Here is a 60,948-nt window from a genome sequence, read left to right on the forward strand (position 1 = left end):
TACAGTGTTTATATCGGTGGAAGAGGTGCCTAGAGACCTTTGAGCGCCGTTCCGATGACAACCGCCCGTTCAGTAAATAAACAAGTAAATATCCCGTGCATACCAGAGATAATCGAAGTTTGCGTTGTCAAAATTTCAGAAGTAAACGTTTATGAAATTTCATACATAGATGTCGTTTTGGGCCTAACGACAATTTTAATCACAATTCACAGGATCGAAGCGACATAAGAAAAATACAAGAAAAGAGTGCCGCCATATTCTATGTGGTCACCAAGGTTGATCGCGATCAAGATGACACACGGGATGATCAAATAGTAGTTGCAGAAAAGAAGACCCGCGCATACGATAGTCTGGTCAGGGAGGGGTTTCTACCGTCTGGCGTTCCCATGGAGCAATGCGTTCGATTCCATGGCATCTCAAACTGGAAAGTCAAAGAATATCGTCGTCGAAAGCTCTCTGGCCATAATTCTTTCTTGCGGGACTTTCAGAGATTTCAACAATGTCTTTGTGACTTTGTCAGCCTGTCTCTGAACGCCATCATTCTGACCTCAAGTCGTATCCTAATCGCCTCACATAGTAGTTGTATGAATTTCTTCATCGAGGCAGCAACCAAGGCGAGGTTGAGGGAAGAACTCGTTCTAAAAGGGGAGGATATCCTTATTCAGTGCAACAAAATTCAACAGACGGTATTTTCCAAAGCGATGGCAAGACTGGACAATGGGAAAGAGGAAATAATACGGGAGATTACTGCGAACATCAGGAAGGAAAAAGATAGCATAATTGCAAAAGCTAAGCAGTATAAATTGAAAGACATACCATTCGATCAGAAAGTGAAGAAAGGCGAAGTACTTGAACAGTGTACCAAGCAAATTGTCGCCGTTGTCGTTGACAACTTAGCGACCAACATGGGCGCAACTATCCGAGCTCAGTTTAAACGACAAGATGAGCAGTTAAAAGAACTGACAAAGCAGATAGCAGAACTTGGGCGGGCGAGTGGCGACCCTAACGTTTCAGCAATATTGAAGAACTGCAACATGGGATCCTACCGGGCATACAGTGCGAGTTTTTTGAACGAACTGCGGATTTCGTGGCTAGGAAAGCTGAAGGACTTCCTCAAAACGTTGTTCACGTGTCCGAGAAAGCTTTTTACGTCTACCGTGACTGTTGATGAAAAATGGAAACAGGATGTCGCTCGAGAAACAATTGAAAAAGTTGGTGCTGCACAAATTGCGGACCTTGTGATAAAACAAGCCAAGGACCATCTGAAGAAATGTAACGAAAAATTCGTCGAAGTGATAAGTAAAATCCATGGCTTTCAAAAGGCCGCCGTAGAGTGTACAGAGGTCGACGCAGAAAAATTACGAGCATGGGCTCCCGTTATTGCGGAACTTGAACTCTCTGCATATACCATTACAGATAGACGTGAATTTGGAATCCCTAAAAAGGGAAAGAAGATCGGCGAAGGTTCCCAGGCCAGCGTATATGAATGTGGTAAAATGGGCAAAGATAAAATAAACTGTGTCGTGAAGTTAGTCAGTATGCAGCCTGGCGTACATATCAATACAGAGATCGCCATGGAAGTACACTATGCTAGGTGAGTGGACCGCTAGCTGACGTTTTAAGTGTATTGTGATACACATTTCTCCTGAATACATTTTCCCCTTATCTGACTTGTCTTAATGGTCGAATTTTCAGATCCATCGAACACAAGAGAATATTGCCCCTGATTGCAAGCATCAAACATGGCGATCATGTGTATCTTGTTAGTCCCCGGATGAAATGGGATCTCAAGGAAGCACTGCCTAACATAAAGCCGTTGAAGAATCGTCTTATCATCGCTCTAGAAATTGCTGAAGGAATTTCATATTTACACAGTCGGGGAATCGTACATCGAGATATCAAAGCACCGAACATCTTGGTAAGTGTCAACTACAATCATTTAATGATACAGCGGTCATGTTCCTTCTCTGTACGACTTATGACCTTGAAGTAGTTGTTGAACCATAGACAGTTGGGGGTGGAAGACTTCCCCTTCTACTGTCTATGGTTGTATGCAAGAGAAAAGCAATGTCTTAATAATAAATATGCACGCCACATTTTCTTTAGAAATATTTATTGTACTGATGATCAAATTTAGGAATGAGGGCATTCATAAATTAATCTTTCTGAATTTATAACGATAATTAACCATGTAGAGTTTGATTGCGAAGGGTTGACAAAAATGTTTGCTGAATTTATTAATCTTTTACACTCCCAGCTCGACGAGGGAAACCACGTGAGGATAGCAGATCTTGGTCTGTGCAAAGCTGAGGCCATGATCAATGCAACACGTGTCGGGACTCCACTTCACATGTCACCCGAGGTTTACCTTGGAATGCGTTACGACAAGACAGTCGATGTGTACGCCTTCGGAATTTTGCTGTGGTTTATACACGATGGCACCGAGAGACTACCCGAGAAATTTGTAGCTCACCTTCTGTTGTGCCCACCATTAATGCTTGCCATGGGTGCTCGCCCGGAAAAATTGCCTCATTTCAATGACGAAATATGGAGGCTGATGGAAAAATGCTGGCAATCTGACAGCGCCGAGAGACCGTCTTTTGAAACCATAACAAACGACTTGAGATCGATTATCAGATCATTGCCATAATACGAAAACAAGTTCATGGATATCTCCATAAAGACAACATCAGAATGCATGCATTACCCGGAATATTATTGCCAGCATGTCCCTTTTCGGTTCGCAACCAAAAAGCACTGTTTTTTGTTAGTTAGAAGAGGTTTGTATTTACTGTTTGTATGAAAAATTTGCCCGTTCACAACACTAAGTTTGAACAGGGAAAACAAATGAGAAATTAAGGGAAATAGTTGAACATTACATCAGAGAAACACCGAACGGGACGCTTAAACATTATTGACAGCATTATCAAACTGAAAAATCTGTTCTATTGGATTCCAACTATTGAAAGTGCTGGCGAATTAATGGGGTATTCAAATAATTAACGTGGATAATACAAATAATTTACTGAAACCTATCTGTATTGCTATCAGGAGCTCTTTCCACGTGTAAGTCGAAATTATAAATCCGGACATTTAGTCCCCAGTGACTGCTCACTTCCTGTACTCAGACACCGAATTTATTGTCTTTGATTGAAAGGTCAGACAACATATGTTGCAGCTACTGTACAATGTTGCAAATTCGTATAATGTACAGTGATTTAGAATTCCCTTATGAACATCTAAATGAGATGATATTGCAATATTTTCAAAAATGAAGGAATTTGCCATCTTGAAGGGGAAATTCACCAAGGCCAATTTTTACATATGTGTTAGCTTTGGGGTCGCTTATTCTACATCTACAAGTAAGTCTTAGATGATATGTTAGTAATGTGAGCACACTTGTCTGTTGTAAGTCTGTTTACAGCCAAAGCAGGGCTGAGAAATTAATACTATGTCAACGAATTACTTATTATCACAGACATGCATAGACTGTACAGTCAGTAAGAAGATCATTGTAAGAAAAATTCACGGTGCAGTGGTTTTTGGAACAGTGGTTCACTTTCCAAAGACTTCTTTACAGAGAATGGTCCTTAATTTTATTAGTGTTTATTTGCATGTAAATCTCACTGTCAGCTGGCATTTTTACAATACATACATACTATGTATGTATTTAACACAAAAAGCGAATACGTATAAAAAATTTCCGTAACTTTCACTTTCAGTTTAGAGTAAGCCAACCCTTTACTGATATCGTGGTGAGTTTACGGTTTAAGTGACTAAACTTTACTTGAAATCGTGGCAAGTCCATGTACGTGATTTGTGAATGCATATTCATTCTTTGAAACACTCTATGAAATTATCGGCAATGAGTCATGTGTAAGCAAGCTTTACGGTTACTTTGGACAAGACTGTGACACGGGTAAACGTGTGCAGGGATAAAGGTTACAGATTATGCTATGTACGTGGACATTTTATAGGATATTTCAACATATCAAATCTATTGTTCCTCGTCGACCATGACTTACTTCAATTGGTTTCCAGTTTCAACCCAGTTTATACCAATCTGGAATTCAATTTCAATGTAATCTGGTATTTGATAATAAATATGGTGTAAATTCAGGGGCAATGAAAGGATATTTTACACTACCTGTACGAAATATGTCTCTCTTCATGTTTTTTGTAAATTCAAAGTTTTCAAATATATGTTCTGGTAACATACATATGGAAAATATCGGTTCTATGTTAAACTGGACATGTCAATTATTTTGCCCCTTCCAACTGCCCTATTCTCAACTTCACTCGTAAAACGCCAATTGAAGAAAATTTCGGATTTGTGTCATTTTGACATTTCAAGTGTACATAATGCGTGTGCACAGAACTGTTGCCAGTCATTTGAAACACCTGATGTACATATAAGCATATGATTACACAATCCTTGTACACAGTTCTTTACGTACAGCAGTCTCTTTTCACAGTCTATACACTTTTACAGTTCTGTAAACGGACACATATCGAAGTCGTGTTACAGCTATGCGCCGTTTCTGGTGAAAAAGTAAGACAGACGGGGGGGGTCATATCTCTGTCTATCTGTCTGTCTGTCTGTCTGTCTGTCTGTCTCTCTCTCTCTCTCTCTGTCTCTCTCTCTCTCTCTCTCTCTCTCTCTCTCTCTCTCTCTCTCTCTCTCTCTCTCTCTCTCTCTCTCTCTCTCTGTGCACCATATGGCAACGTACATAATTCAATAAAATTTTAAAAGAGAAGGGATAGAACACTGTTGTTTGGTAATCACCGGTTAAAATTTGTCAATAGTAATTACATTTTGACATCAACCTTGTTACTCAAGTCACTTATGATTTCATTCGAACACCTTTTCAGAATTGTTGACAGTCTGCATAACACTTAATGAAAACGTAGCGATGTTCACAACAATTACAGACGTCCAACAAACAGTAAACACATGTTTGAAATACGCATGCATGTCACGTTGTACTGATATTCAGCAAAGTGGTTACAGCTTGCAATACGAGGTCACCCAAGACCAGAAAGCAAACAAGGGGTGCAAAGGTGAATAAAGGACAATTCTCTTTTAGCACAGCGAATGTTCGAAAGCTCCTGACTGCTCAGTAAATGAAAGACAGACACAGACGACGACAGTTACTGCTTCATTCCATTACTTCAGAATTTCTATGATTTATTGATGCAAGCACGCAGTACTCTTCATCTGTGTGTATCGATGATGAGAAAGTTCGGTTTTCTTTTCTAGGCAAGAGCACAGTCATATATATATATATATATATATATATATATATATATATATATATATATATATATATATATATATATATATATATATATATTTAACAGGTAGGTTTGTCTGAGGAATGTGCAGATAAAGTAATGGTGATCTTGGTTCATTCGCATTTCCCAGTTTATGCCCCATGTATGTTTCACAAAGTCATCGGTTGGTAATAAAGATAATGGCAGTAAATGAAAGTTTACTGAATCAAAATTAAACAGAGTCAGCAACTTCTAATTGCGGACTCTGTAACTGTTACATTGAAACACGACTTGAGAGAGGAATGCAGAGTACATCATATTTGGTGTGATGGCTGTGCAATACTGATATACAAATCAATAATGCTAGTTAGTTATTTATGTCGGAAAACGCACGTCATGACATTTGACATTATGTATTATATGAACTGCTTTATTGTTGTTCAAAATAAGGTCAACGGATGATAAAATAGTCATTTGTTATATGCATGCTGAACATACAATAATGAAAACCAACATTAAAATATAGTTGTCGTCAAAAGTTGCTGTAAGTACCGTAATGTATCCCGTATCCCATGAAGAGATATTTGCTTGTGATCAGCAGTACATCGTTTGATCAGAGACCAGACACCCACGCTGATGCCACTTGGACGATTCATTCCAAGTAATGACACCGACCGACACACAGTTGTCTGGGGTCGATGTATTCACATTAGCAGTACCTATACAAAATTATATGATTCTTGTGTGTCTCCTATACTTGATTATTGTTCTTGGGTATGGGGATATGGTAAACATGACAAATGTGATATGATACAAAATAGGGCACTTCGCTTTTTCCTTGGTGTTCACCGATTTACGCCAATTCACGCAATTACAGGGGATACTGGCTGGGATTCTTGCAGGGTTCGTAGACATGTATCTATGATCAGATATTTGAACCATCTTATTCAATTAGATGAAAGTCGATTAACAAAGAAAATATTTCAATGGGATTTTGCACTTATTTATAGTAACTGGTCGTCAGAGATTTGTAAAATAATTGACGATGTTAATCTTGACACATATTTTGATTTTTTTTGCCTATAAACCTCTCTATATTAAAGTAGCGTCTGCGTTTCCAACAGGAATTAATTTGGGCTCAAACTGCTAGAGATAAAACAAAATTACGTACATACATTCTTTTCAAAAATGTTTACCGAACCGAATTGTACGTTTCCATGAATCTTTCTCGAAGCCAGCGGTCCTTTTTAGCGCAGTTTCGATCGGGTGTATTACCTCTACGTATAGAAACAGGCCGATATAGAGGCGAAGCAACGAATGATAGACTTTGTATATTTTGTGACCAAGGGGCTGTAGAAAAGAAACCCATTTCCTTCTGTATTGTAATCTTTATGATGATATAAGGAATATGCTCATTAATTTTGATAATGTCGAATTCAACAACCTGTCGTCAAACCAGAAATTGGTATATTTATTGACAAACCCAGTAAATATTCGAAATACGGCAAAATACATAGAAAAGGCTTTTCTGAAAAGAAAAGATGTCTTATATAGAAACAGCTAAATATTATCATTTTGTTCACAGAAAACAATGTATTTGTTATTGTACACCCTCTTTCTTTGTACTGTATATTTATTTTGATTCTAGGTGACATATAAGCCCATTGGGCTGGGAGGGATAAATCCTCATGTCACTATAATAAACAAAACTACTACTACTACTACTACTACTACTACTACTACTACTACTATATACTACTACTACTACTACTACTACTACTACCAGTTTCCTAAACCGTTGCTGTTGATTGTTGGATGATAGCTAAAATATTTTCAAATTGGTGCTTCTACTTCGCTATGGTGTCTGCACTTGGAATGCATACATTCATATAATATATACGTTTCAGGCGAAATGCTTTACTTATTATGCAAGTATTAAGACGGGGAAATCAATGAAACAGGTAATGTCAGTGTTTTCGGAAACATATCGGTACTTGGAGACCTGAGAGATGAACTATGACCCTTGTCAGGTGACTTGCATAATTAATTTCCTCGAACACCGTGCGCAAGTACTAGTGGTTTATATGGTATGACGTTCGCTGTAGCTTGAACTTGAAGTGTGAAATACCCAGCGTTTTTCTCCTATCTTTCATGACAAGTTAATGAAGCAACACAAATATAGAAGTTACAGTGTGTTACTTGAATGACAGAGGAGTCTCCGTACGTTTGGAATATGGCTGCCGCAACAACACCCAGTTCCATCGGAAGGTCACAAAAGGGCGACCCATCGACTTCTTTGGTACACAATCCTCAAGTGAAACTAATCTCACTGAAAGATGAATTTGAAGCATACTCTCGCGACACCAAAGAAATTTTACAGCTCGAAGATAAAACCATTTCGGAATACAAAGCAATGACGGAGTCGCTTTCCGTATTACTGGAAAAAACACTAAATGTCTATGACGTCAATCTGCTTACCAAGGAAGACCAATGCAAGATACACGGGGTAAGGCAGAAGCCAAATCTCATTGTCATAGGACAAACAAACTCGGGAAAAAGTTCCCTCATTAATGAGCTTCTACGGGGTAGTGTACTTGCTATGAGGCAAATACCGTGTACTGCTCGATTAGTCAAAGTTAAATATGGTAAGCCACAGCGTGTAATGGTGAAGACACCAGATGGGCGGAATTTAGAAGTAAAGGAACTGAAGAAGAAGACAATACCAAGAGAACTGGTTGAACTCACTGATGAACAGCGAAGAAATCCGAAAATGATAGGAAGTTATGTGGTCGCAGAATTAGACAACGAATTCCTCGCCAGTGGGATAGAAATAGTAGATTCACCAGGGCTACAGGAAAATGAAAAACTTGATGAGCTTGTTCAGAACGAATTAACGAACAGCATACCATTCGTCGTGTACGTCCTTGACGGAAAAAACCAATTCACCGAACAGGTATGTATCAATTGCAGCGATATAACGAACTTTTCTGGTCAAAGACCATTGATATTGAACTTTGCACAAACAAGATTATAATCTTATAATTTATCACTGCGACCCCCTTATCGAACCTGCATAGCTGCATTGAGCTAGAAGGATACTATGACAGCTCTTCTGAAATGGCTGTTTCAAACCTTCTGTGGATAGCTGAAAGTGAGCTGATTTAGTGCTAAGACTGCTCGTTTAGGTCCTCCACCATCGGTTCGAGGCAGATTACATGCAGTCGATATGGTAACACTGGGTAGATACCTTTCATAATATGACAGCTCAAAGTAAATTTTCCCTGTAAAACCCTGTAAGGGCTTGTGGAAAATGACTCGCAGACATGCGGTTTCTCAAAGTACATGGGTTATTTAGGCAGCTCTGTTGGCTGAAACTGCAGATCAAGCAGATATTGAGCAGTATTGATAGAGTACAGATGGTTATCGGGCTGTAGAAGTGTTCAGATTACAAAGGTCCTTTCAAGTAGAAATGATGTCATAGACAGTGAAATATTTGAATCACGAACACCTTTCTGTCATCTGTCAAGGCAATTTTTTCAAGGCCAATCGCTTTCGGAAAGGTTGGCATTCTTACTTCCTGCAGACACGATCACAGTTACTTTATGATAGTTGATATGGGATTACTTTGCCCGCTGTAATACACGAGTAATTATATTATGCCATTCCTCGTAGATCTCACCTACAGGTTGTAAAAAACGTCAACATCTTAAAATTTAGCTTAAAACAGTGGCATCTGGTATGTCACAGTACTAACATAACCTACACAATGTAAAATTACCTACTAAAGTTTTGTACACGCATGTGTACACCTCTTTGAGCACTGTAGCGGATTAGCCTTAACTTGAGCTGCTGTTCATTTGAACATAATCCGTTATAGCTCTGAAGCCAAACTCTGACAATTCAATGGAGATCTTAGGTTTATCGAAGATTGTTTTAATGAAGTAAATGTTAATAACTTTTCTCCGATGCAATGATTTAATAACAGTTTTAATCACTTATCACAGGATCGAAGTGACATACGAAAAGTACAAATGAAGACTGATGCCATATTCTTCGTGGTTACCAAAGTTGATCGTGATCAAGATGATATGCGTGACGAGGAAACAGTAGTCGCTGAAAAGAAGACCCGCGCATACGATAGTCTGGTCAGGGAGGGGTTTCTACCGTTTGGCGTTCCCATGGAGCAATGCGATCGATTCCATGGCATCTCAAACTGGAAAGTCAAAGAATATCGTCGACGAAAGCTCTCTGGCCCAGATCCTTTCTTGCAGGACTTTCAGAGATTTCAACAATGTCTTTGCGACTTTGTTAGCCTGTCTTTGAACGCCGCCATTCTGACCTCAAGTCGTATCTTAATCGCCTCACACAGAGGGTGTTTGCATTTCTTCATTGAGGCAGCAACAGTGGCGAGATTACAGCAAGAGGCTGTTCTAAAAGGGGAGAAAATCCTAAGTCAGTGCGGTGAAATTCAACAGAAGGTGTTTTCTGATGCGATGAAAAAACTGAGCGATCAGAAACAGGAAACGCAACAGGCGATTGCCTCGGACATAAAGAAGAAAAAGAAAAGTTTAATTGCAAAAGTAAAACATCATAAACTTAAAGATATACCGGCCGATCAGCAAGCAAAGAAAGGCGATGTACTTCAAAATTGTACTCAACAAATTGTCGACCTTGTAGTTGACAATCTAGCAGTCAACACGAGTGCAACCATTCGATCTCTTTTCCAGCAATTGGATAAGCAGTTGAAGAAAATTGCGAAGGAACTGGAAGAACTTGGAGAGGAAAGTGGTGAGCCCAACGTTTCAGCAATATTGAAGAACTGCTACATGGGATCCTATGAAGCAGAAAGTAAGAATTTCTTGCAAGATAAACAAATTTCGTGGCTTGGAAAATTCAAAAAACTCCTCAAAACTTTGCTAAAATCTCCAAGACGTCTCTTCAGTTCTACAGTGAAAGTTGATGAAAACTGGAAAGAGGACATCGCTACCGAAACATTTGACAGAGTTGACGCCGCAGAAATTGCAGATCATGTGATTAGGCAAGCCAAGGAACATCTCGAAAAATGCAACACAGCTTTCGGTAAAGCTAGAGGTAACATTGACCGACTACAGAAAGTTGCAGTACAGTGTACAGAAGATGACGCTATAATCTTGCGGAAATGGGCTCCAAAAATAGCGGAGCTTGAACTCTCGGCATATACAATCACAGATCGGCGTGAATTTGGAATCCCTGAACCCAGAACAAAGATTGGAGAAGGTGGCCAGGGAAATGTATATGAATGTGGTAAATTTGGCAAGGAGAAAGCAGAATATGTCGTTAAATCAATCAGTGTGCAAAATGCTGAATACATCAAGACAAACATCGCCATGGAGGTACACTATGCAAGGTGGGTAAACCCATGACATTTAGTGTGAAACAATTTTTTCTTGATAACAAGAAATTTTGCTGACTCTGACAACTATGTTTCCATATTTTTAGATCCATTGAACACAAGAGGATACTGCCCCTGATTGCAAGCATCAAAACTGATGATCATGTATATCTTATTAGTCCACGGATGAAATGGGACTTAAAGACGGCGCTGCCGAGAATTGAACCACTGAGGGATCGCCTTATCATCGCTCGAGAAATTTCCGAAGGAATTGAATATTTACACAGTCGGGGAATCGTACATCGAGATATCAAAGCGTCAAACATCCTTGTAAGTGTCAAGTTTCAACTGTATAACAATGTAATGATGGCTTTTGGCTTTTCCTCTATATCTGGGTCATAGTCTTGAAGTGAATGCAAAATAAGACTTGTATTGTCATAGACAGAAATTCACGTATAGACTGCTCCGCGTAAATAAACTTCAGCAGACAGTCCGCCAAGTGGTAGGCTGTTGCGTAGATCGTGGGATAAACATCTTGGCTTGGCCAGCCAGTAACTGCAGCCAAGAAAAGCCAAGCAACGGGTGACCAGTCTTGGTAATCGAAATTACATGAAAAGATATTTATAAAGTAAAATCAATGGGTTTGTCATTGGTAACAATACAGAAGTATGAAAACTTTGCTGATTTCATGTAAATATCTATTTTTTGTCCATCAGCTAGATGATAGTAACCATGTAAAGATAGCAGATCTTGGTCTATGCAAAACTGGCTCTGTGACCGATAAATTGATGGTTGAAACCCCCTTACACATGTCACCGGAGATATTCCTTGAAATGCCGTATGACAAACATGTCGATGTGTACGCCTTCGGAGTATTACTGTGGTCTATCCATGATGGTACTGGAAAACTACCCGAAAACATATCTCGTCTTCTAATATGCCCACCATTGCTGCTGTTACATGGTATTCGCCCGGAAAAAATGTCCTATTTTGACGAGCGGCTTTGGAGACTAATGGAGAACTGCTGGCGATCCGATACCTCTGAGGGACTATCATTCGAAAACATAACCAAGAAACTGCAATCAATTATAGGTTCATAAGGATAATGACGAAGCTGGCAATGGCCAATATGATAATCACTTACAGCACGCTATCTGATCATTTGTAATAATATCAAACGTCCATTTATCAAAATTGATCTCATTACACAGTGAAATATACGGATGTTATCATTATATATACCGCGTTATGCAAATCAGTGAACATCAGAAGCTTCTTTCTTATTACATTCGTCGCTGAATAGAGTTGTCTTCAATTTTCTGCACATTTAAATTTGTTTCACAAATATGAAATATTTTTGTTTTTGTGTCTTGTCAGACACTAATATGTATTTGATGCTGGACAGGAAAGCAAGACACGGAAGATTTCTTTTAAAACAATTTCGCAAAATTGTAGAGCTACAGGTTTTGCGATTGCATCAGCGAACAATTGTGTGGTGCAATCTCGAAAACTGTAGCTGCTACAATGCTATAACACACCAGTCACGCCACGAACCACTTGATGTGCACATACGTCGTACGATTTTAATATATCACACCATTGTGACAGTTCAATAGTTCATTTTATGAAAAGAATGTGCCGACAAAGAACGCGTTATCTCAAAATGCGAGGTTTATTTTGTCATTGTGAATAGTACAATGTCCATTCTTATTAATAACAGGAATAGCTAAAATACGTCACGCTCTACATACTGCTAGTCTTGACATCAGCCGCCAACAAAGTGAAAGTAAATGCGATCATCTTATAATAGGAGTTCGGTCTTATGAATGTGAGGAATATTCTTACAACGAACTTACGATCAGTACGGTACGTTCCAAATACAGTCAGTCAAAACGGCTCGTGAAAGGCAAAAAAAAGGTCTTTGTCTGTAACGGATAACATTCATTAACTTCTCTGACTTCTGGTAATAATGTAAAGTATTGTTGCACCTTGTTTTATCATTTATGTAATTTCTTGAGAACTGGGGTTGTTTTCAATGAAGTGTCCAATGCTTCGGTTGAGCAGTAAACTGTCTGTGGCAAACAAAAGACATCAGTCACGTCACGCCGAGTATTGTTTGCACCTTGTTTTATCACCTATGCAATTTCTTGAGACCTGGGGTTATTTTCAACGAAGGGTCCAATGCTTAGTTTGAGCAGCAAACTACCTGTGGCAATCAAAAGAACAATTACGCCACGAACCACGTGATGTGCATGCACCTCGTTCGATTTTAATTTATCATGCTATTGTGACAGCTTAAAGGTTCGTTTAATGATAGGAATGTGCCGACAAAGCAAGCGTTATCTCAAATACTAGTAACAAGATTAATGACAATACTTCATGCTCTACATACTGCTAGTCTTGACACCATCCGCCGACAAAGTGAAACTAAATGCGATCATCTTATAAGAGGTATTCGGTCTTATGAACGAGAGGTATATTCTTGCAACAAAAATACTAAGACGTTTTAGAAATGAATTTGGTATAACAAAGATTATAGAGAAGTAAATTTTACCTGTGTTATTTTATTTGATCAGCTGTTGACTTTGTAACCAACTTGACGTCGTTCGTTTCTCCCACCTGACAGTATAAATTTAACCAAATGGCGGCAAATTGATCAAATCTACTTTAACAGGACGTCTACCTTGTTTGATAGAATACAAAGTATTCAGTGTAGTGCACTAATGAATTGTGCAAGTGTTAAATATAGACCTACATGACGTGTGCCCTCATGACAAATGTGGTAAAAATAGTCGGGACATGTGTAATATAATAAAATAACAAAAACATTTTTAAATCGACTATCCTCGCCAGTCTATCCATGAAACGGGGTCTGATCAGGGAAGATTACAAAACACCAACGCCGTTTGCAGCTCCATTTGACCCTTCACCGAGTACCCTTTGTTAGGTGACCTAAGTAAAGCATGCAGTATAGTGAGATTAAATAGTCCAAAGGTTACTCATTTTCGTTTTGGTGTTTCTTATGAAAAATGTTTGCCAACCTGACACTTCGGGGATCGAAACACTGTCTTCAAATTATTACAACTACCAGTTCAATGTTCTCTATCATTAGATTATGGTGACGTTTAAGATTTTGCTTAATCACAGTACTCGCAAGTTTAATAACTGTTATGCATGCTCTGAACGTGCCATGACGAATTCCCAGGCATCCTATTCCAGGGTATTTGTACAATACAATAAGCTGGTTGTCTACATTAGTGGGTGTCCATCACGGCGTTTTGTGTCAAAAATTAACAAATGGTCAGTCACCAGTCAAAATGAAATTAAGAAATTAAGAAGGTGCTGCTACTATGTGAAGTTTGAATCGATTGATGCGAACATCTCATTTACGTACTGTATGTTTGATCTTTTAAACCTTGAATCGAGACAAACTAATTCCCTTTTGTCAATGGTGAATTATTTCTTTTGTAGGTGTCCGCGCCAACATTATATATAAGCTTATATATATATATATATATATATATATATAATATATATATATATATATATATATATATATATATATAATTATATATATATAAGCATTGTATACATTTTGTATATATATATATATATATATATATATATATATATATATATATATATATATCCATGCTAAGAGATGTTGCTGACATAGATTTTTATTGTGTTCAATGTACGACATGCGATTAAGCCAATTTTCTGCCTGTAGCGACACAAATCAAAATGGTTGTATGCCCTGACCTCCTGACCTTGCTCTAATACAAACATTGTACCGTCTTTGGTTGTGTAGCGGAGAGAAGGACGAGCAGACAACTGCATCGCAACTCTGATTGTAAGGAAAGGGTAGGGACAAATTGACCAAGTAAATAATAGTGTAGTCTAGTTCAAGCGATGGTGAAATAATCATTTACCATACTACATTTGCTGATTCAGAATAAGCTTTCATTATGAAGTAAGTTGGGATATAGTTTTAAACATATGATTCATGTCATATTTTCTTACGGTCAAACCGAATGAAATAGTCAATAACTCGGGTGAATTGGATTCTGACAAATATTTGTTATTTAGTTGTCAGGCTTGCGCCGAGTAAAAATCGCTTAAAAATGTACACGCGAGTGTTATAAGACTGTTTCATTTTCCCTCTTGAGATTTTATCATATTCAAAATGTCTTTGATGTTTACGCCAGTTTCTAAACATGCCCGGATGACTCTTCACAGTCCCTCGCTACAGCTCATTGCTTTGGTGGCAGGAATAGAATGAGTTGAGTCACTTTCATCATCTACATCTGTGAATAACTTTTGAATATGTGTGTATTCCAGGCTTGAAACGAAAAAATAAAGTAATATTCCATTACTTTTACTTTCAGTTGCAGTATTGTAAACACGCCCTTGACGTGAAATTGCAGCTTGTGCACATACACTATCAATGCATAATACATGCTTTTGGACACTCCTTTGAAATCACAGGCTCATATCCATGGACGGATTCGGTCGTGTAAACAAGATTAACAGACAAGCAGTAACACATGTAAATTTGGAAGGAATGTAGCACAATGCCAATGCTGTGTAAGTTGACAGGAGATTGAAATATGCATGTTGAGGAAAGTGACCTAGCCCAGTTTGAACTTACTTTGTTCCCTAGTTTGTGTTCAGAATTGCAGATACATATAGACCAACCCGTTACATTAAAAAGTGGAGCGTCGATATCTTGCAAACAACAGACTTTTTATTGTAAGTAAAGAAGTGTGGCTGGGGTTTTATCACAACTTCTTGTCAATTTGGAATTCAATTTGTCACAGTCGAATATTGAATCTATTTAAATTACATGAATGTTAATGAAACGAATTATAATGAGAAGATTTTCAAGGTAATTGCAATAAAGTTTCGCGGTGTCTGCAACATGATTGAGTAATGCTTAGGTTGAGTATTAAACTATCTGTGGCAAACAAAGGACACACCACGAACCACGTGATGTGCAGACACATAGTACATAGTACACTATTGTATCAGCTTAATAGTTCATTTAATGACAAGAATGTGCGCGTTATTTCGAAACGCCAGTATTGTCATTGTGGTAAGTCTAGACACATTCGCCGACAAAGTGAAAGTAAATGCGATCAAACAGTCAGTCATCCGTCATCAAAATGAAATAAAGAATTTAATAAGGTGCCGCTAGTAGATAAACATTCACTCTGCTGGGCACCCACAATCATAACCTTGCAGTACGTTCAACTGAAGAGAGGTGATACTGTTAATGACAAGGGCACAACACCGTGTAGCTTTTCATGCTACTGGATGTTGTTGACATCGATTAAGTATACGGGTGCGGTTAAACAAATTTGCCCGCTACTTCTCAATTCAAAATGTCTGTATGTCCTGACGTCCTGACCTAGCTTCAATACAATCATTGTCTCGTCTTTGGTTGTGTAGCGGAGAGAAGTACGAGCAGACTACTGCGAAATGTAAAGATGGCGTTTTCGTTACTCTGCATCGCAACTCTGATTGTAAGGAAAAGGCAGCAAAAGTGTATTATGTTGATAATAGAATAGTCAATTTCAAGCGTTGGTGAAATACAAGTTTACCATACTGCAACATTTGCTGATTCAACATATGCTCTCATAAGGAAGTAAGTTGGAATACAGTTTGAAACACATGATTCCACAATGTCAATATTCTCTCCTACGATCAAACTAAATAAAGAGCACACTGTGTATGTAAAATTGCTAAATAGTCATCAAATCACATGAGTTACATGGCTAAATTGTGATAACAAGTTGCTAAGTTTGCGCGGTATAAATATCGCTTTAAAATGTGCACGCGAGTATGAGAAGAATGCTTCATTTTTCCTGTTGAGGTTGTATCATATTCAAAATGTCTTTGATTGTTGCGCCAGTTTCTAAACATGCCTGGATGACCTTCCACAGTTCCTCGCTACAGCTGATCGGTTTGGTCGCAGGAACAGGCGGCTGAGCTGTGTCACCTTCATCGTCTGCATCTCTTAATAGCCACAGTAGGAGATGTCCCAGAGCCTGGATATCAACCATTTCATTTTCAGCACGAAGTGGTTCATAGTCTCCTTCACAAATGTCAAGTGCCGCTCGCTGGTCGGGCATCATCTATTAAAATAGCACGACAACAATAAACAACCAAAAATTTGAATGTTGCGATATTTAAATGCGTTTAAAACATGGCCGAGTATGAAAATGATCCTGGTTTATTGTAAGCCGTGCAAAACTAAGGCATCATTGATAGGTATCTCCACATCGACTGAAAGGACAGAAACATTGCCGTTCTTGGAGTGTGGCACTGGTCGAGGTTAATTGGTCAACAGAAAGACTACATATACCTTTCTAAGACTTTCTATATACGTACCATGATGCTTTGTGGCTCAATATTGTTGAAGATGAGTCCAGAAGAGTGCACAGTCTGTATTCCTTGTGCTACGTCAAGGGCAATTTGCATGTGTTGACCACTTCTAATGCTGGCTTCATCCAATCTGAACTGTCCCATCTGTTGCACGATGTAAAGGGTCTCTGTACGTGGAAGCCACCAACCCCCAATCTTCAGTAAGTGCTTGTTTGATTTTAAGAAACTAAAAATATCAAAAAAACAATATTTGCTCAATTCTCTCATGATGTATAGGCACCAAAGTCCAGTGGCTTTGCATTAGCCTTCTCAAATATTCCCAAATATCACCTTCTATTAGTCATCAAGTATATTACGTCGATCCAAGTAATTGTTACACCCTCGATCATTTAAGATGAAAAATAACAATTCATATATAAAGATTTTGTAAGTATATTGTTTACTTACATGGTATAGTACAAGCGAGAGATTGTCTGCTTCCATGAGGTAGTCACTTCCCGAACGATATATTCATTACCATCATTCGGATACCATTCAGTAGGACACGGGAATATTGACCCATGGCGTTCCATGATTTTGATGGGTTCACCTAGTAGCATCGGCCCGTTTTCAGCTTCATACTCGATGCTTCTGTTTTCAACCTCCACTTCGGCAAGGTTTGGAAGCATCAGGGACATTATAGTGGCAAGCTTTTTTGACTTAGATACCAATTCCTGTCTTAGTGATAACACCAGTCGCAAAGCTTTTTGGAGCCCCTCTGTGCAATAGGTTTCAATTGACTGAGTTACTTTACTGATTATCATATTAGTTAAGGTTTCAGCATCGAATTTACTCATCAACAAATCTAGCATCTTCTCAGCGTCCTCTCGAGCAGGTTGTCTGTCTGCATGTTTCTCAAAAAAAGGGACACTCGTGTCAATCATGTATTGGGTGTTGAATACTTCCAACAATTCATTGAGTATAGCCTTCTTGAGGGAAGGTAGGATCTTAGTAGACAGGATTTCTAACATTGAAATCACCTCTAGATCTTTCGTGTCTAAAACAGGATCCCTTAAGGTTGCGATTACTTTGTTTAGTTTTTTACGAATATTTGAAACTGCCTTCGTCGTCAGCTTTTCCAGCTTATCGCTCTGGCGGATGATACTGTTAATTATGCGATTCCGTACTTCAGAACCGAGGGATAAATATTCAAGATATCTTTGGAAGTGGGCTGGGATTTCATGGAGCTTATGCTTAACGTATTTCTCGATGTCTTCAACGAGTATCTTCAAATGAATAGATGCAGCACAAGCAGGAACGGCTTGGAGTATATTATCTATGCCAGATATTAAGCGCTCCTTGGTTTCAGCTATCATATCAGAGATGACAGACTGCACTTCCTGTCTTTCACCTTGTAACATTGTTTTCATAGACTCTAGGATATCTGAGTCCGCACTCTTGACTTCCTCTATATCTAGTGCAAGCGTCTTCTGAGCTTTGTCAACCTTTTCTGCAGAAAGATTCAAATACAAGGATGCTAGTTGATGACAGACTAGTTCTGATTTCAGTCCTATTAAGACTTCTTTTACAGATGTCCTGCTGTGTTTGTCTATACAGTCCACCAGAGTGCTCTTAAAGATCTCAAAGTTTGACAAGAATCTTTCTTCAGTGTCTGTCGCATTTTCCATACGAGCTTGCTTTACATGGTGCATTGACATTCCATGGAAACAACCTGATGAAGCTTCATTAACAGGAATCTCGTTACTTCTCAACCCGTCCAAAACCGACTTAAACTTTTGATCTGACAAGTCAAAGCCTATAGTCAACTGGTCCAAATCTATGGTTTCAGAGTCAGAATCTGAACTTGACCCAGAAGGTTCGTCCATGCCAGCTGCTGCTTTGTCGACCTCCATCTTGTTACCAGCATACATCAACTGTACGTCAGGGTAGTTCTCACGAAAAAATTGAATGGTGTGAAGATCCTTGATAGGGAGGGAGAAGAGTTTTAGTATAGCTCATTGAAGAAAGCTCTCTTACAAGCAAAAAGCAGCCACTCAAGTATTTTTAGTATTCATCACATGTTCACTTTGTTTTGTTGTTTGCTTGTTTATCAGATCCTGGTTGAGATGTGACAGTAATTGTCCAGTCTACAGATTACTGGAATTACGTTGTTTGCTTAATTAGTTACTAATTGATTACTTATACCAGCAAAGGAACTTTAATGGCAATTAAGAAATTTAAAATTATATTATGCTATTTTATGGCTTAAATCGAATTTCATTGTGCATTTCACCTATTAGCTTCACTTGTAGATGTTGACATACAAAGTCTTCCTTACCTCAGACCGGAGAGACATATTGCCATCGATCAGATATACAAGGATAGGCATACATCTGTTCGGATAGACTATCGTCATCAGATCCTTTGTGGTTTGAATATCCTCTACAGCAGGTAGATCTAAAAACTCTAAGCCCAATTTCAACATCGGATGATTTAGCCCGATTTCAGTGGTTTTGTCAAGCATGCACTCACTGCTGTCTCTAATAATATACGTACGCAATAAATCTTGGGTTTCTGGTGACTGTGTCAGCTCTTTTTTCGAACCTTCAACTTCATCCCCGTCCTTGTGCAGTAATCTGATATACGGCAGGTCACTGTACAGAATGGAAACCACTCGAGATGGTGTAGCCGTATCTGACACTGGAAGAATATCCTGGTGAAGTAGTTCGTTTATCAAGGAACTTTTTCCACAGTTTGGTCGACCAAGGACACCTAACGATATGTTTTGGGACAGATCCTGTCCAAGTTTTAACTGTGTAGGCTTTTTGTCGAGCAGATGTCGAATATCGCTTTCTATCTTCTCGGTTTTCGTCCTGAGGTTTTGAAGATTTGTGAGTCTCCGTTGATGCGCTTCTAGTACAGCTTCCATCTTGCTAGTCTAGGTTTGATAGTCTAGGTTTGTTGTTTTGTTATTGTTTCCTCCTCTGGAATTCTTTTGAACATTCGCGACAGAGATTAAAATTTCACCTCTGACCTTTATTCAATTATTCAAATTGTCACAGGCATTTCAATAAAAAAACACTGTAAAATATTTCATACCAGTAGAGAATCATGTCATCAAATTGCACTTCTCTGTTTTGAAATGATCACTCACAGAAAAATTGTTTCATTTAATTTATGAGACTTTCCAAAATATCCTCTCAATTGGCGCTAAAAGAACTTTTGATCGTGATGTGCCTGTTATGCGTCTTCATGACCTAGAAACATTTCTAATCAGGTAAATAACCTTTTCAGTCACAAACAGAATGTAGCAGGGTTAGAGGTCGCATATTTTATGTTAACAAGGTTCTGTTAATATGTGAGGGACCACTTGTACATCGTAAGAATAGCTCTAAAGTACAACAAACAGTGTAACAAAATGGCGACAGTAGATCAGTCAAGGAGTGAAGTCATGGACATCATGGCGTTCAAAGAAGTGCTTGATATGTACAAATCTGAAAGTGGCCAGTTACTAAAGCTGTATAACGATGTAATGGCATGTGAAGAAGACACGAATGGCAAACTGTCGTCACCTTTGCTGAAAAACGCCTTAAAAAGAGGTAACACGTTACTCACACGCGGGCTTCCACACGAGATGGGCAGATTAAAACTAAAGCCGACACTGGTCGTGACCGGCCCGCCAAATGCGGGGAAAAGTTCTCTCATAAATGAGCTTCTTGGCGGTACTGTTCTAACAGCCAGTCAGATCCGCTGTGATACTCGACTTGTGAGGCTAGTCTATGGAGAGAAGAACCGTGTGATTCTAACATCGTACACTGGAGAAGTTCTCCGTGAAGAGCAGATAACTAAAAGGGCCATTCCTCGTGACTTCCTAGAGATTGGTGGGGATGACGAAACCGACTTACATAACAGAAGCCATGTAGTCACAGTAGAATTACAAAATGAACTTCTTTCTACTGGAATAGGAATAGTAGATTTTCCTTCACTGATCGCCCACAGGGAACCTCTAGATGAAATTCTAGCCAGGAGACTTCAAGATGTTGAACCAATAATTTTGTATGTCATTGACGGAAACGACCATCTTAACCATCAGGTAGGGTTCATAATCCTATAATATGTGTCTTGCAAATAAATGTGCTATTGAAATCTTTTCCATGTGTTCAACGAAAGACATATTTTGTGCACATATGAACCATTTCTTTATTGAATGACTAAAATGCACATCTTTGTTGGGCTACGCCATAAAGACTTGTATAAAGGCGAAAAATGCACCAGCAGAGAACAGTTTACTTACTAAAATTTACCAACATTGTTCATTTTGTATAAGTAAAGCTATGATGACCTCTATATAAATACCTTTTGCCAACTAAAAGTTGGTAATAAAATTACCACAGTAAGTATTTGAAAGGGTATGGAAACTTCGTGAACTCATAAACGGCTTCGTGATATATTCTGTGGGGCAATGCTTCCAATTTTAAATATATCCGTCATTATTTTTTGTACAAGGTGCGTGACGACATTACACAACTCCGCCGGAAGCAGTGGGAAATAATATTCGTGGTGACCAAGATGGAAAGCAAAGACGATGCTGCCGATGAAATATCTGCTCTCCAGAACAAAAAAGAAAGCGCTTATGGCAGTCTAATTCAAAACGGTTTCCTGCCTCCAGATGTTAAAATGAATGAGTGTAGTCACTTTCATGGAATCTCAAACTGGAAAGTGAAGGAATTCAGAAGACAGAAACTCACAGGCGATAACCCTTTCATCAACGATTTTGTTAACTTCCAGCGAGCCATTTACCAAATCACTGCTTCATTGACGCGATCTATTTTCTTCCGTGCCGGACAAGCACTTAAGCTGGCCTTATCTAACGACACTGAATTTGTCAAAAATCAAGTAAGTGATAGTAGTGACGTACAACTGCGTTTGAAGAGCGCTTTCGGTGAAAGTACGAGGCTGGAAAATCAGGTTTTCCAGAGTGCGATGACAAGAGTGAAAGAGAACAAAGTTAAGGTCAGGGCCAATGTCGAAAAGATAGTGCGTGATCTCTCAGATAACATAGAACATGTTTATGGAGAGGAAGTACGAGTCGGACTTCTCTCAGCCAGAAACAGTAGTGTTGAAAATGGCAGGCAAGAACAGAATATTGAGGATCACGTAAAGGCGACAGTAAATGACAAAATTGACAATGAACTTTCTCAGTTGATTGCCGCTTTGATGAAAAACGAAGATGACATTCTGTGTAAGTTTGCTGAGTCCATGACTAAATTACAAATGGATTGTTCGTGGCAAAGTGTTGAAAGACTCAACTACTTCATCATCCGCAATTACAAACCACCGATGGTCAGATTTAAGCCCCTATCATGGATAGCGAACTTTCAATCCTGGATGCACGAATGGTGCATGTGGCTTTTCAGTTTCGTGAATAATGATGCCGGGGAAAGGCGCAGGTACAACGCGAAAGCAAAGCAATTATTGGCCAGCATTGATACTGACAGCCTTTCAGAAGACACTTACACCGGAATACTGTCTCACATACGACAGTGTAAAGAGCAATACAAAGCTTGGCAAAGTCGACTTGAAAGTTCCATTGATTCGGGGCAAGTGGCAATTTCAATGGATGTCAAAGTCCTCGGAGAATGGGAAACCGAAATGGCTAATCTAATGACACAAGTAGAGTCTGTTATTCAAAAAGAGAAGTGAACGGAAACACTCAAAATTGACAGGGAAACATTGTACAATATTACTTTGTCTCTGACTTTGTTCCAGTAATAAAACGGATATGAAAAGAGCTACTGCGTCGTGGCTATAATGACGTCACATAAGAAATATGTAAATTTGAAACTTGTCGTTTGTGAACAAAACAGCGCTCTGCTGAGTATAACGTAGCAACCAGCGATGTAACATAGTACAAAGTACATGATTAAATCAATCAAGTGAACATACGAGAACGCCACAGCGGCAAGATATCCATGATTTTGAGCAAGCCGGATATGCAATCAATTGTCATAACGAACTTCATCAATGTAAAACAATAGATATTGACCAGATGGGTCAGCTGCGGTAAGAGTGCTGAAGAGTGCCGAATGACTTAATTAACTGCAAAAGGTCAAAAAGAAATTTCCAATGATATTGCCACCGTCGAAATACGTAGTCTAACCGCAAAACTATGTTAAAGACCAAGGAGATAAGCGTATACAGATTCCTTGCCGAAAGCCCATACTTGGTGTCAGATATTTCAAAACCAATTATTGCTGAAGACAGGCGTTCATGTTACAGGAACACACTGCATGAAGTTCATATATACTTGTAAATAAATTTTGAAACGCAGTTAAACTCCTTCAAATGAGAATCACAATTCCAACCTTCGACTCGTTTTATTACAGTCCATTATAATTTGTGTTAGTGAAAGCTCTTCTAGTCTGCACATTTAAAGAACTTATTTTTGTTTCTAAAATAGCAAGTAAAACCAACTTTTTTAGACTGTGATTTTGCAGAAAATGTAGCGCATATTAGCGGATATATCCAGTGAAAGAAACTCTGAAAGACGATTATGCCGAACGATCATTAATCATTTCGTTTATTACACTGATCGAAGCTTGTAAACAGATGGTAAGTTTTAGACAGAATGCACTTTGATATGAATTTTTCCTAACCTTCTTAGTCCTTCAAGGTTTGGGCCACTGCCCTATGTCTGAATTTATTATGTAAAGTTTAAAAATAATGACCTTGTGGATTTTGAATTTATACCACAGATAGATTGCATTTTGTCAAATAGATATATAATCGAGGCAATTTTTTCTCCAATCAAAACATTTGAATAATTATCCTTTGTTTTTATTCCAAGTTATTAAAGGGATAGGTTAAAGTCTCTGTGATTTTAATGTATACGCAGAAGTTATAAGGACATTTAGTTGACAGTGTATCTTAGTTCTTTTCGACAAAATATTGTTGTCAGCGTTTTTCTGTTGCAGCAAGGGGTATTCTTCATGTCAAAGGTTACGATGACAAATAAAGAGAATGTCGATATAATAAACCACAGTCCTTTGTCGACTTAAGATACAAAGTTCTGCTAGAATTTTCATTCTGAGAGGAATTCACTTTTAATCATGCCAAACTAGCTCCACATTGTCTTGACCAACCCTGCAAATACGCTCTCGATGCCATGTAAAATACGGGCGGTTATAATCCGAGCTGAGACAGAGGTCATTATGTCAACAGGTCAGACCTACACTAGTTTGACTTTAGTGGTAAAGTTTTCATCTTTAAAACTAGCACAGGTGGAGTACACCGGACTATATCTTCCTTATGGAAGAATAAAAGCTTCCCTAGGGGTGCCTCTAATGGAGGATAAATGCAAACCCCACCATAGGACAATGATGAATTGTAACACATCATAACATGGGTCCAGTATTCTGCAGTCTCGCTCTTAGAATGATTTATATATATCTAAAATACATGCAGAAGCTTACCTTATAAGAGGAGTTCTGTACAAAAACGGGCAAACGACTTTAGTTGAAATTGAAGTGTAGTCACAGATTATTATAGAATATGTTTTACGTATTTTTCTCCTCTAGATACTAAGTACACAATTTTGTAGCTAATCACCAGTACTCACCAATCAACCAGTCTTATCAAACTAAATCACCAAATGAGTTTGCCTACAATAACATGTGATTGGTTTTTATAGTGTCATTGAAAAAGGGATTTAAGAGATACACCAATGCAGTCTATCATTACGTTAGTTGTTATATTTTCTTTGTCAAATTGAATAATCAATCTTAACTGTGATGTCAAAAATCCCACTCTTTTATCATAACCTAAAACACCTAAAACATGTAAGGGACAAGATGAAAATTAAAGAACGACACTAAACGCGGAAGATCGCACCCAATAAAAACTTATCATTTTTGAGGCGAACTTTACTTTTGCAATTTCTTAGAGCCCATTTGTAGTAAAAACCTAAAAGTGAAAGTGAAAATACGTACATTGAGAAAGTTACTATTATTATTATTCTATGAAACATAGGGTTCCCAGTGAGTGTAATTGACGGAAAAGTGGGAAAGTCATTGACAGTAAGTGAAAAGAATTACCGTTTTTGAAATCTGGCCCAAAATAACAGCTCTGCTTATCAACGCATGAAATGTTTTGAAAGGTTAGGCTTGGTAAATCGAAAAGCGCGTCTCAGACTCAATTGCAATGCAACCAGCTCACGTGATCACATTGACATCATTATCATCACAGTCCCTCAACAAACTGTTTTGTACACATTACCATCACGTTTAAATGTAGTCTCTGTGGTGTCATAGATTTGCCCTTTAGCATTAAAAGAACACTGACATGCATATTTTATTATCTTACATAGGAATCTCTTGTTTTACCTCGAGTGAAGTTTTCGAGCACAATACATAGAGGGAAACTCGGTGTAAAAAAGTGTTCCACCAATGCTCCTATGTATGAGACTTGCTAAACATTGTTTGCTCTGGTCTAACTCAGGCTTCAGACTTCTATCTGTTGTCCTTAATCTGAAGGTCAACAAGGTTACAAAGCATGAACCGATACATTAGCACCCGGGGGTGAGGTACACAAGGCTATGAATTATTTGGCTTGACAGTTTTACAAAGTAAGTACAAATACTGAAGCACTGACTGTTCAAAGGTTATGCATTTCTTCACGGCTACTTGGATTCAAACAGCAGAGAAACAGTGGTTATTTAATGGTTTCGCATGGACTAAGTTCTGTGTACAATGCTCAGAACACAAAGGCAAGCGGAGAAATGATAGTGAACTAGTCTCAGAAAAACATGCCAATCAGAATGACTTTCACTCTGTCAAAACTATAAAGTTAAAAATAAAGCTAGATAATAATTATGACTACTCGTTTATAAACAGATTAACAAGGTTTCCATCGAAAGGCAAGATGATTAAACAAATGTTACTGTTTACCATAGGTATTTTATTTCGTGTATATTTCATACTGAAACATCCGTGTAAGATCATTGTAATGTTTACATAAGTAGATGAATAAGCTGTAATCAATATGATTTCCCAAAGAAGATAAGAATGAAATTATCTGATTATATCCGCTATTCAATAGATAACAGAGCATCGATCGAAGTTACGGGTGAGGTGTTGTGCATTCCCAATCTCTGCACAGAGATTGCAGTGCGGCGTGGACAATTGTAACCTAGCTAGGGAGTCTGACAAATCGCCACACTTGTCTCTGCTCCATGCGACATTTTACACCCACATTTTGGGTGTCGCGAGGTTTCCATAATATGAATTTTCTGTCTTTTTACATTTAAAACTTCGAACCAAAACAAAATAGGTCAATAAACCAGTTTAAATATCGATTCTCGAATAAATGAACACTTACAAAACATAGACTGCACAGACCTTGCTCTAGGTTACATAAATATGAATCGCTGATTCAAGATGGCTGCCCCTACGGCTGTCAGCTTTGCAGACGCAATAATCAAAGTCATGGCAGATTATGAATTTTTTTTACTGGTGTTTGAAAAGTGCTATCTCTAGCTCGATAGCTCCTCTTAAAATCTGAGATGTCTGCCACGGTTATTGAGCCAACTGGGCACGCGCAGGACTGAAAGAAGACCCAGTCCGCAATATTTAAATTTGCCTGTAGCAGAGATTGGTGGAGGTGGGCGGTCAACGACTCGGACACTCTCTAGCTAGCTAAGGTTAGAATTATCAATACCGCGCTGTTACCGCTGCGATATTATTTCTGTGGGGAGTTTGATGGATTCAAGGCAACATAACTTGGAAAATGCATCAGTGCACGGCATTTGAAATTACATATGTCGGAAAACTCATTCGTCTTATTTTTAACGATAATAATAATAATCTAAACAAAAATAAATGACAGAAGCAAAGGAAAAATCCTGAATAATGGCATTGCAAGAGATCTACAGACCAAATGTGAAAGTTGCCAGGCAAGAAATTAAGAGCTAAAGCTGCTTCAATGCAAAGCGGTAAACTCAATTGGCGCCAAATTCAAAATACGAAATTAAATCATACATGACATCATACATTACATCATTGCAGGACAAGGATAACTTATGGAACCTAAAGTCAATTGAAAAATCATCAAACAAATAAATCGTTTCAGAGGTTTTGACCAATAGTAAGAAACTGGGCCCCAAAATGTCAAATACCCTCGGTTTGACATGACTTTAATACAACTGAATCTACAAACCTAATGTGGGAGCTATAAGAAGAGTAGAAAAATCGCAATGATACCAATCCATAATCCGATAACACTAGGTCAAAATTCGTAATAGCCTTTATCATTCATAAATGCATTATTATTATGGCTGAAAACCTAACAAATAAGAAATCCCTGATATGCCACTTGACGAATTGAAAGCTATCCGACATCTTTCCAGTGATCTTTGACTTCGAAATAAAAACAATAATTTATAAATTAATAACGTATGCTAGTTTCATCAATTTGAACAAAGCTAAATGAGGTCATATAAAGACAGTTGCAAACTTCATTTGAAAGCAATTGACAAATGTTTCCGATAAGATCTTTTGGCCATGAATTGGGAAAAAGTACCTCAAAGTATAAGTGTACAAATTACATTATATAGGAATAAATATGCATCAGTTCCTCCCTGAAGACCCTTAAGTATATTTGAACACCATCTGAGTATCAGAAAAGCGATTTGTGATTCAAATGGTGAAAAATGTAGGTTGCTTATTTATTCAAAACAGAGCAATTTTGCAAACAGACAACTGTACAAAGTATCATAAGAATTACTCTACTCTCATAGGAGACTTTGACATAGTAGAACACACATAATAATGTATTTTTTCCAATCATGCAAGCCATGGCCCCTATTTCTATGTAACCATCAAATTATTCCCTATACCTACACTTATCACATTTGGTTCAGCGATTTTTGAGGATAGACACACAGGCAAACACACAATCAGTCAGACTGACTGTCTGACACACACAAATATTGATATGGTTATGATCTGTTTTCGCCCCACTTCTTGTGTATTTTGGGCTCAATGGACTCAATCGTGGGTAAGAACGATTCAAAAGCTTCCTAACAGCCTGTTTAGTTCCTCAATTATGTCATTGACTGTAATTAGCTTATGTTTAGCTGTGCATCGTTCGATCAGTGACCAGATGTTCTCGTCAATGTCATGTGGTCGACTTGCGTCCATTAATGATTTCAGCTCACTGTCCGTCAGTTCAGGGCGATACAACGATAGCAACAATTCGCCAACTTGCTGGATGTCTAAATTTGCCGCTTGTCCGTGGAGAACTTCGTAGTCGCCTTTACAAGTGTTAATCTTTGCTCTTTTATTGGAAGTCACCTGATAGAGAAAGATAAACTTTAACGCACGCATTTCCATGTAAGGGTTTAATTTACCAATGTAAACCTCATACATTCTTCTTTTCTATTATTGAATATACTGATAAAAGGTAAAGAAGTTCACTGTGAAAAATGTATGATGTCGTTGTTCCCGGTTCACTGATAGCATTTTGAATGTACATGCAACCACTGATGCAAATTTTCCACAGAGAGACGTAAACATTTACGATACAACACCAAACAAGCACTGCCAGAGCGTCAATAATGATGTGTACCAAAATGTTGCGGTGTTTTTCAGTTTTACCGTCGCAAAACGTGGTCGTACTGTAGCTGTAATGATAAAGGAGCCTTTCCCAAGAAGTTGTATGAGATGATGACCAACAACATTTGCATTAAACTCTAAGCAAATTCATGTGCCACAGTGATAGTTACGTGTCCTCATTTGAATGCATTCTATTTGGACATGGTATTCTAAACAGGGGCAAAATAAATACCTACCAGAACATTTTTTGCTTTGAGATTATGATAAATATATCCACTTGAGTGGATAACCTCGATTCCACGGACCACGTCAAGCATAATAGATAGTCGCTGCCTTGGAGACAGTTCTAGCTTATCCAGACTGCCCTCTGCTTTCTCCATAGCAATGTGAACTTCGTCCGGCGAAGGGAATGTCCAGCCATATAATTTAATGAGATGGTCACTACTCACACAGTTACTATAGAAAAAGAACGGAGATAGTACAATTGTTATGTAGAAATGTTGATATGAAAGTGGATGATTGAAACTCGTCCATGAATACGATCTATTTGTTTTTTCCAATGGGCATAAAATTAACTAGTTCTAATTTCACTTGCCATTTTTTGTCTTATCATCTGATTGTAATCTATATTTTCTTGAAATACTAATCAAAAAGTGTAGATGAGGACAGAGCCTACGAATGATTCAAAAAAACTATAAAGATCTTGAGCATTTTGGTTTTTTTATTAAAAACGCATGCGTACCTATATCCTTCTGGTTTCTACATTCAAGATGGCTATTCTATGTAAAACCAGTCACTTATTCAATATGCAGATAGCATACAAACACACTTACCGTGCATAATACAAGGAGCACAAGTTTTGTTTCCATCCACAGCTTTCATTGTTGATGACACGAACAACGTGTTCTGTCGGTAACTTCCAACCCGGTCCACCGATACGAATGCGACTGTTTTGACCGCGGTTCAGCTCTTCACCTGTTGTCAGTTTACCTCTGGTGAGTTCGTATTTAAGGCCAAGGTTTCGAACTTCCACTTGACCTAACTTTGAAGTTATTAGGGAGACAGTGATGGCATGGTGCTCATCTTTTTGGACCGTAACTCCGTCTTTACAAGTGTCCATTTCTTCGATCATGCCTAAATATTTCTCGTGCTTGTCGCGTATGTAGTCTCTTAAAATTTGTATAATGCGATCTGTCACGTTGTTGGCGTTCAATAAAGACGCTAGTGTTTTGGCAATCACATGGGCAGTGTCACCAACTGTATGTCTGAGCGATGGCCGGAAGAAAGTGATGGCGGTTTCTACCATGAGTGCTGAGGAATAAGTCTCGTGTAATTCGACAATCGTTGTAATCTTGACAAGCTCAAGCAAAGAGTACAGAAGTTCGGACATTGCAGAAGTAGCACTCTGACTGAAACTTGAATCTTCTCCAGCCATTTGATAGATGTTCTCCAGATTCCGTTGTAGGATAGGGTGATGCAAGAGTGTCGTAGCTTCCTCAAACTGCAGATGAGCAGATTGTGGGAGTTTTCCCTCAAGTACGCGTTCAAACTGTGTCTCAACCTTTCTGCAAATTTCATTCACGATCAAATTACGCACTTCATGACACAGTGTGTGCAACATCAGGAAATCATCGCCTTCGGGAATTCTGCTTCCAAATTGTCGTTTGATATCGGGCTCTGAAAGAATATTATCATAGGCAAAGACACTTGGCATTCTACTGAGGTTTGCTCCCGCTACTCGTTCTGCAGCGCATTGGACTGCACTGCTGAGTATACCCTTCAGATCAGATCGTATTGTCTCAACTATATGGTTCACTTTGGAGTATACTTCTCTCTCTAATTGTCTAGCTTTAGAAAGAATCCCCGTCATTTCATCTGATTCTTCCTCCATTTCAGTGTGTTTCAAAGCAAAGGCGTAGAAGCACCTACTGTTGTATTTTGATAGTGAGTCTACTGCACGAATCACACCGCCCTCAAAATGTTTCCTTGTAGCCGTAGCGAGATCAGTTTTGAACTGTTGGAAGGTTAGAGAAAATCTGCAATTAATGTTTCCGGTTTTCATGCGTCGACTTCTTCGTACCTCTCGCACAGACAGAGCATGGAAGCTGTGCAAGGACTGTTGGTCCAGAATAGAGTGGCGTAAGAGGTCTTCCTTGACCCGCGATCCCTTATCAATGATTGACAGTTGTGAAAAAGATGGCTGCAATTCATCTTCCTCATCATCGTCACTTGCGGCATCCATGTACTCCGCACGCTTGTCTACATCCACTTTGCTGCATACGTAAAGAATGGTCGTCTTAGGACACTTTTCCTTGAAGAATTGAATAGTAGCACGGTCCTGTTGGCAGAAATGGGAGGAAATAATGCTCATGTAAACTTCTGAGTCATGAATTCTGTACTGCAAATAAGATGGATTCATCACCCAGAGTACATTGATCCTAAATTCTGCGTAATGCCTCCGGTAAAGCTAAAGCAGACCCATTAGGTTTTAGTAATTTTATCATTCTTTGCTTTGATCTGTTTGAGTAATTAATTTATTTATTGTAATTAGTGATTTCATAAAGGATAGGCTGAACAAAATCGTAGATTATTGTACCTCATTGATCAATAACCACCCTGTCATTTAATGAAGGATAGTATGAAAGCAATCGTCAATGATTTTACTCAACGGTAATTGACTGAAAAACACCATAATGTAATCACATGAGGACAAAAATTAATTGTCATAATAGTATCTCAGAAACATAAACAATTGACCAAAATAGCGATCACAGAGAATGGTCAAAATTTAAATATAATGATATGACAATTGTGCAATGAAAATTGTAGTGAAACAAGTTGCAAAGGGAATTTTAGCACTCGGAAAAATGAGTAAATATTGATAAAAATAATAAAGTCACTTAAAATAACAAAACAAAGTGAATCAAGCTATACAAACAGAATACAAACTAATAATGGTGTAATAAGTAATGATTAAATTACGTGCAACAATACACGACTATGACAAATGATGATGATGATGATGATGATGATAATGGTGATGATGGTTATGATGATGATGATGATGATGATGATGATGATTATGATGATGATGATGATGATGATGATGATGGTTATGATGATGGCGATGACTATGATGATGATGATGATGATGATGATGATGGTTATGATGATGGCGACGACGATGAATATGATGACAACGATGACGTCAACAACTTTCTTCATGATGTTTATTGGTAAATTAAGTATATCAACCCTTCAGCAAATCACTATGATGATAATAATGACGTCAACAACGACGACGGTCTGATAATATTGAAATAGCTAAGTCTTTCTCGAATAATTTAAAGTAATTCAGTAAAGATGAAGTGACATATTTTGTGTGGTCGCATTCCATAGATATGCGAGCAAACATGGCTACGAAGGAATCGCACTTTACAGATATATAAGGTATTGAAAACGTAAAAAAGTTACACCAACCGATGGTCGCAGTAACATGTTACCGTCTATAACATATATGAGAATAGGTAACTCCATCTCTGTAATTTTATCCACAACTTTGTCCAATTCTGCATTTTCGTTCCTTCCGGGCGAGTCTAAAAACTCGACGCCGCACGCCAGCAGTGGATGGTTGATGCCAACTTCAACTACTTCACTAACAAGTGTTGAATAGCGTTCATCACCTTGTAACACTGTTACATCTCTCAAAGCAGTGCCGTAGCTATCCGCCGACCCAGCAAGTTGCTTGCGTGATCCGGCCTTTACATGACCGTCCTTGTGGACAACTTGGTAGTAGGGTTCCTCAGAGTACTTTACTCGAACTATTCGAGACGTGCAGGCCGTGTCGGCAACTGTGACGACATCGCTTTGTAAGAGTTCATTGATCAGTGAACTCTTGCCGCTGTTTCTTTCTCCGATTACAGGTATGAGCAGTGGTTGACACAAATCGTCTCGTACCGTCCTTTCTTCTTCGTCTGTTATTATCCTATATGGCGACGATAACTCCAGTCTGTCATTGATTTCACCCTCAAGCCCACGTGCCTTGTCTAACACGTCTAAAAATCGGTGAACTCGCTGCCTGTACGTTTCACAGATCTCTCTCAGTTGGTCCGCCATATTGGTTTAGGGACAGACACATTGATGACTAGGGGAGGGCTAGTCTGGTTTCGGAAAACAGAATTGACTGGCACAGTGTGGAATCCCTCGAAGAATCTCGTCACAGCTTGCAGGAAGGGATGATCCCACGTAGACTTAGAAGACAAATTGAATCAGTAAACCATTAATGAACAAGTAATTTCTCGTATGTCTTTATTTCATCGCACGTTGATATGTAACTAATCATTTGGGACATCATTATTCAAGAGCAATAATTGAGTGTTCATAATACTTTTTCAGCATTTTTACCGTTTAAGTGTTGAACTTTTTATCGAAAAATGTGTTGATTCCGGACCATTTCCAATATAATAACATAAATGCTATCAAACAAATATGATTATCATTTTGAAGAGCGACCATCTCTTTTGAATAATATGCTTACCACGTATACGATGCAAGCAATTATATTTGATAATAAAAGATACAAATCCTTCATCGAATGAACATTGTCATGGAATTCAGTTTTTTGAATTGTTCCAATCCATACAGCTTTCAATATTTAATCGACCTGTAGCTTAAATCAGACTGACGATTCCGGAGAGGCAATTTTTAACGAAACCAAACGTGTTTGCGATATGGCCACAGACACAATAAAGTATGAGGAAAACGTACACATCCGATGCATGCAAATCAAGAAAAGAAAATGTACAATTCACATGCGATAGACATCTTTTATAAATATTGCCCAGTCTTGAACACATATGAAGTTAATGAAAGTAAGTATGTATGTATGCATGAATGTATTGAAAGTATGTATGTATGTATGTATGTATGTATGTATGTATGTATGTATGTATGTATGTATGTATGTATGTATGTATGTATGTATGTTGCATGCATGTATGTATGTATGTATGAATGTATGTATATTTGTTTGTATGTGTACATGTATATGTGTCTATGTATGTATGCCATGTATATATATGTACATATATCAATGAATGTATATGTGTAGCTATCTAATATCTACTAAATTGTATCTGTGAGTGAATGAATGAATAAATAAATATGATTTACTGATTGATTTTAATTTTCATCCCTTAACTTTGACTTGTCTTTGACAGAAACGCCAATATCAATACAACAGGCTATTGAGGACAGATTAAGCTCCTGCTCTGTTAGACACGCGTCATGTAAAAAACCTCGTCACAAAATATACCATGCCCCTGCAGGGCATTAATGGCCCCTCCCTACTTTGTGTGAACGACAGCTGGGCCAGCAAGAAAGCTGTCCAGGGCAGCGTTAAATGCTTGTCATTCTGCAATAAATTGCGACACAGCGTGCCCGACCTATTCCAACGCACAAGATAACAATCTACATACAATTACCTTAGAGAGTGTGGAACCCCGCACTTCATGCAAATCACACTACGTTTGACCTCAGACTTCGGACACTCAAATTTTTACTGTACTCTTTTTGTCTACTACTTGTTTGGGCTAGCTTTGAAGCTCTTGGAGTAAATAAAGTTTCTAACTGCTTATTTTTATACAAATCGAAAATTGATTTTTGCCAATAGAGCTAGCACAGGGTAGGTGGCCATTTTGAATATCAAGTATCGTCACATTATTTTCTCAGGTACCAAATTTTGTACAGCGACCTCTGAATTGTATTATTGATTTTTAAAGGGAATGGTTTACAGTTTCCTTCCAGAAAGTTTTATCAAAAGTTAAAGTTTTTCGATTTCGAGGCGCATACTACCTGGTATGAACTTTGCGAAAATCCGACAACGAAATCATGATTGGAAACAACGCCCCGCCCCCACTCCATTTTTGGTCTTGGTGACTCAGGCGCTCTGATGGGGGCGCTAGGCTCCCGTCCGAAGAAGAGGGTCGGGGAAATTCCTGTCAGGTGACGATTGAGGTCACAAAGAGATTAAGTCAATCAGAGGCTGACGTTTTTCTCTCATCTCAGCGGCCATTGTCTTCTCTGGGAGGAAGTGTAGTGCCCCTCTCTAGGTCACCGAAACTACCGCAACAATTGATGAAGCAGGTTTAATTACATTGTCGACAGGTGTTAGAACACTTTGAATGACTCAAGCAAAAACGAGTGAGGAACCAATGTTAGACTTGTGGGAAAACGATCGATACAATAGTCTATTCAATGTTTCATCGAGAGAACGACCAGTCTATTCCAAAGGCAACAATGAGCGTTCTAATGACAACTTTCAAAGACCAAAATATGAACGTTTCATTTTTATGATTGCTAATTTTAAAATTAATTTTCCCTGCAGTTTTTTTATCAATATCCTCTCCTTCTTTTACGCCTGCACTCTTCATAACGTCATATTTCACAACTTTGAATTATTACTGAACTTAAACTGTGTAAAACAGAAGTAGAGTGCCAGTGCAGTACCGCATGTGATATACGGCTGGGCGACTGGAAACTCTCTCTCTCTCTCTCTCTCTCTCTCTCTCTCTCTCTCTCTCTCTCTCTCTCTCTCTCTCTCTCTCTCTCTCTCTCTCTCTCTCTCTCTCCCCGAACCAATTGCTTCCGCGTTTTATTTTATATCTACAACCCCTAAATTACAATCGCACAGCCCAAAGAACGAGACATCATGAAAGGCGCCCTCAAACAATGTCGACATTCACTCCACAATCTTCCTCAAGTGAAAATGAATGTTCTATAACGTACCGTTGTTATGTCAAAGAAAGCAATGAAAAAGGTAGCAGTGCTTTTATGAAAAAAAAGATAACGTGTGTAGATGAAATATACGTCAGCACCTAATTATATTTACGCCAGCAGCCAATTTTATTTTAAGTATCTATACATCGTTGATGAGGTCATTGGCGCAAAAGATGCTATTGAGTTAGCTGTAAGATTTATGAACATGTTCTGGCAAGAAACTTTCGTTCCTTGCTTTTGGTGCAATTCTACTAAACATTTCTCTTGTCTCCACTGAATGCTCAGTGAATCGGTTAACAAAGCACGAGATTGAGAGCATTTAAATACTGAGGCAAATTGAGTATATTCCGAATTGTGAGCGTCTGCCCTTGACTTGGTAACGATATGATACTTGCATGCACACTTTGTAACCTACATGTCTATTTTCGTACAACATGATCTAGAATGCGTTACACAAAATATATATTTTCCTATTACACAGTTTTTTTTATCTTGGGATTTTCCTTATAAACGCCCCATGCACGTGTTTAACTTTCAACGTTGACGGCACTAAAGCTTGGTACATGGTGAACGGTGCAGCAAAACAAAGTTATGTAGATTTGTTTTATTTGCGACTTTTTTTAACTTTAAAAAAAGGGTTGAGCGAAACATACAGAGCTCCAATTATAATTGTTTGTCCTTCACAGTATTTTTGTTATGTTTGTAACGTAAAGGTCCTTGTGCTGCTTCTAAAATCACGTAAAAGTGCCCGACCAGAAACCTTTCGGACACACTCTGTGTAATGTGCAACGTCCAATGTTACGTTAACAGGTGGATTGTAGTCAGGAAAAGAATACCTTGTATTTTGAACATTATTTCGGGAGAAGATTTAATTAATGCAGAGATCTTAAAATGTTATTGTTATTGTGTTTTTTAAAGATGGTGCAGAAGTGGAATTGAAGTCATTTCAACTTGTGACTTTCAAATTATTAAAGAAAAGATCGACTGTCATTCTTCTACTATCTGATCTTTTCTATATGCTTGGCTTCCCATTAATATTTTAAGTCTGGATTACGTATTTTGTAACTACCATAGCTAATTTAGCACAGCAAGTTCCCAAATTTATTTCGCAATGTTAACTTTTCCTTCCCTTTCCTTTTATTCGTTTATTTGATTCGTTTTTGGTTTGTTTGTCTTAGTTTCATAATTTTTGAAAATAAACCTGAACATTCAATTCGAAAGAAGTATTTCATTTTCATCGTTGAGGACGTTGTTCTGGCAGTAGCTGGATGAATGTAGTCGGTTTGGCTGAGCAAGGGGAGTCCTGGGTACCAAGGCCAAGGACCAGGATGAGGGAAAGAGAAGTAAAAGCTCAGGGAAACAATATTTTAACCATGTGAAAGTATGTGGCTTCCTACTAATGTATGTTCACTGAAACTGAAGGCTATTGAGTGGGTGGACATTTTTGAAAATTACGAACCCTTTCCCTGTGCTTTGTAAAAAGAGGCTTGAACCAATTTTTGATGCCACCCTCCTCAGATTTTGCCCGCCCACCCCGGCCGTAAAAACTGAACGCCCCCTTAGGATGGCAGGGTAGGAATCAGGTGTCAGAAAAGCTGCTATGACGAAAACTCGATTTGTGTGAATGGCGATGGCGATGGTGATGTTAAAAGTTAGAATTATTGACACAAAACCGGGACTTTGACTTTGTAAGGTGTTCATCAACGCATTTGATAATGAAACGCAACAATGAAATGCATTGCCTAGAGGTATCAGTTATGGAAAACTCGATGTAGTACTTGAAGCAAAAATTAGAACCATGCTATTTGGCATTAATTCGTCAGTAAACACACACACACGCTTGTCAGCATAAACGTATACATTTTTATTTCCATGAATATCAACAGTTTATGAATATTGACCGATAATCTCATTTTATTCAAAGCACAGAAGACTCCGAGTCTCTCATTCTTTTACAAAATTCCATTGACTATAGAACACAGGTCGTAAAATCATTTTTTCCTTTATTTGAAACAGATCTAGAAATAGATTGATAGACACGCAAATATGAACACGCCTTATACATTATGTGATTATTAAAATAACTTATTTCTGCGTAATGTTGGTCACCAAGCCCTCATGTGATTACAATATACATGTTTTTGAGCGAGACATGAACAACAATTGAGTGTATCGGGTTAGTTATAGGCTCAATAAAGAAATGAAACCAAATTTTAAAGGGAAATACATCACAATATAATCACAATTTCGCTTACGCTTTGAAGTCATGAAAAACATATAATGCTAGGTTTAAATTTAATTTAGGGTTTTTTTTTCATTGCTGTTTTAGAGTACGGTATCTTGTATTGTCCCTGAAAATTGCCTGTAGATAAAATTGTAGATACGAATTCAATGTATCTCAACCACAGTACCTCCACGGAAGGAATGCACCATATACCAGCGCATGCACACATGCATACATTCATGCTTACATACCTATATGCATGCATGCTTGCACACCTGCATGCATGCATGCATGCATGCATGCATGCATGCACATACATGCATTACATACACACATACATACACGCACACACACATACATACATACACATACATACATACATACATACATACATACATACATACATACATACATACATACATACATACATACATACATACATACATACATACATACATACATACATACATACATACATACATACATACATACATACATACATACATACATACATACATACATACATACATACATACATACATACATACATACATACATACATACATACATACATACATACATACATACATACATACATATACATACATACATACATACATACATACATACATACATACATACATACATACATACATACATACATACATACATACATACATACATTACTACTTTTCTAACCATTGAAATCTCTCAATATAGCCTGCAGTTCAAAAATTATATCTCTGATAGTGATCTTGTTGCGCCAGGCAACGCACCTGTCGATTAATTTCGACACTCTTCCATCGCATTCTTTTGGTTTTCGAATGCGAAGCGATCCAGTCGGGTTCCCTTCGATTGTCTCGCCGCCATGTAGCCAAAGCAACAACTCTCCTATTTGCTGGATGTCGAAGTTTGCAGCCTGTCCGTGAAGAGCTTCGTACTTGCCTTTACAAATGTTGATCTTCGCCCTGTTATCGGCGGTTATCTGAAATAACCCAAAACTTAAGAAGTTTTTACGAGGCATTTCCAATAGAGACGTTAAACAGACTGTTCGCTTAAAACTAATCGAAAGTGGTGTCAATCACTTGGCAGACGTAAAGAACGCGCAATTTTTTATTGCTATGGGACCTGTTTCTGTGCTCGACTGACAACACCGGAAAAACAGCTGATGGGCCTGGAGGATGACTCGGTCCTTTGCGGAAGTTGCTGAGGAGGGGCAATTCGTGATGCCGGTGAGGGCAGTGGGAAACTTTGATAAGAGGATATATAGTTGGAGGCTTTCTGGAAGTGGTAAGTGAGAGAGAACTAGTTAAGGCAAGGGGAAATTTTTTAACTCGTAGAGGAAGGGGAGTTGCTAATAGCTTTCACTTCCTCTTCCAAAGTTTGACTTTGTTGAAATATCTTTGAATAATATTTGCATTTAACATATATTTATTTATAGTATTCATTTTCGCGAAATAGGCTTTCAGAATCTCACGTTTCCGTTTCCCTTAACCACCAGACAAACTGATGAATCATTCAACTCGCATAAGACTTTCGACTGGATAAATTGTACTTTAGATTCAAAACGCATCATTAGCAGAATTTCCCTTTTTTTCTTGGAACGAATTCTCAAAACAAATCAGGTATTTATATAGGGCGTTCACGAAACATAAAGATGAAAGTAATGTTCGGTCGATAAGTTAAGAACACATGCTAATGTGATGTTGAGAAGTACTGAACACATAAATATAAAAGAGCGAAATAATTATGTGGTCACCTACCAGTATGTTATTCGCTTTCAGATCACGGTAAACGAAGTTTCTGGAGTGTATCACGTCGATTCCACGCACAACGTCTAAAGTTACCTCCAAACGTTGTCTAGGGGACAGATTAGCTTGATCAAGACTGGTTGCCGCTTTCTCCATGACGACATACAGGGACCAGCTTTCAGGCAACGACCAACCGTCAATTCCTGCAAAATATTCGCTTTCTCCACAGTTGCTGAAAAGGGAAAGAAAAACTTCAGCAAATAACTATGTGCCTCATGCACACACACGCACATACACATATACACACACGTTCACACATGCATAGATAGATAGATAGATAGATAGATAGATAGATAGATAGATAGATAGATAGATAGATAGATAGATAGATAGATAGATAGATACATACATACATACATACATACATACATACATACATACATACATACATACATACATACATACATACATACATACATACATACATACATACATAATTTTGCCAATTTGTCCGGAAATGTCATTGTGATATCACTTTTTGATGGTAATACTTCTTGGACTCTTTTGTGAAAGTCTCAAGAAAAATGACAGCATATATAATGACATTTTCCTGCATTGCCACATTGAAGACAATTGAAGACAGCTAACACTGTTCTACCCACTGGTAGTCATTGGTTTACAGGTTTAGCAGAGGCAAACAGTAAAAGGGTGAGAACATGGCATGTTTTTCCGCTGCCGCATAGTTGTACTCTGAAACACATTTTTATCTCCGGCCTCGGAAAACAATTTAGCCGCTCGGGTAATAAATGGCCACTGTAGCCCTCATTACCATGTTACAGACGGTCAAAATTCAGGTCGTTTTAGCGTAGGCTGTAAGATTAAAACTACTTTTGCCAACGTATACAGGTGTAAGAAGAAAGTATATTAACACTTACAAAGCATAGTACAGGTTGGTTATACCATGTTTGCATTCTTCCTGACTTCCTTGAAAGACACGTACGACGTATTTGTCCGGGTCGGTCAACTGCCATCCCTCTGCTAGGTTGTGTATGGCACTGTGCTTACCGCGATGTAATATCTCTCCTAGTATCGGCTTGCCTTTCGTAATAGCATACTTCAGAGCTCGATTTCTGACGTCTATTTGCGCTAGTTCCCAAATAACCTTTGACCTTATGGCTTCAAGGTGTTCCAGATGTTGTACTTGAACTTCTGTTTTCAGCCAGTCGATTTTCTTTAGCGATTCTCCGAACAGTCGATGATTGTGGGACATCGCCTCTCGACAGGAGCTGACAATACTGAGGGCGATTTCATTCGTGTCCAACTTCGAGATCAGATGCCTGGCCACATCTTGCTTCTGGTCATTGTTCAGACGACGCTGACCGACGTAATCCTCGTAGAACATCCGTGCTGTGCCTACCATCGGCAAGACGGCGTACGTGCGTTGAAGAGCTGTCGACAGCGCAGATTTCACCGCCCTCAACAACGAGAAAACGAGCCCTGCGAGTGATTTGCGAGTCTGGTCTCTGCATTGCGTAGTTTCCGCGCCAAAGAACTGGTAGGCAGTATCTAAATTTCTCTTCAAAGTCGGATTGTCCAAAACATCCATGGTTTCGATAATGAAAGGCCACACGGCGGAAGCAACGTCGTTCTCGAGTAAACTTTCAAGATCCTCTTCGACTTTACGAAAAACCTTGTTCACAATATAATTGCGTATCTCATAACAAAAGGCGTGTAATTTTGAAAATTTTTGATCTTCTAAAATGTGTTTTTCGAACTGCTCGGTAATATCGGGACATTTCAAGAAATGGTCGTACGCGATAACTTTCTGCAGTTTCAGTCTTTTTGCCATGTTCATCGTATCTTCTTCGATAAGCGTCACAGCGCCGCTTACGATAGCTTTTATCCGATCTGTTTTACTGTCAACGGCCTCTACGAGCTGTTCAAATAGTCTCTCCTCCGAACTGCTTGCATCCTCTAAAGCTTTGGTCATTTCCATACCTTCTTCCTCGATGCCCCTCTGCTTGCTTGAAAACGAGTAGAAGCATCTTGAGTGGCATTCCTCCAGCTTCTCGATCGCCTTCAGCACCAGTTTGTTAAAGTGCGCTCTCAAGAAAAGCATTACGTCTTCTTTGAACGTCTCGAAGTTTCTGATGTACTCGTTACTTCCAAGATCTCCTTCCTCCGGATTGGATTGACTCTGACGTCTCGCCTTTCTGACTTCTCTCACAGAAATAGCATGGTATACTTCCTTGCTAGAGCGCTCATCCAGCAGGCAGCAATCACTAAGCTCTCCGCGGACTCTCACGCCCATGTTCGTACTCCGAGCTACGGTGGGTGCATCTTCTTCGTCCGATTCTTCGTCGCTTCCCCGATCCATTTCCTTTGCCCTTGTATCTACATCGACCTTGTTGCACACGTAGACAATGCGCGTGTCGAGGCACTTCTCTTTGAAAAACTGAATGCTAGCCATGTCCTGTGACGTGAGAGAAGAAATCAATTGTTGAACATATTTTCGACCATTGTGCCACTATCTACTGATAAAAAAACTGATGATTTGTTTCATTGAGCCGTTTAACAGCGCGGAAAGTTAATATCTGTACTTAGAAATCCAAGGGAATGCACAAGTCTAACAAATTTAAATAAAAACGTGAGGCGCTCTCGGAGTAATTTCAAAAAGAGTGACAGCAAGTCGCGTAGGTTTCTAAAGAAGTCACAAGAGAGAGAGAGAGAGAGAGAGAGAGAGAGAGATGAGAGGAGAGAGAGAGAGAGAGAGAGAGAGAGAGAGAGGTAAAGCCGCATCATGTCTGTGGCCAGTCCTTTCAAAATGTGTGTGAATCATCAATCTGGTAACTTAAAGTCAGAGAAAAATGAGTAAAATCTTGACAATTAGCTGTGACTATTTTTATTTAGTTTCAAGTGTTTTGTTCTGTTCGCACAATACAGTTTCCTGTTCAGTTCCTCATGACGTCCCTTTCACAGCCTGTACGAGTGCGTGTAATATTTGACATATTGTCGGTACCATAATTATTGTCCTGACTAAAAGTCAATTTCTAGGGAATAACACTATGTCGTGTACAAGGTTTTGCTCCAAGTGCTAAAACATTTGGTATTTAATAAAGAAAACATAGCAAGTTACTGTTACTGTGACTTTTTAAAGTATGTTTCTTTTCCTATTTCAGGTGAAGTCTCCGTTATATGATCTGACCGGTACGGAAATAATATACTTCGAACCCAAGACTCAGATCAACAAATAACTGGTTGTCAGTTTGAATAGTGTAGGTAGTCTTGAGTCAGTAGCCAAGTGACCATTCGTCAATTAGAAGTAACTTATTTATCCATTAGTTTATAAATCTAGACATCAGCCTTTTCGTCAAAACCACATGTATCCCTCTCAATGTGAAGATTATTGTTACAAAAGACATGCGGTGAAATATGAAAACCAACTTACCGACGATCGTAGACTGTTCTTACCATCAATCACATAAATCAATACTGGAATAGATGTAGCTTTTGTAAATTCCTGGACCACTTGATCTAAAGTTTCATTCTCATTTTTACCCGGAGAGTCGACTATCTGAACGCCACACTGAAGGAGGGGATGATCAAGCCCTACTTCAACCATTTGTTTCACCAACTCCTTGTCCTCTCGGTCCTCTTCCTTCAGCACGGCAAGTCTTCTTAAAGTCTGTCTATCGTGCTTTTCACCCTGCTTTGTTCCCTGTAACTGCAGCTTCGAATCCTCCACCGCGGTCCCATCGAAGTTGACCAGAATCGCGTGCGGATCTTTCGAGTACTTGACGCGGACGACACGGGAAGTACATGGACTGTCAGCCGCAGGCATTACCCATTGATCCAGCAGTGCGTTTATCAATGAACTCTTGCCGCAGTTTCTTTCTCCGGTCACAGCAATCACGGAGGTCTGTTCAAGTGTTTCCCTGATCTCGATGTCTTCGTCTTCGAGAATGAGCTTCTGGGCGATAGGTGTCTCAAGTAGCTGTTCTATCAGGTGCTGCAATGCCTCGGTGTAGCTAATGGTTTCGTTGATTTTCCTCTTCTTTTCTATGTGGCTTGCAAAAGTATCGTCAACCCGGTCGGTAGCCATTTTGAATGCTACACCCACTCGCTATCATCGTCTGAGATCTCTGCGCTTCGAAGGCAAACCTAAGCTACGTCACGCGTATCGTATGCGGAAATGTAAATTCACAAGCTCTGCCCAGACAAACAAATCTATCTTGACTACAAGTACAAGTGTCTCCCTTGCATGCTCAATTAATATACCCTGTAGAAGTAGCATTCTTCTATAAAAATACCCCGACTTAAACACTTCAATCAGTAATATACAGTCTTCTATATGATCAGCCTCTGGAAACAGAAATATGCCAGCTTGTAAAGACATTAAAAGGGGCTAACTAATTATCTTTTAGAAATCGCAAACTTCTTGAAGCTAAATTTTAATGTTTCCCAGTTTTAAATGGAGAGTTTTAGCTCAAGCACTGGCAGAAAAGGTTTCCCGTAAATTTTTTCTGTACTTACAAGACTAGTCATGGTCAATCTGCGAGTATCACCCGACAAGCGCCCTCACACTCGAAACGCATGTCGATAACATAATTTATGCATTGGGTTGACGGACGGGAAATTCCCGATTTTGTCCCTTTCATATCACATGACATGTCCCAACGTGTTCGTGTCTGTCAACGATATCAATCAATCTTGATTGACCTAAATAACAATCGACTTGAAATATTTAATTTTGAATAGGGGCGTCTGCGAGAGGGCTGGGCCGAAGCCGGGCGAAGTCCTTGCTCTAATATGGCTGGTCTTTCAAGATACTATCCACTCGTTACCTAGGGAGTTCAGTTTGGCTATTTCACAAGCAAGAATCGCCCTGTGAACCAACCTGGCTGCCCTGCTTGTTGAAAGCTTCGAGTATTTCTCCATATCAAGAAAAGCTGGTGTGCAAGCTGTCTGAGTGACTCAAATTTATCAAGGACAATGGCCGAGTGCGGAGTATCAGTACGAGGTAAAGTGTCAGGTATTCAGGGGGCTGTACTGGGCATCCCTTTGGAGTGACTCATAGTCGCTTGTGGTGTAAATCTTTGACAGTCCTGATTACATAGACTGTGGACTGTCCAGCGCATACCTAACTACAAGCGACTGTTTGATGACGGACAAGCATTTCTAGTGCAGAAAGAGTCGTACTTCACCGCCTAGTTTTCAAACACTGTTCGTTGCTTTACTTGCCTCGTAAATATTTGTCCCCCGCTTTCAGGTTATTAAGCGATTAACCGTTCGCAAACTGCAACCATTTCGGACTTCTGACAAAAATAAACACGGCTACTAGTGCCGTAATTTGTTCAGTAAAGAAGTCAGTTGTCCAAATCAACACAAAATGCATCAAGTTGAGTTTCTTATAGTACTCTAGCCCTCTCCATACGTTGAAAGCTACTTATTGGTTCAGACAGAGGGAAGTGTATCACCCACTGATATGTTTAGTGCCAGAATACATTTATTAGGGTTGGTGCTTAACGGAGCTCTGTGGTGCTAGCTGCGGAGGGAAGCATGTAGGACCAGTAGATATAACGACTTGAAGGGTCACTTTACTAAATTGAAAGAATTAAATTGCAGTAGGCTAATCTTTTACCTATGATAGAATATCTTCTGCCATTTCATGTTGAAGTTAAGCATTACAAGCTAGTTGCGTTTCGATGATAAGTATATTTTTACTCAGCTAAATTATTTGATGAAGGTCTACATAAAACACTTGCAGTGTTTCTTCGCCCCAATACAGGCTGTAGATCGAGGGCTCTGCAGCAGGGATACCAGAAATTATAACAGAAGCTTATGAATTGTGTTAAATCTAATGTCCAGACTCAACTGTCGGGGGTTTGCCAAAGCCCTATGTTTCTTTTATCAAACCGAATCATGTTGCCATCATATTACAATCGAGTGAAAAGAAAGACATGAGAAATCTTTGCAAACTAATTTTTAAAGGGATATAGTCGTCGGAACCGCGCTCAAAGGTCGTGTGGGGCCCATAGAGCAATGTAAACACTGTATCCAAGGTACGATGGTGATTGATGAAAGTTAAAACATGTCTGTCCTAATCTACATCGTATACTTTAAATGTTGCAGCTATGATGATGGAGTACATCTAGATATCGTGCACAAAATACATTGTTTGTAAACAAGAAACTCGCACAGGCGCAGTTCCGACGACTGTTTCCCTTAAAAGATTAACTTGGCTGAGACGAATCGCCATCCTCCTGTAAACGAATTTTCTTATTTTGATCGCAGGGGGTCAAGATGACGATACGGTCAGTATAATGAGTACTCTCCAAAATGAAAGCCAGTCTCTCGACGAATTTCACAGAACATTTAAGGATTTCCAGTCACTTAAAGAGATTTTAAGAGCAGCATACGAAGACTCTGCAGGATGCTTTGCATCAATATCAAAAACTGTCGAAAAGAGAAAGAGAGATGAGCTGAGCTTTTCTCTCCTGTCGACCGAAGACACGAGGGCGATAGAGCGGGTTTTCAACCAAGACGCCACAATTCTCATTCTTGGCCAGACAAACTGTGGCAAGAGTTCGCTAGCAAATGAACTGCTCGGGGGCAGGTACCTCCCAACGTCAGAAATCCCCTGCACCTCCAGAATCGTCAACCTCAAGTACAGCGAGGAAGAGTATGTAAGAATCGTGGACAGCAAAGACGAGGAGTTAAAGCGTGACCCCTTAGGTCACAATCAGCGAATTTCGAAGGAGTATATCGTGGTTTCTGAGAAAGAAAGAGTTAAACTTGACGCTGTGAAAACGGTCGTGGAAGTAGGTCTCAAGAATCCCCTCCTCCAGTCTGGTGTAAGACTGGTCGATGCTCCAGGACTCTGTGAGAATGATGCCCTTGACAAAGTTGTACAAGAGTGTGTAAAAGGCGTATTACAACTGATCATCTACGTCATTGACGGTAACTATGGGCTAAGACTTGAGGTGAGTAATATAATGTGCGTTGAAAATGCACAACAAAGTGAAAAAGTTATGTTTCATTCAAAGGTTATTTCTATGACAACAAGATGATTCCTTGGTCACATATGTGAAAACCCCATATTTGATCAAAGGTGACAAGAGAAATTTGAGTAAATGTACCTCCATTTCTGTCAGTCTTTTTCTGGCATTGTTGCATTCTTAGTTTTAGTGTCACTCTGTTGTCCAAACAGTAACCATATCACAGCTGTCACTGTAATCCTTTTGGGCTTCATGAGCCAAAACTTATTAAATTTATTTTGCAAGATCCCCTTACCGTCTACAAAATGCATTTTCGTCGTACCTCAATACAGCTTGAATGTGCGTAACGGTCTCATGTTATTGTTGACAGCTGAGATCTCAGTCTGGACTGGAGTTCATTTTTCAATTCTAATACGGTATTCTATATAGAACATTGTGTTGGTAAGGCTGATATTCGTATTTCATCATAATTGAGGCAGGAAATTCAGAAAAATGCATGGCTGTTTTACAGATCAAAAATGACAAAAAACATTGACTCAAACAGTAAATATTAATCGAATAGTTTCTATCATTTCAGGATCGTAGGATTCTCGGATCGCTCTATGACGTGGCTCCGGAGTTGTCCATCTTTTACATATGCAACAAAATCGAGAGTCATAGATCTGCAAGAGAGATGGACCAAGGTTCCGACGAGAGCAGCAGCGAGGACGAGGAAAGCGAGGAGAAGGCAATGAATCGGAAGAGGGAGGGCGTTTTTCGGGACTTGGTTGACAGTGGATTCGTGAGCAGCAGCGAAGCCCTGGAAAAGTGCAGGTACTATCACTCCATATCGACACGCGAAATTCGGAAATCGAGGAAACTCCGGAAAGTCAATGAATACAGCAAAGGGTTTGACTTCATGAAACGGGATTTCCTGTTCTTCGCGGGACAAATGTTGAAGGGGCACCTGTCTCACGCCGCAGGACGTCTGCTGCAAGCGCAAATACACTGCTTCGATTTCTTTGTCGCCCGTGCTCTACGATCGGGGTCAAAAAAACACGACAGGTTCGCCGAGGTTAGCAAAGCGATAGCAGACATTAAAAGCAAACAGGAACAGCTCAAGAAGGACTCAAAGTCATTACTTCGTAAAAGCAAGGATGATATCCAAGAACTGATGAAGAAATCGACTCATAATGTGAGAGATAGCATTTTAAAGACAGCAAGAGACATGGAATACATGTCAATAAAAGTTGGGGACACTGTTGGGAGAAACGAGTTGATTGATCAGCTGGAAAAGCAAGTACAGCGTTTGGTCATCATGAAAGTCACGCATGCAGTTCTTGAAGAAATAGGTCCAAAAGTCAGCTGGTTGGCAGAAAAGATGACGAGAAAGTGCGCAAGAAAAACTGAAACCGTACACCACGGTGAACCAGACGACGTTTTCGGGCATCCAATCTTTACTGTCGAACACTAACGCCCTGACGTCAGACCCAACTCTTGCCACACATCTCAGTTCGAGCCACCTGTCATGGCATGTCGCACAGACTTGGATGAGGAAATTTGCAAAGACGCTAACCACGTCGTACGCCATAGGGGTCAAAGTTGACGCCGACTGGAGGGAGCAGGTCGCCAAGGAAACTCTGAGGGACTTCGACACGAGGGCGACGACAGAAGCGGTGTGCCATCAGATTGAGGTCAAAATAGATCAGTTTTACCTGGACCTGGACCGTGAGTTAGACCGTGTAAGAATCTTGAATGAATTCAGCAAAATGCAAGAAGAGGACACCGCGGTAGTGGCGAAATCTCTCTCCCCATCTCTTTGTCTTGCTCTTTGTAGGACCCAGGGCATACTCACCGATCTCAAACACGACCTCAAACAAACTTACGTCATCAAAAATGGAAAGAGGACAGAAATCTACGAATGCAGTGGTTGGAAAGGGGACTATACGTCTGTGTGTATTCGAAGGCCTAAAAAACCAACCGACGAGACTGAAAAAAGAATAGCTGTTCTGTATGCTATCTCGAGGTATTCACTTTTTTACGCCATGTTTACGTTTTTTCGAGAAACTTTCCATTATCTCGGTACATGTACAGCCTTTGCGTCTTTCCATTTTGGGTAATTAGGAACATCATTAAAAGAAATAATTGCATTTTGATTATTTTGCTTCTCTAGTATGAGAAGAATCTACAGCGAGTCGGAAACGGTTTACACATTACTTATTTCTGTATTTCCAGTAATTGCTCTACATTAGAACACATCGCACTCACTTGCCTAAAATGAAAGCACGATTTAGTGTTTGTCTTTGCCAACTACGTATGAGCACTTCAGTGAAAGTGATACCGTTTGTATTTTTCAGACACCTGCCGCATTCTTCACACATCTTGCCAGTTTTATCGGTCATCAATTGTAATTTTGGTGAAGATGTCAGGACAGCCTTCGTCGTTCCCACGCAGGGAAAGTGACCTGTGGACTGCGCTTAATAGTGAACGCAAATCCGATGACTTCACTTTTGAAAAGCGACTGGGCATCGCAAATGATGTGGCTCACGGATGCAGGTTTTTGACTTCTCAAGGAATTCCTGCGACAGATCTACGGGTTACTAATGTCATCGTGAGTAAACATTGCTGTATATGTCACTAACACCAAAGATAAGGAAAGACTGCAAATAGTTGACGTAAAGAGTTTCATACTGAATGCAAGCAGATAGTTAAGATGCTGATACAAACAGTATACTTCTCAGAGGAACTGTTTCTTATTCATGAATAATATTGATATTGATCACAATAATAATAATTATTATTATTTAAGCTTATTTATTTATTTATTTATTATTTATTTATTTATTTATTTATTTATTTATTTATTTTGTCATGACAAATCGTGGTTGATAAATCCGGTATTCTTCAGTCATAGAATCATCAATATTGACGAGTGCCGTCTGATTTGCTGGTTCATACCAGTCAAAGGAATCATGTTTTGCATTTGCATAAACTTTAAAATATACCAAAAATTTGCAAGTATGATAATTCACACGCAAGTAAAAAATGTCATATAATATTATCACTATACATTTCTTATTTCTGTCCATTTATTTTTAGCTCAAAAGAGAAAACGACATATTCCGGGCTGAGATAAACATAATCAAGCCGACAGATTATGATGTGCCATATCCAGATAGGAAACCCCCATTTCACATCGCCCCTGAACTTTACAGTCAGAAAGACAGCGATGCCGCTGACACCAAGGCCAATAGGAGTGACATCTACGCGTTTGGTATCTTGCTGTGGTGGTTATTGCACGGAGAGTACTCTCGACCATCGTATGCTCAGACGACTGAAATGATTAAAACAGCGGTTACAAAACAAAATAAAAATCCCCTCAGTGACGAAGAGAAGAAAGTCACGAAAAGATTAAAAGTCTACAGGAAGCGACTGACTGACTGCTGGTCCGCGTGTCGGCCATCTTGGAACGATATCGTCTCTTGGTTTGACCCTTCGGGAGGTTCAGGTTCAGCTACAACACATCTGAGTGATATGGGACCAGTGACTGAAAGTGATGATCAGGGAGCGGGACGCGCGGAGATGAAGGCAGCGATTTCAGCCGCAGGGAAACCGAGAGGTGAAAGGCCGGATACGGAAAGCAGTGGTCCTGAGAGTGATGATTTGCCAGCAGATCCGAGTAGTATCGTACTAGACATTGAAAGTGATACGCCGGCGATCAAGAGTGGTTCAAAAAACCAGGGCACTGCTACAGACGAGACTTACACCGGTACCTACACAGAGGGAAGAGGTTCCCCAGAGAGGGATAGCAGTACCCACAAGAAGGAAAGCGGTACCATAGAGATGAGTATTGATGCCCAGCAGAAAGGAAGTGGCAAGCCAGAGGATGGTGCACAAACAAAGGGAAGGGTTATCCCAGAGGAGGACTGTAGTACCCCAGATATGAGTGTCGGTATGCAGAAGAAAAGAAAGAAGGGAGGCGGTCACCCACATGTAGATACCGGTACCAAATTGAATGAGTGGAGTACCTCAGAGATGGGGTCTGGTACCAAAAAGAAGGAGAGTGTAGCATCGGAGAAGAAGAGTGGTGCAAAAAAGAAGGGAAAGAGTGGTGCAAATAAGGAGGGCGGTAACAAAAATAAAAATGGTGATGCTGTAGAGGTGGAAAGTGCCGCCAGAGTGACAGGAACTGGCGATACCCGAGCGACACGTAGTGGTACCCACGGCAGTGTTGAGGGGTCATCTCCAAAGACCCATATTACAGAGAAGCAAGCAAAGAAACTCCAAAGGGGTACAGCGGCTAAAGAGAGGGGCGTTGATGACGCAACTGAGACGACTGTTCATGCCAAAAAAAAACCGATGATGGAAACAGCAGTTTAGGCGCAATGGCAATCACGCTATACAGATTTTGAAGAATAGGCCCATATAATTGTACAGCTAGGAACACGTACCACAGAGAGATAAGTCCACAGTATCAGAAAGTTTGGCATTTTTATAAACGGTCCAGGAATTGATTTTTAGCAGAAACTTCACTATTTACACGTACATTCCATCCCCCTATAAAACATCAAAGTGATTTCAATGATGTATTGAACTGCATGCGTCATCACTACTCAACGTAAGCTAGCTGACCATAGCTGTTCTCTGCTGTTACATGTCTAAACTACCAAATGTGCCGAAGTAGTATAATTTAAGACGTCGGACAGTGCCTATCATGTGACGAATACACCAACCTCTCAGAAAGTCGGGCTTGCCAAGGCATTTTAGAAAAGCAAACATCTTCTATTTCAATAAAAGCTGTGTAAAATTCAACATAAATGGACTTCAACAAACTGATCTCGTACCAAGGGACCGCCTGTGCAGTTTTAACAGAAATGACCGCCCGGAAAATTCGTGTCGCACATGAATGGCTGAAACTTTCTGAAATAAGAATATTTTGTAAGACTGTTAGAAGTATGTACCCTCCCCGCAAATACTGAAAATGAGGCATGTAAACAAATATTTGTGTCCCTCCCCTTGCCCAGGATTTTGCCTGCTTTGTCACCTACACATTTTTATTTCAAATATAGATGCCTTAAACACCGACATGCTCGGTCATAACTGCACTTAGCTGTCTCAGCTAATTAGTATTTTGGAATAAAGATTGTCAGTCTTGTAACATTCAAATATGGCTGTGTACTTAATTTACTGGCATGATCTGTTCTGTCACTTGAGAGGAAAAAATATCACATTGACGCAAAATACTATGCATATGAAGCTATACCCGGTGCTCGTTTTTCAAATGCTATATAGATGTATGAAGTCCATTCACCGGAGTAACGCTCCGCTGAAGAATAGCATACCAGGTATTTTATATTGAATGCGAAAGGGGCGTATACACTTCTGACATGCCGTGCCTTGCACGTGACCTCGTAACAGCCACTTCACTGCGGTGTCGGGTCACTATCGTGTGGTGAAGGTGAGTTCCAATAAATGTAGAAAATCGTGAAAACGCCCATTTTTTCTACCTGACCACCCTTGCTATGCGTGTAACTACTTCACAATAAAGCTTGGCACTGTAAGATGAATATATCGAATATACCACAATGATGCATGAGCGAACAAAGTCTAGATTTTATTCAAACATGCAGTCTACGAGAATAAAGCAATCAAAGATGGCAGTGACATAATCTATTATTTCGCACGATTTGAAGTTCAATTTCAATTGAAAGTGTAGACAATTAAACTATTACAACAGAGACACACAAACAAATTTCAAATGCATGTACTGTTGTATGTATGTATGTATGTATGTATGTATGTATGCACATATTTCACATATTTAATTATGTAAATACGCAAGTATCTACGTTTTTAGGGGCGCCTTGCTTCCTATCTTGCAAGCTAGCTATTGCATATGCATCCTAGAATTAAATATATCTGTGCATGTATCTAGCATTTTACCCATTGATATCTGCACTCCCATGTCCACTCATATATCCACACAAATACACCAAAACACTGTTCACATGTGAGTGACCTCGTAAAAATCCCTGAATGATGTAATGAGATTGTATAATTTAGGAAGTAAAACTAATATTCATTTTTAATGTGGTAAGATATGTTACAGTAATAACTGGCTGTGCCGCAACTTGAATAATCTCGACATAAACCTCTCACATATTTTTCGAAAGGTTGGTTCCGCGTTCTGTTGCAACATAGCAACAAGACCGGTCTGTACAAACACTGAACACTGAACGAACAAGCACAATGGCCACGTCTCGCAACGTCACTCTTTTCAGTCGCGTTTTAATATAGCTCGATCAAAATATCATGTCGTTTGCCTGCCTTATAAAGAATGGTATCGTGGCAAAGCTTTGGTTGAAAGACTACTACACTTTGCTTTCATTTCAACAAATTCGCTATCGCATGCTCTATTTTCCCCACCTGACCCAGATACCATCGAGCCAATCGCAATGAAACAGTCTGATAACAATCACGAGTCTGCCTTATGAGTGTTTGTCACACCCTCGAACGATCATGCACTGACGAAACGATCGTTTGCACATGCGCGTGTATCTGGAGCCTTTAACATGGTTGTTGATGACAGCAGGTTGTGCTACAAATAGGCTGTGCCGTGTTCAATACGTGGAAACGAACCCGGGGATTTCCATATCCCTCGCAGAGTCATCACATTCCTCGATAGTCTGCAAACAATAGACTTTTAATATATCATACCGTCAAGGGTTTGAGTATAAAGTGCCTTTGTCGTTATTTCAGATAAGAAGTGGTGAGAGGAACACGACAGGTATTGTACTAGACACTGTTAAATTCTGAGTTATCAAAGACTCCATTGCCCGACAACAGTTCCGGGTAGAGTACGGGTTTGCTGTTCGAGGTGCGTTTTGTCTTTCATAAAATATGGCGACCGTAGGGCTGGAACTGAGGGGTGACTCCGAAGTTGACGTGCTGAAAGATGCCTTCTCGGAGTACGCCAAGAACTCCGATGAGTTGCAACGGCTGAAAGAGAAGACAGTCAAGTTTTATGAGGAGATTGAACGTCATCTGTCCCCAAGTGTGCGGCAGGAGATGAAAGAAAGTAAGGTCACGTTACTCGATGAGAAAGAACGGCGGAAAATCGACGCTGTAAGACAGAAGCCAAGCTTAATCTTTGTCGGACAGACGAACTCCGGCAAGAGCTCGTTGATCAACCTCATTCTCGGAGGGACGTACGTGGCGGCCAGAGAAACCCCGTGCACGGCCAGGTTGGTGAAGTTGGTCAGCGCACAAGGCAGAAAACAAGTTGCTAAGGTGGTGACGGAAAATGGTGAAGTGCAGTTCGAGAAAGAAATAAAGAAACGAATGATACCGCGTGAAATCATCGAACTGAAGGAAGACAGACGCGAGAAAAAATCAGTCACTTCGTACGTGCATGCGCAAGTTAACAACGAATTTCTGGACAGCGGCATTGAGATCATAGACTCCCCTGGTCTGCAGGAAAATGAGGTGATGGACAACATGGTTCTTGGACAGCTCAGCAAGATCATACCTTTTGTGGTGTATGTACTGGATGGCAAAAATCAACTGACCAATCAGGTAAGTCTGATGAAACATATCGTTGGTTATCAATGTATTTTTCACTCTCACTTGGTTATTTAACATATGACAGTCATGACGTCATTTACCAAAAGATTATCAAAATGTGTTTTCAAAATCTTTAGTACAACATATGCTGATCAAATTGTTGATTAAATGCTCAGATGCTCGGTAATCGGCTTGCCAACTCCGCCTTTACCTAATAAACCCGCGTTGATTTGTTCACAGGTGAATTCTGGTCCGGACTAGAGTTCAAGTGTAAACAATAACAGTGCGTTTTACACGTACAGACGTTGTATTTACAGGCTAAATATTCTGTGTTTCGAGATGTTTTGGGAGTAGAATAAGAACTTGGTATTGACACACAAAACAAAAATGGTGAAAAAATCAGCAAAGTTTACAGCTGCTGGCCCTTTAAGTTCAGGAAGTCGCACATGAAATTATATCCACGGCCAACATTCGCACATATGCAAGTTTGACTGGTGCCTGCCGCCCTCTACTCTTTGTGTCCATTAATTTTCCTCCCTCTCAATGACTAAATTTCAACACGTGATCAAGCCCTAGATCATGCATAACAAAATTCTTGCATGAACAACATCCTTTGTCGCTCCCTCTTCATAAATGTAAAAAAGCAAACGCCTATCATGAAATTCGTGCCACATCGAGTATGTCAGTGCATAGCATAACACCTAAAGCCTACTCCCTTATCGTCTGGAACACCGACCAATTTCAAGGATTGCTAACTTTCCTTGTAATAATACCACATACCTTTGTTTATCTCCCAACACACGAATTACACATAGTGATAGGTAATGTGTATACATTGATATACGCTAGAGTGTCTGGATGTATGTATATATGCATGAATGCCAGTATATAATACATATTTATCATACCAGTATATTGATGGTGCAAATACAGCGATCTGATTGGTTGAGACGCGAAAAGAACCGTGGTATATTGGCGATATACCACGGCCGGCATACACGCGAGCTCTCAACTTGAGCAAAAATCCATTTATGACGTTGCGTGCCATAATTTCAATATACAGGCTGTTATGATATAATAGCAATAAATCACACCCAGCGACGGTATACCACGAGATTTTGACCAGTTCACGACATATATGCACAAGCGATAGCGAGTGCATATATGTCGTGAACTGGTCAAAATCTCGTGGTATACCGTCGCTGGGTGTGCTTTATTGCTTAACTATTAGATGCATCCTAGGTTTGTTTTGAATACATTATACATAAAGGTAGGCAAAGGTATACAAAGAACGTTTATCTGTGTTAAGGTTGGTGACTACGCAAAGGTTAAAATGTCATTTTTTTATAATTGCCTGTGTTGAATTACCGTCTTCTTTAGATACACTGTGCAGAAATACATACTTCCCGTTGATTTTGCGGCGTTCACGCTATACTTTACGGCGAATTTCAGCTGCTAGGGAACTGACCAAGAACGAAGCATCGTTATTTCTTGCAGTGAATACTGAAACATTCCGTTACAATGCCTTTAGATTGTATGAAGAAAAATGTACATTGATGACAACGCGCTTAAAAATCTGCCGAGTCAGCTTTTTTCTGGGGTTGTTTCGCACGGATAATCTTATACCATATATAACATACATTTTTCGAGATGAATTCTCATTCTAATACTTTTGTTAATACCTCAAGAAAAAATGACAATAACACAAGTATGCTTTCTTGCATTTCTAAATGCGAACCAATGGAATTGGTTGATACTGCCCTACCCATGATCCTCTATGTATGGTAATTAAGTTTGGAAAGTCGATGGCCAGAGTGTACTTGCATTGCTTGAGTCGCAACATTCTTGAATCAATATTCATTTTCCAGATGAACAAAATATTTCTATGTTTCTTTCATTGTAAACAGGACAGGGAGGACATCAAGAGAATTCAGCAAAAAACAGACGCAACCATCTTCTATGTCGTCACCAAAGTTGACAAAGATGAGGACGAGGACGACGACGACGAAGAAGAAGACGAGATGGACGTCGTCATCGAAAAGAAAACCCGCGCCTACAACAGTCTAGTCAGGGAAGGTTTCCTTCCGGGAAGAGAGAGAATGGAAGATTGTAAACTGTTTCACGGTATATCAAGCTGGCGTGTCAAAGAATACCGCAAGTCGGGAGACAGAGATAAGCAAGTTTTCATGGATGATTACGATCGATTCCGTAGATGTATGTGTGAGTTCGTGTACGAGCAACTGAGCGCTGTCACAACGAGCGCCAGCACGGTGCTTCTGGCTTCGCACTCCAAATGTCTGGACTTCTTCATCGGTCGAGCCAACCAATCAAAGACGAGACCGAAGGAGCTGACTCAGCTGCTCGAAGAATGCAGCGATAAAGAAAGCAGAATCCACCATAGGATGATGGGAAGAGTCAGTAACCGGAAGGGCGCACTCGAAAAAACAATCGCCAGAAACATCGAAAACCAAAAATCCGACATCTTGTCAAGCGCAAAGTCATTCAAATTCAAAGATATAGACATCTCGAGAGAAGGCCTGGTCAAGAGTGATGAGATGGCCAAGCGGTGTACGGAGCAAATCGAAAGTTTGGTGATTTCCATGCTGACTACCAATATCACAGCTTGCCTGAGCAAGGAGTTCGGAGAAGAAGACAGCATCATGGGAGACCTGGCCTTGGCTGTGAAAGAGCTTGAGGACTTTGACCCAGATGCAGAGTTCTCACTTTCTGAGCTCCTCAGACAATGTACAATGGCATCTTACAAGGTCGAGAACGCCATAACACTTGAAAAGGCAAAGTGGGGATCAGCAATGAGAAATCTCTTCCGAAATACTCTAAACGCCTTCAGACATCCAATCAGCGCCATGAGGGGACAGCAGCGCGTCGATGATAAGTGGAAGAAATCGGTGGCCGAGGACATCCTGGGACGCGTCAACGCAAAGGCCATTGCAGAGAAAGTGATAACGCAAGGCAAAGATCATCTGCACGCGTGTCACTTCAAGTTCTTGGAGGCTGCCAAGGACCTACAGCGAGTCCTGAAGATAGCCTTCCAGACGGGAGACAAAGAGAGGGCCAGCATACGGCAGATCGCCCCAAAACTCGCGCGCATGGAGTTGGCTACCCATTCGATTCGAGACACTTGCATGTACGGCGTGCCTCAGCCCGGCAGACTGATAGGAAGAGGAAGCCAGGGAGATGTCTATGAGTGCGGCAGATTTATGAAGAATGAACTCTGCGTGATGAAAGTCATCGACATGGAGCGCAAAATCAACGATCCTGATGACCTGTCTTTGGAAGTCCACTATTCAAGGTACTTTCGATTGTATAATAAAACTTCTGGTGAAAAGGAGATACAACGCTGCATCTGTGTGAATAAAAGATAAAACAACAAATCTGATTACAGGATAAAAAACGTACATTCGGGATACGTTTGATTACAACATATTGACGAAGGGTTGGACTCTAAACCCTTGGCTGTTTTTTGTTTATTTGTTTGTTTATTGGTTTTCCCGAGGTTCCTTTGTGTGTATCCTGAATATTCGATTTTTTATGCCGAAAATCCGGTTTGTTGTGTTATCTGTCCTGCACGCAATATTTGTGTCCGATAACCATTGGCCCACATGCTGGTAAAAGTATAAAGTGGACTGAGCATGCGCCAGAAATGACAGCAACTCGATAAGCCCGTACTATATACCTATAAGTGAAAAGAAATTCCTGGAGGAAAGTTTGCCATGCGTAAACTAGTAGGGTAGTTATTGATCCATACACACACACTGACACTCATACACATGTAGAACTCACAATCAAGCTTGTGAACAAAAATCTAACTGCAGTGCCAATGAAATGTTGATGCATTTCAACCCTGTATTTTCCGTTCCCTTAGGAAACTTGGACAGAACGACAGAATCCTGCCGCTTTACGCAAGTATACTACATCAGGGATTTCTATTCTTGGTGACTCCACAGATGAAATGGGATCTCATGAAAGCGCTGCCCCACAAGAAAAGCTTTGGCGAGCGACTGCAGATCGCCATAGAAGTTGCCAAGGCCATACGGTTCCTCCACAGCGAGGGCATCGTCCACAGGGATATCAAGACAGAGAACGTGTTGGTAAGTCACCCTAACCCTGGGAAAGCAGGCCAAAGGTCATTTTTGATATGAAAGCCAATTTTACAACCCACATTTCATACAGCAATCTTGGAGAATCGGCCCACCTGTCTTTGATGGCAATGTGCCATCATGACTAAATTAATGATTAACCCACATATTTAGATATGTTGTTTTACTGATCCTTAGCTAGGTGTACAGCATTTGTCATTGGTGTAGCTGACCTTTGTCACTTGACACGGCATATACTAGCAAACTGCGAGACCCCATGTTCTAGAGTTTATCAGTGTAAAGTTTGCTTATCTTCAACCTGACAGCACGTCCATGTTGGACATTAGTTCCGATTTACAGAGTTTAATATTAATCGAAATCTTGTCACACATGCGTATCAGGTCCGTAACGACTTGCTAATTTAAGAAATTGCTTTTTTTCATTCTCCTTTAAAGCTTGGTGTTAGCGACGAAGTCAAGATAGCAGACTTTGGACTCTGCAAAGCCGAAGGCTTAATCACTGACTCGATCGTTGGTGCTCCAATAGCGATGCCACCGGAGGTCATCCGAGGCGAGGCACACGACAAATCCATCGATGTATACGCGTTTGGCATTCTGCTGTGGTTTATATGCGATGGGACAGGCACCTGTCCCAGGAACTATGCCCAGATCAGACGTCCCATGGACCTGATGTTTTTGTGCATGGACGGCCATCGACCTGAATGCAACTCCAAGTTCGACCAAAGCTGCTGGGCTCTGATGGAGAAGTGCTGGGATGGTGACGCAAGTCGTAGACCAACTTTCGATCAAATCGTTGAACAACTTATAAAAATTAAGTACAAAATAGCGGACAAGCGACGCAAGCCCTGATGGAAGCTAGACTTTCGTTAAAGCATTGAATAAGCCCCTGTGATCTAATATTCAATACACGACAAGCCTGGTACTTAAATATTTATCCTTCACCTAGACTGAATATCGTTAGCGAACATTTAACGATCAAGATTCAGGCCAAATCTTACTTCAAGTTGTAATAGCTTTCTAGTATTCAAGTAAAGGCCTGAGTGGCCGTAAAAGTCACACAAGGATTGTAAATTCAAGCAATACTAAAATGCCAATTATTAATTTGCAGGGTAGTGTACACGTATACAGAACAATTATTCCATCCATTACTTATTTCATTTTCATGTGGCCAACACATGTCAATGCTACTAATGTTGATTTTGGCTTGGTCAGCCGAGGTCGAAATGAGTAACTGTATTCGCTTGTATGAACAGTATAGCACATTAACCAAGGCAAATAATTTTTGTTCAATTTATGTATCCCGTGGCAAGTTGAGAACCGAACAATACTTGTTTCGATTGATCCGATGGTGCCAGTTTGAAAGCGAAAACTGAGATTATTGTCATGCTTTATTGTTAATAGTTTATATTATTTGCGTATAAGAATGAGATGTTCCATAGTTCTTACACAAGTGTAAATGGTTAGACATTCCATGTTCGATTCAACGAGCCTTTGTAGGCGGGGCAGATGTCGCGGGTGAAAGGTCAACTCGCCGTTGTAAGACATAATCCGCTGAATGACCAAAGGTCAATGTTTATCAGTGCGTTGCTATGGCACTTGTTGGTACCATAGTTTTGAAAACAAACTGCAAAATGATCAGTGCTATCTCATTCCACTCTATATGTGTGTCAAATATATCAAATTTGAAAGAAAAGAATTAATGGTGGGAGGCACAGCGGTGATAATCAATATCACGACCCGAAGAACTCTCCTCTCTGAATTGTCCTTCTACCTTTGTCAGCGTTTGGGGTGTTTTGTCGAAAATAGCGCTAAATCAGCCGCAAATACTTTGTACATTGTGATATTCCGGTATGCTTGATCAGCGGCCATTTTTTTTGTCATTACTTTTTGCAAGGAGAATAAATTTGATTGAAACTCTATGAAATCTGTGTGTAAACTAATCTGTTTCTGTGTCATTCAATAGCAACTTTTAACCGCTTTGTAAACATGTTGCTGGTTGCCTCCCAGCGCCAAGACCTCTTTGCATTATACATTGGCAGTTTGTCATTCCGCTCGATCTCGTGATAAGAGGTATAATGACGTCATGAAGACAGAGTGACCAGCTCTGACATTGATCTTGCTCGCACATTTTAAGAACACTGTGAGAGACACTTTCACGCTGTTGTGTTTTGTATTCTCAAAATACTTTGACATAATTCCACTTGTCGAGCTAAGGTATGTGCACGGAGATCTCGGCGTTATCCCGCCAAGCCAAAAATTTAGTATGGGACCAAACTTTTGAATTGAAACAGAAAATGTTTCCACTTTAAAGCGCGCTCAAGAAAAATTCTTTCAAGGCGTTACTTGTACTACCTGGACAAGATTGGGACAGTAACTCAGATAGAACAGACTAATATGTTTAGGAAAACGTTCGCATGACTTCGTTCTCTGGTAATCTATATACTCCTAGCTAGTGAAAATTGCCCATGATAAGTTTTAGAATCTGAAATAAACATTGCCCGGGAATTATTAATAGTGAACTACGTTTTAGTTATTACAGATCTTGTAAGAGTGACCAAGCATTGGTAAATATTATACATGTAAATAGATAAATTAAAAAATATGCTTAGGCTACATGTATAAATAAATGTACGTATTTATGTGTGTTGTAAATCGCATGTTTGAATTTGCAGTATATTTGTAAGTAGGCAGGAAGGTAGGTATACGAGTATACGTGTGTACGTGTTACATATGTATATATTATAAATACCTGTGTGTATGTACATGTATGTATACGTATGTAATGTACGTGAGTGTACATGAACATGTGTATTTATGTATGTATGTATGCATGTATGTATGTATATATGTATGTATGTATGTATGTATGTATGTATGTATGTATGTATGTATGTATGTATGTATGTATGTATGTATGTA

General features: G+C 39.6%; 9 protein-coding genes across 9 annotated transcripts in view; 6 read left to right on the plus strand and 3 right to left on the minus strand.

Moving 5' to 3' along the window:
* Positions 1–4,157, plus strand: part of LOC139131572 (dual serine/threonine and tyrosine protein kinase-like) — a 5,889-nt gene extending 1,732 nt beyond the window's left edge. Inside the window, exons 2-4 of the mRNA XM_070697681.1 lie at positions 213–1,594; positions 1,696–1,918; positions 2,258–4,157. Coding sequence (XP_070553782.1) covers positions 213–1,594; positions 1,696–1,918; positions 2,258–2,650 — 1,998 coding nt within the window. The 3' untranslated portion in view covers positions 2,651–4,157. The remainder of the gene's footprint in view (positions 1–212; positions 1,595–1,695; positions 1,919–2,257) is intronic.
* A 3,143-nt stretch (positions 4,158–7,300) lies between these two features.
* On the plus strand, positions 7,301–12,739 carry LOC139131574 (dual serine/threonine and tyrosine protein kinase-like). Its single transcript, XM_070697684.1, has 4 exons — positions 7,301–8,227; positions 9,279–10,660; positions 10,753–10,975; positions 11,362–12,739. The coding sequence occupies exons 1-4, from the start codon at positions 7,478–7,480 to the stop codon at positions 11,743–11,745; spliced, it is 2,739 nt and encodes a 912-aa protein (XP_070553785.1). The 5' UTR covers positions 7,301–7,477; the 3' UTR covers positions 11,746–12,739.
* A 2,620-nt stretch (positions 12,740–15,359) lies between these two features.
* LOC139131575 (dual serine/threonine and tyrosine protein kinase-like) lies at positions 15,360–20,035 on the minus strand. The gene is made up of 4 exons (XM_070697685.1): positions 19,350–20,035; positions 17,480–18,993; positions 17,039–17,258; positions 15,360–16,782 (listed from the first exon to the last, which is right to left on the minus strand). Exons 1-4 carry the CDS (start codon positions 19,938–19,940, stop codon positions 16,504–16,506), a joined length of 2,604 nt encoding a protein of 867 aa, XP_070553786.1. The 5' UTR covers positions 19,941–20,035; the 3' UTR covers positions 15,360–16,503.
* A 318-nt stretch (positions 20,036–20,353) lies between these two features.
* On the plus strand, positions 20,354–24,052 carry LOC139131576 (uncharacterized). The gene is made up of 2 exons (XM_070697686.1): positions 20,354–21,104; positions 21,518–24,052. The coding sequence occupies exons 1-2, from the start codon at positions 20,430–20,432 to the stop codon at positions 22,712–22,714; spliced, it is 1,872 nt and encodes a 623-aa protein (XP_070553787.1). The 5' UTR covers positions 20,354–20,429; the 3' UTR covers positions 22,715–24,052.
* A 1,893-nt stretch (positions 24,053–25,945) lies between these two features.
* Positions 25,946–32,738, minus strand: LOC139131577 (dual serine/threonine and tyrosine protein kinase-like). Its single transcript, XM_070697687.1, has 4 exons — positions 32,101–32,738; positions 29,454–30,958; positions 28,857–29,076; positions 25,946–28,359 (listed from the first exon to the last, which is right to left on the minus strand). Exons 1-4 carry the CDS (start codon positions 32,734–32,736, stop codon positions 28,075–28,077), a joined length of 2,646 nt encoding a protein of 881 aa, XP_070553788.1. The 5' UTR covers positions 32,737–32,738; the 3' UTR covers positions 25,946–28,074.
* Positions 32,739–37,237: 4,499 nt separating this feature from the next.
* LOC139131578 (dual serine/threonine and tyrosine protein kinase-like) lies at positions 37,238–43,575 on the minus strand. Its single transcript, XM_070697688.1, has 4 exons — positions 42,821–43,575; positions 40,308–41,845; positions 39,385–39,604; positions 37,238–38,606 (listed from the first exon to the last, which is right to left on the minus strand). Exons 1-4 carry the CDS (start codon positions 43,472–43,474, stop codon positions 38,316–38,318), a joined length of 2,703 nt encoding a protein of 900 aa, XP_070553789.1. The 5' UTR covers positions 43,475–43,575; the 3' UTR covers positions 37,238–38,315.
* A 656-nt stretch (positions 43,576–44,231) lies between these two features.
* LOC139131580 (bacterial dynamin-like protein) lies at positions 44,232–47,823 on the plus strand. The gene is made up of 3 exons (XM_070697690.1): positions 44,232–44,392; positions 45,667–46,355; positions 46,948–47,823. Exons 1-3 carry the CDS (start codon positions 44,365–44,367, stop codon positions 47,821–47,823), a joined length of 1,593 nt encoding a protein of 530 aa, XP_070553791.1. The 5' UTR covers positions 44,232–44,364.
* Positions 47,824–47,957: 134 nt separating this feature from the next.
* On the plus strand, positions 47,958–51,515 carry LOC139131582 (uncharacterized). Its single transcript, XM_070697691.1, has 3 exons — positions 47,958–48,375; positions 48,707–48,960; positions 49,449–51,515. Exons 1-3 carry the CDS (start codon positions 48,363–48,365, stop codon positions 50,727–50,729), a joined length of 1,548 nt encoding a protein of 515 aa, XP_070553792.1. The 5' UTR covers positions 47,958–48,362; the 3' UTR covers positions 50,730–51,515.
* A 233-nt stretch (positions 51,516–51,748) lies between these two features.
* LOC139131579 (dual serine/threonine and tyrosine protein kinase-like) lies at positions 51,749–59,953 on the plus strand. Its single transcript, XM_070697689.1, has 4 exons — positions 51,749–53,924; positions 55,820–57,222; positions 57,796–58,021; positions 58,465–59,953. The coding sequence occupies exons 1-4, from the start codon at positions 53,250–53,252 to the stop codon at positions 58,876–58,878; spliced, it is 2,718 nt and encodes a 905-aa protein (XP_070553790.1). The 5' UTR covers positions 51,749–53,249; the 3' UTR covers positions 58,879–59,953.
* Positions 59,954–60,948: the final 995 nt, after the last annotated feature.

The sequence above is a fragment of the Ptychodera flava genome, chromosome 4 (genome assembly GCF_041260155.1).
Source record: "Ptychodera flava strain L36383 chromosome 4, AS_Pfla_20210202, whole genome shotgun sequence".
Lineage (NCBI taxonomy): Eukaryota > Metazoa > Hemichordata > Enteropneusta > Ptychoderidae > Ptychodera > Ptychodera flava.

Coding starts and splice junctions, on each gene's coding strand:
- LOC139131582 (XM_070697691.1), top strand. Junction 48,961..49,448: donor TACGGGTTACTAATGTCATC/GTGAGTAAACAT, acceptor ATTTATTTTTAG/CTCAAAAGAGAAAACGACAT.
- LOC139131579 (XM_070697689.1), top strand. CDS start 53,250: ATGGCGACCGTAGGGCTGGAACTGAGGGGTGACTCCGAAGTTGACGTG. Junction 53,925..55,819: donor AAAATCAACTGACCAATCAG/GTAAGTCTGATG, acceptor CATTGTAAACAG/GACAGGGAGGACATCAAGAG. Junction 57,223..57,795: donor TTGGAAGTCCACTATTCAAG/GTACTTTCGATT, acceptor CCGTTCCCTTAG/GAAACTTGGACAGAACGACA.
- LOC139131578 (XM_070697688.1), bottom strand. CDS start 43,474: ATGGCTACCGACCGGGTTGACGATACTTTTGCAAGCCACATAGAAAAG. Junction 39,605..40,307: donor ACCAACCTGTACTATGCTTT/GTAAGTGTTAAT, acceptor TTCCCTTTTCAG/CAACTGTGGAGAAAGCGAAT. Junction 38,607..39,384: donor TGAAAGCGAATAACATACTG/GTAGGTGACCAC, acceptor GGGTTATTTCAG/ATAACCGCCGATAACAGGGC.
- LOC139131575 (XM_070697685.1), bottom strand. CDS start 19,940: ATGGAAGCTGTACTAGAAGCGCATCAACGGAGACTCACAAATCTTCAA. Junction 18,994..19,349: donor ATATGTCTCTCCGGTCTGAG/GTAAGGAAGACT, acceptor CTCCCTATCAAG/GATCTTCACACCATTCAATT. Junction 16,783..17,038: donor TTGAGCCACAAAGCATCATG/GTACGTATATAG, acceptor CTATTTTAATAG/ATGATGCCCGACCAGCGAGC.
- LOC139131576 (XM_070697686.1), top strand. CDS start 20,430: ATGGCGACAGTAGATCAGTCAAGGAGTGAAGTCATGGACATCATGGCG. Junction 21,105..21,517: donor ACGACCATCTTAACCATCAG/GTAGGGTTCATA, acceptor TTTTTGTACAAG/GTGCGTGACGACATTACACA.
- LOC139131577 (XM_070697687.1), bottom strand. CDS start 32,736: ATGGCGGACCAACTGAGAGAGATCTGTGAAACGTACAGGCAGCGAGTT. Junction 30,959..32,100: donor ACATGTTACTGCGACCATCG/GTTGGTGTAACT, acceptor TTCTGCCAACAG/GACCGTGCTACTATTCAATT. Junction 28,360..28,856: donor TCAAAGCAAAAAATGTTCTG/GTAGGTATTTAT, acceptor TTTCTCTATCAG/GTGACTTCCAATAAAAGAGC.
- LOC139131580 (XM_070697690.1), top strand. CDS start 44,365: ATGGCCGAGTGCGGAGTATCAGTACGAG. Junction 44,393..45,666: donor GTGCGGAGTATCAGTACGAG/GTAAAGTGTCAG, acceptor TTTTGATCGCAG/GGGGTCAAGATGACGATACG. Junction 46,356..46,947: donor ACTATGGGCTAAGACTTGAG/GTGAGTAATATA, acceptor CTATCATTTCAG/GATCGTAGGATTCTCGGATC.
- LOC139131574 (XM_070697684.1), top strand. CDS start 7,478: ATGACAGAGGAGTCTCCGTACGTTTGGAATATGGCTGCCGCAACAACA. Junction 8,228..9,278: donor AAAACCAATTCACCGAACAG/GTATGTATCAAT, acceptor CACTTATCACAG/GATCGAAGTGACATACGAAA. Junction 10,976..11,361: donor TCAAAGCGTCAAACATCCTT/GTAAGTGTCAAG, acceptor TTTGTCCATCAG/CTAGATGATAGTAACCATGT.